We start from the raw sequence: 69,674 nt of genomic DNA, 5'->3' as shown, positions 1-69,674 counted from the left end.
GTGCGTGCGTCTTTTTGAATTATGGTTTTCTCTGGGTATATGCCCAGTAGTGGGATTGCTGGGTCATATGGTAATTCTATTTTTAGTTTTTTAAGGAACCTCCATACTGTTCTACATATTGGCTGTATCAGTTTACATTCCCACCAACAGTGCAAGATGGTTCCCCTTTCTCCACAACATTTCCAGCACTTGTTGTTTGTAGATATTCTGATGATGCCCATTCTAAGTGATGTGAGGTGATACCTCATTGTAGTTTTGATTTGCATTTCTCTAATAATTAGTGACGTTGACCAGATTTTCATGTGCTTCTTGGCCATCTGTATATCTTCTTTGGAGAAATGTCTATTTAGGGCTTCTGCCCATTTTTTGATTGGGTTTTTTGTTTTTTAATATTGAGCTGCATGAGCTGTTTATATATTTTGGAGATTAATTCTTTGTCCATTGATTCGTTTGCAAATATTTTCTCCCATTCTCAGGGTTGTCTTTTTGTCTTGTTTGTAGTTTCCTTTGCTTTGCAAAAGCTCTTAAGTTTCATTAGGTCCCATTTGTTTATTTTTGGTTTCATTTCCACTACTCTAGGAGGTGGATCAAAAAAGATCTTCCTGTGATTTATGTCAAAGAGTGTTCTTTGTATGTTTTCCTCTAAGAGTTTTATAGTGTCCAGTCTTACATTTAGGTCTCAAATCCATTTTGAATTTATTTTTGTGTATTGTGTTAGGGAGTCTTCTAATTTCATTCTTTTACATGTAGCTGTCCAGTTTTCCCAGCACCACTTATTGAAGAGACTGTCTTTTCTCCATTGTATTTCCTTGCCTCCTTTGTCATAGATTAGTTGACCATAGGTGCGTGGGTTTATCTCTGGGCTTTCTATCCTGTTCCATTAATCTATATTTCTGTTTTTGTGCCAGTACCATATTGTCTTGATTACTGTAGCTTTGTAGTATAGTCTGAAGGCAAGGAGTCTGATTCCTCCACCTCTGTGTTTTTTCTTCAAGACCACTTTTGATATTTGGGGTCTTTTGTGTCTCCATACATATTTTAAGGTTTTTTGTTCTAGTTCTGTAAAAAATGCCATTGGTAATTTGATAGGGATTGCATTCAATCTGTAGATTGCTTTTGGTAGTATAGTCATTTTCACAATATTGATTCTTCCAATCCAAGAATATGGTATATCTCTCCATCTGTTTGTGTCATCCTTGATTTCTTTAGCAGTGTCTTATAGTTTTCTGAGTACAGGTCTTTTAGGTCCTTAGGTAGGTTTCTTCCGAGGTATTTTTTGTTGTTGTTGTTGCAGTGGTGAATGGGATTGTTTCCTTAACTTCTATTTCTAATCTTTCATTGTTAGTGTATAGGAATGCAAGAGATTTCTGTGCATAAATTTTGTATCCTGCAACCCTACCAAATTCATTGATTAGCTCTAGTAGTTTTCTGGTGGCACCTTTAGGGTTCTCTATGTATAGTATCATGTCATCTGGAAACAGTGACAGTTTTACTTCTTCTTTTCCAATTTGTATTCCTTTTATTTCTTTTTCTTCTCTGATTGCTGCAGCTAGGACTTCCAAAACTATGTTGAATAATAGTGGTGAGAGTGGACATCCTTGTCTTGTTCTTGATCTTGGAGGAAATGCTTTCGGTTTTTTACCATTGAGAATGCTGTTTGCTGTGGGTTTGTCGTATATGGCCTATATTATGTTGAGGTAGGTTCCCTCTATGCCCACTTTCTGGAGAGTTTTTATCATAAATGGGAGTTGAATTTTGTCAAAAGCTTTTTCTGCATCTATTGAGATGATCATATGGTTTTTATTCTCCAGTTTGTTAATATGGTGTATCACACTGATTGATTTGTGTATGTTGAAGAATCCTTGCATCCCTGGGATAAATCCCACTTGATCATGGTGTATGATCCTTTTAATGTGTTGTTGGATTCTGTTTGCTAGTATTTTGTTGAGGATTTTTGCATCTATATTCATCAGTGATATTGGTCTGTAATTTTCTTTTTTTGTAGTATCTTTGTCTGGCTTTGGTATCAGGGTGATGGTGGCCTCATAGAATGAGTTTGGGAGTGTTTCTTCCTCTGCAATTTTTTGTAAGAGTTTGAGAAGGATGGGTGTTAGCTCTTCTCTAAATGTTTGATAGAATTCACCTGTGAAGCCTTCTGGTCCTGGACTTTCGTTTGTTGGAAGATTTTTAATCACAGGTTCAATTTCATTACTTGTGATTGGTCTGTTCCTATTTTCTATTTCTTCCTGGTTCAGTCTTGGAAGGTTATACCTTTCTACGAATTTGTCCATTTCTTCCAGGTTGTCCATTTTATTGGCATAGAGTTGCTTGTAGTAGTCTCTCTTAGGATGCTTTGTATTTCTGCGGTGTCTGTTGCAACTTCTCCTTTTTCATTTCTAATTTTATTGATTTGAGTCCTCTCCCTCTTTTTCTTGATGAGGCTGGCTAAAGTTTTATCAATTTTGTTTATCTTCTCAAAGAAACAGCTTTTAGTTTTATTTATCTTTGCTCTGATCTTTATGATTTCTTTCCTTCTGCTCACTTTGGGTTTTGTTTGTTCTTCTTTCTCTAGTTCCTTTAGGTGTAAGGTTACATTGTTTATTTGAGATTTTTCTTGTTTCTTGAGGTAGGCTTGTATTGCTATAAAATTCCCTCTTAGAACTGCTTTTGCTGCATCCTGTAGGTTTTGGATTGTCATGTTTTCATTGTCATTTGTCTCTAGGTATTTTTCGACTTCCTCTTTGATTTCTTCAGTGATCTCTTGGTTATTTAGTAATGTATTGTATAGCCTCCATGTGTTTGTGTTTTTTTTTTACATTTTTCCCCCTGTAATTGATTTCTAATCTCATAGTGTTGTGGTCGGAAAAGATGCTTGATATGACTTCAATTTTCTTAAATTTACCAAGGCTTGATTTGTGACCCAAGATGTGATCTATCCTGGAGAATGTTCCATGTGCACTTGAGAAGAAAGTGTAATCTGCTGTTTTTGGCTGGAATGTCCTGTAAATATCAATTAAATCTGTTTGGTTTATTGTGTCATTTAAAGCTTGTGTTTCCTTATTAATTTTCTCTCTGGATGATCTGTCCATTGGTGTAAGTGAGGTTTTAAAGTTCCCCACTATTACTGGGTCACTGTTGATTTCCTCTTTTATATCTGTTAGCAGTTGCCTTATGTATTGAGGTGATCCTATGTTGGGTGCATATATAATTGTTATATCTTCTTCTTGGATTGATCCCTTCATCATTATGTAGTGTCCTTCCTTGTCTCTTGTAATAGTCTTTATTTTAAAGTCTATTTTATCTGATATGAGTATTGCTACTCCAGCTTTCTTTTGATTTCCATTTGCATGGAATATCTTTTTCCATCCCCTCACTTTCAGTCTGTATGTGTCCCTAGGTCTGAAGTGTTAGGGAAGTTTTCAACTATAATCTCTTCAAATATTTTCTCGTGTCCTTTGTCTCTCTCTTCTCCTTCTGGGACCCCTATAATGTGAATGTTGTTGCGTTTAATGTCATCCCAGAGGTCTCTTAGGCTGTCTTCATTTCTTTTCATTCTTTTTCTTTATTCTGTTCCGTGGCAGTGAATTCCACCTTTCTGTCTTCCAGGTCACTTATCCATTCTTCTGCCTCAGTTATTCTTCTATTGATTCTTTCTAGTGTATTTTTCATTTCAGTTATTGTATTGTTCATTACTGTTTGTTCTTTAATTCTTCTAGGTCTCTGTTAAACATTTCTTGCAACTTCTCAATCTTTGCCTCCATTCTTTTTCCGAGGTCCTGGATCATCTTCACTATCATTATTCTGAATTCTTTTTCTGGAAGGTTGCCTATCTCTAGTTCATTTAGTTGTTTTTCTGGGGTTTTATCTTGTTCCTTCATCTGGTACAAAGTCCTCTGCCTTTTCATTCTGTCTGTCTTTCTGTTAATGTGGTTTTCCTTCCACAGGCTGATATCTGCCCTCTACGATCTTTTCTTGATAAAGTAATACATGTACTTAGATTTTTAAACATTTAGGTAAAACAAAAGGACATAGAATGAAAGACAGTCTTCCCACTACATGGACCCCTGACCCTCCCAGCTCCTCTCCTTCATTCTAAAGGCCTGGTCAGCATCCCTTGCCAGACTCACCATGGTTCATGTCCTGGTCCTTGTGTTGCCACGGTCAACCCTGACCCTGCGGTGAAGGCTGGCACCTCCATGGCCTGAAAACTCAGGACCTTGGCCCCTGCAGAGGGGAAGCTGGGTGTGGGGAGGGGCCAGAGGCACAGGGCTTGGGCCTCCTGTGGACGCTGCCCCATTTAGATGCTACTCTCTGGGCCGGTTTTGGCCATTTGTGTTTTCCTGGAAGATTATCCACTTCATCCGTTTATTTGTTTTGGATTGAGCAAATCCTTTCATTTTTTCTACTTCTGTGCTTATTTCCTTTTCTCTTTTTAAAATTCTGTGTTTCCTTTCTCTTTCTATTTTTCTTAATGGAGTCATCTAGTGTTCTTATCTATTTTATTGATTTTACTCCCAAAGACCTGCTGGTGGGTTTATTTATTATTCTATTACTTTTCTATTTCAATTACTCCATGTTTACTTTTATTAATTCTTTCTTTCTGTTTTAAAATTTGTTTTCTTACATATCACATTAAAAACCAGTTTTGCTTATGTCCATTTTTTTTTCACATTTAGTAATGTAGATATTTTAAAATATGCTTTTTAAATATATATTTTATTTTTAACCATATTTTATATTTTAACCATATCCCATAGGCTCTAGTGTTTTTATTATATATTATTTTCTAAATAGCCTATCTTTGGGCCTCCTTGGTGGCGCAGTGGTTAAGAGTCCGCCTGCCGATGCAGGGGATACGGGTTCGTGCCCCGGTCTGGGAGGATCCCATATGCCGCGGAGCGGCTGGGCCCGTGAGCCATGGCCGCTGGGCCTGCGCATCCGGAGCCTGTGCTCCGCAACGGGAGAGGCCACAACAGTGAGAGGCCCACATACCGCAAAAAGAAAAAAATAATAATAATAAAAAAATAAAAAAATAAATAGCCTATCTTTGAGGCTTTGTTTCATTTTAGAAGCAGTAACTCTTGGAGAGTTTGGGGGGTTTTTTCCTGGTAGAATTTGTTTCCCTATTTTCATTATGAATACTTTTAAGAAATTTTGCACTTCAACTAGAGAATATGTTCTCTAAATTTACTGAGGTTTTCTTTGTCTCCTCAAAAACTCCAGCAGAAAATGTACCCTTTTTCTCAGAGTGAGGAATTCTTGGATGAAACCATTAATCACAAAGGTCTGATGGAGCCATTAACATAAGAGCACAAGATTCCGTTGCTCGGGCCTCCCTGGTGGCGCAAGTGGTTGAGAGTCCGCCTGCCGATGCAGGGGATACGGGTTCGTGCCCCGGTCTGGGAGGATCCCATATGCCGCGGAGAGGCTGGGCCCGTGAGCCATGGCCGCTGAGCCTGCGCGTCCGGAGCCTGTGCTCCGCAACGGGGGAGGCCACGACAGTGAGAGGCCCGCATACCGCAAAAAAAAAAAAAAAAAAAAAAGATTCCGTTGCTCTTGGTAAGGACATCACTACCCAGAAAGGTCCACCAGGTCACAGTTTAGAACTTTGCCTTGCTTTTCACCTGCACTTGCCCTGGACTGAGAGGAGAGAATAGGGTCTTTTGTTACTTCTGTGTTTCCGTCTCTTCACCCTGCTCTTGTTTCGTGCATTTTGACACTGTTCCCTGGGGCACTGCTGTTCTGGGGCTGTTTCCACTGAGGCTGCTCCCTGACCAGGTAGGTGGCTCCTTGACGGGCCCTGGCTACTGTGACCTGTTCTTTCCTCCTGTGTGTGCTGTCCTGTCGTGTCCAAACTCCACCTGTTACCTCCTTGGAGCCATGATTCCTATAGAAACATGTGCTTCTCCATACACCCTGAGACATGTTTTTCTCTATCGAGTGTTGAACAGGAAGAGGGATACCAGCAAGGTGGGGACCTCGCAGCCTGAGAAGGACCCGGAGGGATGGATCTGGAACCCAGACCTCACCACAGGGCCTCAGTCCCACTGGACTGGGCACACCCCAGTGTCCAGACCAGGACACCCTCAATCCCCATCAGTGGCTAGTATCTAAAAGGAGTTCTGGGGGGTCCCCAACCACATGAGAACTATATTCACTACTGGGCCTGGCCCCACCTTACCTGACCTGGCCCCACCTATTTCCACCTGACCCCACCTGACCCCACCTGGCATCACCTGACCTCACCTGGCCCCACCTATTCTTACCTGACCCCACCTGGCCCCACCTATTCTTACCTGACCCCACCTGGCCCCCACCTGACCCCACCTATTCCCACTTGGCCTAACCTGTTCCCGCCTGACCCCACCTATTTCCACCTGACCCCACTTGACCCCACCTGGCCTCACCTATTCTTACCTGGCCTCACCTGTTCCCACCTGGCCCCCACGAGCCCCAGGCCTGTGCCCACCCACCCCTACAACCCCCTGCTGCAGACCAGTGACATCCTCTGAGCCAGCTCTCCCACCCTCCCGGCTCCAGCTTCCTGCTCAGGGAGGACCGTGGATGCCTCGTTCTCCCAGTGATGCCCCAGCCAGGGTGTCCTCACAAGTTCTATCTTGTGCTGTTGGTCATGAGGGTTTCATTGCCAGTAGCTCTTGGTTGTGGACAAATGCCCAAACCTGGCTGCTGTCCCTCACAGAGGACAAGAGACATTCAGCACGTTGGTCCTCTCTTGGCCTTGTCCGACCTGTGTTCTCTCCCCTCGATGTGAGTGGGGGGCAGTGTGGGGTGGGGTGGGCACCCCTCCAGGACCAAGGTTCCAGGCAGCCCTTGAACTGCCGAGGACAGCCCGCAGACGAGACCCACACACGTCCCTTTGGCCTCAAACCTGGTCACCCTCTTGTCCTGTCCTACCTTCCAGGCCCAAGAGGGGAGGGGGTACAGGGCATGGAGCACAGGGGGTGGGGTCGGGGTACAGGGGGTGGGGTCGGGGTACCTCGTCCTTATACCAGGGCATCTGAGGCTTCAGGCGTGTCCTCAGACCCCAGGACGTGCAGACGGCGAGCAGCTGGTGGGAGCTGGGCCGTCATCCCCGCTTGGCCACCTGGATGAAGCTTCCTGAGCGCCCCGTCTCAGCCAGTGCCTGGCTGAGCCCCTCGGACACAGGCCCTTAGCAGAACCTGGGAGGCCTGGGGGGTAGCCCCCTCTCCGCAGCCCAGGAGGCACTGGCCGGGTGGCCCTGGGGGTCCTCGCTGAGGAAGCAGTCAGGGCCGCCCAGCCGGGAGGCCCTGCGAGCTCAGAGGAGCCAATGCTTCCCTTCCAGCTTGTCCTGTCCTCCTGCGTCCACAGCAGGGAGACGGGCCACGCCAGCCCAGCTCAAGTGGCCAGAGGGGCAGCCTGGGTCCTTTCACCACATCCGTCCTCACAGCTCGGCTCGGGGCCCAACGATGGGCACGTGTGGCTAGTGAGTCCTTTATGGAATAAACTGGGAGCCTCGGGGTGTGTGACAGGATCCCCCCAAACACAGGCAGGCAGGGTCCTGGCTGAGGACCCGGGCCAGGGGTGAGCCTCTCTCAGTGTGGCCGCCAGTGGTCGCGTCACCCCCAGGCCTTCCACTCTCTGCCTCTGCCCTCTGGCCTTCGCCGGCCCCCCGCCGCGTGAGGCTTCGTGGGAGGGCCCTGCCCCCTCCTGGCACACCCTCCCTTTTGGGCACCCCACCCTGTCACCGGCCCTTTTTGGGAAAAACAAGCTGAATTATCGTGGAATTCACGCCTCCTGAGCCACTCCGTGTCCCGCGGGAGGGGGTTTCTCTCTGTCTCACCCCCAGTGTCTTCAGCAGGAGCTCGCCATCCATGGACCAGTTTGCTTGGCATCACCTGTCCCCCGCCCCCCGTGGGGTCACCGGCTCCAGCTGTGGGTCAAATGGGCACCGTCCACGTCCCAGTGACGGTCACCAGAGCGCACACCCCGGACCTGAAGCCGCGGCCTGGTCGTAGCCACGCTGCCTGGACGCTCTCGGCGTCCGCGGTCCTGAAGCTGCCGGGCTGGGCTGGGCGGGGCGGGGCGGCAGGTGGGTGGCCCAGGTCCACGGAGCCGGCTTGGGCCCTTTCCCAGCCCCCTGATGTCTCTGCTCTGTCTGCCCAGCCCCCCACAGTGGCCCGTCTGAATGCGCCCTGGCCTCCCATCCCTCCATACGTGGCCGGGTGGCTCAGACAGAGGCCAGTCCCCAGGGCCCTGGACCCTCAGCCTCTGCCTGAGGCCACTCAGGAAAGGAAACTTCACACACTGAGGTCTGGGGAGGTCATTCTGGCTTATACACGAGTTAACTTGAATTCTATGCTAACGTAAAACAGGCTGTTTATGGCCTATCAAACATACACTGTACATCTGCTCTAATTATTAAAGAAAAGGGCACATCATCCAGAAGTAAAGAATGTCCATGTTAAACATAAAAATGAAATGCCTCCCTCCTTGGGACGCCAATGCTGGTCCTTTGACGATAAGCCTCCCTCCCAGGTGTCAAGGCCACGCTGACTTGCTGTGTACATGCTGGCCTGGATTTTTGCACACCTTGAAGGAAGGTATCCCTAACTTGTTCGATGTTCTTTGTTCTGAGAAGACATAAAACTGTGCTGAAAACCCTGCTTCTCTGGAGAAGTTCCTCAGAGTTATCTGAGAGGCTGTCTTCCAGACTAGTCCTCAGTTTGGCTCAAATAAAACTCTTTTCTATTCCTGTTATAGATTGTTGGATTATTTTCATCGACACCACACACAGACCCACCTGAAAGCAGCTCACCCCCCTGGGGAGCGAGAGTGCCCGGCAGGCAGACCCCGCGGGGCTTTCCTGGAGGGCCCTGTACCTCTGGAGGGGCCCGGGGTCCTGTAGGGGGGGCCCTCAGGCTGCACACACTCAGGGACAAAGTCTACTGTAGAGAGCCCATGCGGAGGACGTGAGGCCGACCGGGACATCCTGGCCCAGGGGAGGCTCGGGTGTGGGCGGCAGGTGGGCCCTGGGGTGTCAGGAACACCTGCGTTCACAGGGCAGAGGCCATGCAGCGCCTCTTCTTGGAGACTGGACTTTTATGTGAAAACTCACACTGGTTCCTAGTTGAATATTTTTACCACCAGGCTGGGCCACCTGTGGGCTCTGTCTGTCCTAAAGGCTCCACACGCCCCCTCGAGACAGGGGCCTGAGGTGCGCCGGGCCCCCAGGGGCTCATCTGAAAGTGTGGAGGTGGCCCCTCCGTGCGAGGTGAGGCCAGGCCCACGTCCCCGCGGGCTCTCCCGGGAGGCGGGGTGAGTGAGGCAAGTGGGAAGGGGCAGCGTGTGGCTGGAGGCCGGGGACCCCCACAGGCCACGGTGTCCCCTAGGGTGGCTGTGACGGGGCTTTGCCCCTGGACGTGCCCGTGAGCACCTCCACCTGGCAAGGCCTCTGGAGAAGAACCGGGGTCAAACCCAAGCCTGACACCAGAAATGAGCAGCCGGGCAGTGCAGCCGGGGCTCCCAGGGAGGGCAGCCGAGGAGGCCTGGCTCTCTCCCAAATAGCAGCGGCGGGAGGGGAGCCCGGCCCAGGTGGGCAGAGGTGCAGGGACGTGGCCCCCGCCACCATCTGCACACCCAACTGCACAGGGTGAGGCCCAGCTCGGGGGGATCTGATGGGAAATCTGGGGCAGGTGGGGGCGGGGATTCTGCACAAACCCGCTGAGTCAGGCCGAGGCCGCGTCCTGCCACCCCCGGCCGCCGTGCCCGCCCCAGTGCGGCTCCTGGGCGGGCAGCTCCTGCCTGCTTCCCTGTGGCTTGGGTGGCTGGTCTTTGTCACCTGTGGGGCTCCTCCGGCTGCACGAGGAGGCGGGGCGCTGGCTGGCCTCTGCTTCTTCGGCCCCAGGCTGTGTGCTGGGCCTGCTGGCTGGGCCCTCCGAGTGGACCCTGCGTCCCCACAGCTCGTGCCGACCCCCTTTCAGACACGAACAAGCCATACGTTGAGGCCAGAGAAGCCCGGGGATGAGAGCCCGCCCACCCACTTTACCACCGGAGCCCCCCAGCTGCCCCCCAGGAGCACCAGGCCCAGGTGGGCTTTGCTATTCGGGGGGTGGGGACCTGCCTGGTGGCATCTGCGGCTCCTGCTGTGGGCTCCGGCTGACTCAGCAGCCACCATGTAGTGTCACGCCGTGTCCCATCAAGGAGACTTCTGCACTCTGTCAGCTGCTGGGAGGAACACAGAGACCCCAGTGGTGACTGAGCAGGGGAAGGGACCACCCACGAGGGAGGGCGTGGGCTCCTGCTTGCCCACGTGAGTGGAATGTTCTCTGCTTCGGGGTCAGCCCAGGGTGGACGCTCCCCCAGGAAATCTGCTCCTGGCCGTGGGCAGGGCCAGCTCCCCAGACGCAGAACGGCACAGACCGCGGGGCCCCTCCAGGGTCCAGCCTGCTTCTGGTTTCCAGTTTGGTCACCAGCGCCTGGTAGGTGCTGTCAGGCTCCTGCCCATGTGCTTCTGGTTAATTCGCAGAGGTCACGAACAAAGAATTTTACAAGTTGTTTTATTCCAGGATCATCTATGTTCCTTTTTCACAAGCTTTCCCGGCTCTGTTAGTTTCTATTTATGCCCTAAGGACCATTCAAAACGAGATCCAGCCAGCTTGTGAAACTGGGCCTGACTTTGTCGGAAAATGTGGCAAAACCCCGCCGCCCCCTTTCAGCTGTGTAGCTCACAGGGGGCTGTGTGAGCCGACGCCAGGAAGGATGCTCCCCGGCCCGTCTCCTGCGCGGGCTTCTGCCAAACAAGGTCTGAGGGGCATGTGGGGAGGGCAGGGAAGGAAAACATCGCTTTACAAATAACCCAGTGAGAGGCGGACTGGAGACAGATGAGAGCCTCTCCTCGGACGGCGGGGACACCCACCGGCCACAGGGTGGGGGACCGGGCCTGAGCCGGCAGCTTCCTCCCATGGGGGCTGAGTCTTATTTCCGGCGGCTCCAAGCCAAGCAGCCTGTTAACCGAGGACCCGGAGGCCCCTTTGTTCTCCTGGAGGGAGAGCGGGTGTCTGCAGAGGGAACATCTGGGCCCGCCGGGCGTGTCCGCACACGTGGTCAGAGAGGCCAACGCTGCAGTCTGAGAGCCCCGCCCAGGGGGCTGGGGGGCGCTGCCGCCGCGCCGGCGGAGCCCGGAAGGCGGGGAGCCTCCTGCAGGGGCCTCGCATCCCAGCACCAGCCACGCAGCTGGAAACACCCGTACAGCCACGGCCTCGAGCTGTAGAGATGCTCAACCTGGCCTCGGGTCCAGCAGGGAGGAGAAGGGCGTCCAGAGACCCGCCTTCTGATGCCTAGGTCCCCAAGGAGACACAGGAACTTGGAGGGTAAGAATCACAAGCAGATGTTCCTCGTCTCACAGTCAGCGGGGCCAGAGTGGGGAACAGCCGTCAGGAGGAGGACCCTCTGCCAGCAGGCTACACGCGGGGGAGGGTGGTCCAGGGCGGTTCCACGTCACGTGCTCCCACATTTACATGTGAGATGTTATTGTTTATTTTCTATCATTTAAGCACATGTTCGTTTTAAAATTCAAATGTGAAGAGCCCGGCAGAACGTCTCACCCAAAGAAACACCCAGCACATTGGTCAGAATTAGCAAAGGAGCCACTGAAAGAAGCATTGATTCCACAAAACCTGTGGAAACTCAGAGACAGCAGAGGCCCTGGCCTTCGAGGTCAGGGTATAGCCGCCCAGCTCTGGGGCGTGGAGAAGCCACTCTGGTGGCAACGCCCCTGTCCCCAGGTTCTGGGCAGCCAGTGAACGTCAGCCAGAAGGAGAGGAGAGAGAGCAGAAAAAATACCCAAAGGAATAATGGCTGAAAACTTCTCAAATTTGATGAAAACCAATAATCTACATACCCAAGAAGCTTCACAGTCCCTAGAGGATAAACACAAAGGACACTCACAGTCAAACTACTGAAGTCCAATGTTTTGGGCTTCAATTTTTCTAAGAAAATGTTTTAATTGTAAAACTAGCTTGAGGGAAGGGAGGGATGGGCTATGTCCAGGGGCCAGAAACCTGATTCTTCGAGCAGAGGCTCTGTCCCTGGTACCACCCCGCAGGACAGGGCCCTCAGTCCCCAGATGGGGGCTGGAGTGTTACAAGATGACAATATAAGCAGATTCTAGGGAAGAGGAGGCTGTCCAAGTGCAGGAATCATGTTCTGCAGAGGCTGGAGGTGGGCAGGAAGCCCAAAGACAAAGAGAAAGGCTTGAACGCAGTGAGAGGACAATGACGTGCCCCGCACAGGGAGCCCCAGTCGTAGCGACAGCTGACTTCTCGTCAGAAACAGTGAGTTGGCAGGATCCAACAGGTGACGTGTTCAAAATACTGAAAGTAAAAAACTGTCAACCAAGAGTCTTATATCCAGCAAAACTATCACTCAGAAGTGAAGATAAAATAAAGATTCTTGCAGGTAAACAAAACTGAGAAGCTTTGTTGCTAGTAGACCTGCCGCACAAGAAAAACTACAGGAATTTCTTTGAGCTAAAAGTACACAGCCCCAGACAGTAATTCAAGTCCACACATGCCCACGAACCAAGAGCACCAGCAAAGTAAGTATTTACTTAATTACAGAGACAGTATAATTACACATTTCTCCTCTTTTCCTCTAACTGACTTAAGAAACAATTGCAGAAAACAATATCTATGAAATTGTACCGTTGGGCCTTTAACACATGACTGTACGATACTTGATAATAGAGGCACAGGCAGGGGAGTGGCACTGACGCTCTGTTGGAAACGACAGCAGATGAAACCTCAAATCCACAGAAAGAAACAGAGAAAATTCATAATAATAAATAGATGGGTAAATATAAAAAAGTCAATAAACATGTATTTGCTTCCTTTGTGTCCTCTGAAGGTGGGGGCCTCCTCCCAGATCCCCTCCTCTGCCCCCTGGAAACCACACCTGGACTTATGCCCATTTTATTGCCCCTTACATTTTATCTCCTCCCTACACACTGCATTGTTTAGTTCTGTACTGTTTTTAAGGCCGATAAGTGGAATCGTACCGAATGCATTTTCTACGACAAGCGTTTTCCATGCAGCTTTGGGTGCAGCCACTGAGGCTATAGCCCAGACCATTTTAGGGCCAAACAGCGTCTGGTACACGTGTCCGCTCATTGCAGGGGGAATTGGGGTTGTCTGCAGTTCTGTTTGGTTTTGGCTGTTATAGAGATCGCTGGTGTAAACATTCTTCTGGGGTCTCCTGGCACAGGGGTTTGCATCTCATGGGAAGCACGCGTATTTGGACGGCGCCCTGCACAGCGAATGAGGACACCCGCGGCCACAGGCAGCAGGGCTTGGCTGAGGCCTGAGGGAGGCCCCGCCGGGGTACACCTGCTGCCAGGGTGCTGCACCCCCGCTGGGGGACCCTCCAGGCACTGACGCAGTGCAGTTGGCCAGGTTCTGCCAAGTCACCTCCCCAGGCGGCTGCACCAAACTTCGCTCCCACCGGCAGTGGGCGGGGGTCCTCGGGAGGGGGACACCTCTGCAGTCTTCTCTGGGGGTGCAAGTGCTTGTGGTTTTAATTTCACTCCCCCGATTCCTAGTATGGCTCAGCCCCTTCCCTGCGTTCGAGCCCCAGTCATGTTTCGTCTTCATGGGATGCCTGTTCCTGGTGCTTGCCGTCTTCCCGTTAGCCCTTTAGTCATTCTTGCTGTATTTTAGGAGCTCTTCACGCGTGTGGGGATCGACCATTTGTTGGTCGTGTGTGCTGCAATTATACTCCCAGGCTGTGGCTTGTTCTGGAAAGTTTCAGTGTCTTTTGATGCTTATCTCAATGAGTCAAATTTATCAATCTCTTCTTCATGGCCTGTGAATTCTGAGTCTTGTTTGACAAATTCCTTTCTTACCCAGAGGTCGTATCAGTATCTTTGGACATTTTCTCCCCAGAGTTTTCCATTTGGTTCTGACATGTAAGGGCTCATCCTTCTGGAACTGGTCCTACCCTTGCCAAGAGGGGGGTCTCCTTTGTGAAGCATCTCGGTTTTCACTCACATCTGCTTCCAGGTACCAGACTGTGTGCACAAGCACAGATTCACCGCAATCCTTGATTCTGGAGGCCAGAGCCCCTGGTTTTATTCTCCTTTAGGGGCATCTGATGTTCTTGCCCAGGTGTTTTCCTCCTACATTTAAGAGTCATGACGGGATTTTGGTTAGAATCGCCTTGACTCTTCAAACGGCTTTAGGATTTTGAGTCTCCCCGGGCGTATTGAGTTCCTTTCTTCTAGGCCTTCTTTAATATCTCAGTCACATTTAAAATTTTCTTTATTTGCATCTTCCACTTTGTCATGTATGTCCCTGGGTACTTGCACATGTTGCTGCTAACTTATAGGATAGCTCTTAAAATTACATTTCTTCAACGTTCTAAGCAAGAGAGTTTATATATTGTACTTTTATCTAGCACGGTGGTGGGGAGGCCTGGCCACCTGGGAGTGACAAGGTGGGCTTCCCTGCAGCCCTGTGAGCAGCTTCATTAGGATAATTCCACTTGTCACAAACTTGCTTTGAGAACTTTCTATTCTCAAGCCCCAAGCCGGCTCTGTGGACAGAAAGACGTGAGTCTGTGTGAAATAATGTCCCAGAAGGCGTCTCCCTCATTTTCCAAGAGGACAATAAGCCACATCTGGCAGAAATACAGACACAAGCCCCACGAGTGTGGACTTGCAGGCCCGGAAGTGACTGTCCTCACCCAGCTGCAGCCTGGACCACACGGTGGCAGAGGCCAGGGGTGGCCTTCCTTCTCACCTCCCTCCCTCCCTCCCGGCCTGGAGCAGGTCACACTGAACTGCAGCAGCCAGACCACAGCTGGGCTGAGTGGGCAGTGGCCACGTCAGCTAAGCCCTTGAACACCTGCTGGGGCCACATCATCTGCAGGAGAGAGGGGACAGGATGGGGCCGCCAGGAGCTGCTCCCAGGCAAACACCACGGAGTCTGAGGGGGGTCCGGCCCTGAAAGCGGTCGGTCTGTTACCTCCTGCTGAGGGTGCCCAGCTGGGCCCGGGGACTGATTGTCTGAGACAGACCAACAGTAGATTTATTTAAGACTAGTTTTATGGGACACGGGAGCCGCATAAGGAGAGGAAGACCCAAAGGCACAGCAGAACTGAAACACCTTCCTACCTGATAGAGAGAGAGCATCTTGGGGAATGACTAACTGTCAAGAGGTGAAGGGAGGTGAGGGGCACTTTAACGAGTCTGTTCACTGAGTCCTCTCGGCCTGACTCCCCGTCGCTGGCGGTTCGAAGGCTTCTTTCCTCCTGGTGCCAGGAGGGTGACTTTCCCACAGCTTCCCCTCCTGCCTTCAGAGAAAGGGGGTCAGCAGGCCCTTCTCGTACCTTTAAGAGCCTTTGACTCAAAATAATCCTTACGCCAGAGGGCTTGTTCCAGGGGCGTGTTCTGCTGCCCTTTGTCACCCAGCAAAGAGCAGTATAATGACCAAAGAATTGTTTAAATCCTCAGAAAGATAAATGGGGGAATTATATCCATGAAACAAGAACAGGAGGTTATGAAGCAAATGTTGGTGGATGAGAAAAAATGACTATAAATAAAAACAAAACTAATAATAAGAGTAATGCTCATTTGTAAACTGTAAATAATACTTATTTAAAAATTCCACTTGGAGCCAAAATTCTTGACAAAATAATGTGGAAAGTCTGGACAGGGGCTCTAGTGTAAGTTAAAACACACTAGGTTCTTCTCTTGTTGCAAAGAAGTAAAGACATACAAAATAAGTTTAGAATCTTAGAAAATACAAAGTTAAGTATGCATGTTAAACATGTTAAAAGTCAATACTAAAAGAAAGAAATAGAATGTGTAAATTACAAACTGGTTGAGAAAAAGAAGAAAATAAACTAAATTTGCTCAATCTAATAAAAGGTAGGAAAGGCAAAAAAAGAAAAACATGGTTGTTTTAAATTATGCTGTATGATGGAAGAAATTCCTTCAAACGTATCACAGTCACTCAGAAGGAAGGCAGGTGAAATGCATTAACTTATGAAATGTATTAATCCATTAATTCTCAAAGAGATGGAAACTCTCATATTGGGTAAATATACAGATTCCAGCCATGTGCTGTTTCCAAGTGACATTGAAAATAAAACAGCACAGAAAAGTAAAAAATAAAAGGATAGGAAAACCTATACCAGGTGTTGTGGTTTCAACTGTGTCCCCAGAAGATGCATCCACATCCTCGTCCCAGAACCTGAGAACTTGGCCTCGTTTGGAAGCAGGGTCTTTGCAGATGCGATCAAGTCAAGATGAGCCATGCTGGCCCTGGTGACCCTCGTAAGAACAGGGAAATTTAGACACAGAGATACAGAGAAGACAGGTGGGTGGAGACGGAGGAGCGGTCGGTGCGCTGTGGCCACGGCCCCCAGGAGACGGCGAGGCCGGAGGACCCTCCCCCGGAGCCCCAGAGGGCGCGCAGCCTCCAGACTGTGAGAAAATACATTTCTACGGCTTTGAGCTGCCCCGTCCGTGTAAGGCATGATAGCAGCCCTAGGAAATGTAATCAAACAGGAAAGAAGGGAGCAGAGTTTACAGCCAGAAGCCCTGATGGACTCACACCAGGCCCCCACCCGCCCCACCCCCCGCCCAGTGAAGGAGCTGCCGCCATCCAGCCGAGGTAGAAGGACACCCGGGTGGCATCGCTGGGGACCTGGGGACACGGCTGCTGGCCCTGGCCGGGTGCGGGCACCTGAGCGAGTAGGACACACGTCCGTCCAGGCCTTGGTTTCTGAAAACCATCTCTGTTGGTTTCAGAAGGAATCGGGCTCCTTGGAGACATGGCTGGTCTTGGGTGGAACAGAGAGAGGGTAAGCGGGAACCTGGTGCTCAGAGAAGGACAGGAGCTGGCTCCACACCGGCCCTTCCAGCCAGCCGTGGGCCCACATGAGCATATAAATGAACAGTCACGACAGTTACAGGCCACAAGCTCCAGAATAAGATGAGAATGCACAGGTTCCCACTGAAATAAACACCTGAAAAAATCAAGGGGTACGGGAGAAAGCTCTTCCTTGGAGCAAAGCAAGTAACTATAGAAGGAATGAGGAAATTACAGAATCAGCGTAACAGAAGTCAGATTAGTAACTGTTTCAGTCAAGGATCATCGAATAATGTGAAAACTCGTGGGTTGAAGTTTAATGAGAAAGAGGAAACTTAGCATAGTCCCCAAGAATATCCCCAGAAAATGGCAACCTCTCAGTGGAAAACTTGGTAGACGTCACGTTTGCTGGGTGCTGAACAACCGTGACGTTCCCAGAGGTGGGACAAACGGGCCTCAGGAAACTCCTGACTCCACAGCCTAAGAAGGGCTCAGAAACAAGGGCGTGGAATTCCTGCCAGGAATGCAGAACTGGAATCTGATCGGGGGAAACATTGGACAAACCCAAACTGAGATGCATTTTACAAACTAAGTGGCCTGTACTCCAAACTGTCAAGTCAGGAAAGGCAAGAAATAGGTTAAAGAGGCATAAAAACCAAGATGTGATCCTGAGCTGAATCCTGGGCCATACGTGTATATATATATATATTTTGCTATAAAGGATATTATTGGGACAATTGATGACGTTTGAATATGTTCTGTAGATTAGACAGTGTTCTCCAGTCAGTGTTAATTTCCTGATGTTAGTTATGATACTTGGTTAAGTAGAAGCAGGCCCTTGATGACCAGAAATACACAGTGAAGCCTGACCCTGGTCCCCCAGAGCTCTGGGCTCTGCATGTCCCTTGGAAATGAAAGCGTCTGTCTTTGTGACCCCCCACGAGTCCTCCGTGGTGGCTGCAGCTGCCCCACGCGCGGGCCTCGCCTCCCAGGCATGCGTGGAGGCCACGTCCACCGGTCGGGGCAGTTCTCCAAAACAGGTGCAAACGTGAGCCTCCAGCGCTGGGGACGCTGTGCTGGCCCATGAGGGGGTCTGAGCCGGACACCAGCAGGCCTGCTACAGCTACCATGTCCACGACGTAGCGTGTGCGGGTGACCAATGCAACCGATAGGAAAAGCCACAGAGACACAAGACCTGGGGAAGAAGGCACGGCAAACAACGGGAACACACATCTGTAAAACCGAGAAGAATTCAGGACAGTTTCATAAAGTGTCACGCTGTGAAATCAGCATACAGAAACTACTAGGGTGTGTGGAAGGGATAATCCCATTTGCAGAGTAGAATAAAGTAAAATACTAAGACGCAGAGGCACAGGCTTCACAAGACCTGCCCAGACACGTGAGGAAAACCGTGAAACCCTCCTGAGGGGCCCCTCACCCCTGCCGTTCCTGGCTGCTGGGCCCTCTCCTCCTCCCGCGGGGGCGTGAGCCCGGCTCCGGTGTCTGGGGGTGGTCTCGAGGCCTCTGTGCCCAAGTTCCTTGTCTGAAAGGAGAGGTGACGCAGTGGTGCCGAGTCCCCGGGCCCCTGTGCAGGCGGGCGAGCTCACGGGCCGGGGTCTGCGCTGTGACGCGTGTGACTGGCCCGGGGGGGCGGGGGCAGGTCGGCCCAGCCCTCGCAGCCGCTCTCCCACCCTCCTCCGCGCCTCCTCGTGGTGGGGGGTGCGGGCTGCCCCATGACAAGACCGGGGTCACTGCCCTTCAGGCCTCCCGGGGCCAGAGGGGCCGGTCTGGCTCCACCTGCTGACCTGCCCTCCTGGAGCTGGGAGCCCAGGGGAGGAGACGGGGGATGGGCCCCCGGGGCGCCCACCTCGGCCCGGAGGTGTCTCGAGCTCCTCGGATCCCAGATGGGAAGGGGAGAGAAGGGCTCCCCTTGGGCAACCGTGACATGGCTCTGAGGACACGCGCACTCACGTGAGGCCGGTGATGAGCCCGGGAGTGGGTGGCGTCAGAAGGCCCCACTGCCTGAGGCCCGGGTGGGCCTCTGGGGCCAGGACCTGGCCATGCTGCCTCTCTGGCAGGACTGGGACCTGGGGATGGTCAGGGGTCAGCCACACAAGTCCCCTGTCCCCAGAGGAACCCTTGACCTGCTTCCAGATCTCCGGGGCCTGGGTAGACCAGGCAACATGCTTCCTCCAGGGCTGTCCCTCCCGAGCCGGACTGTCCTGCATGAGGCCCCGACGGGCAGCAGAGGGCGCCCCAGGCCCTGCGCACTCACGCGTTCCAAGCGACCACCTACTGTTTCTGCAGTCATTTCCCGTCATTTCCCGTCCTGGGATGTCCGGGGGTTTGGTTGGAGGGTGGGGGCTGGGCTGACCCCTCTGGGTGGAACAGAGTGGGGGCCCTGGGACAGGGCCTGAGCCTGGTGGGGTTAGGGACCCACAGAGAGAGCCCCGCTGCTCTGGGCCAGCGGCCCCACTAGGCGCCTGGCTCTGTGCATGGGGAGGACACTGGCCCAGCCCAGGGCCCACAGAGACCCCTCGGTCCCAGTGCCGAAGCCCGGGGTCTCCACCCCCTGGCGGGGGTGGGGTCCGAGGCCGGGGCTGGGGGCCTTACCTTCCCTCACCTTTGGGAGGGGCTTCCCTCTGGGGCTCCCCGACGGTGGGGCCCCAGACCCTGCCCCACCGTGGCCCAGGACTGGCTGGACCACGTCCCCCCAACCTGGCCCAGGCCCACAGACACGTAGTGGCGAGGGAAGGCTTTAACGGTGCTTCTTTAGAATGATTTTAAACTGCAGGCCCCTGGAGGCCCTTTTCCCTGGAACATCAGTGTCTGTTCTCACACACACTCTGGGGTTTGACTGGGTGGCTCAGGGCCCAGCAGCCTCGGCGTGTTTCTGAGAACTCAGATGTTCTCTCCGAGCACTCCACGCCTCTCACGATGTGAAGCAAACGTGGAGCAAGTGGAAGCCAAATGTGGAATCGTGCTCAGGAGGGCGGGTCCACCTGGACCCGTGTCCATGGCACCCTCGGCCTCACGTCCTCAGCACTGCTGTCGTTACCCTCCTCCAGCTGCCAACACTGAACATGTCGGGGTTTCTCTGCACAGTTTTCGGAGCTGGAGTGCGTTGCCCAAGGTCACTTGACCAGCAGGGGACAGAGCTGGGCCCCTCCCAGTCTGACCGCCCCTGCTCTCCTGGGGTCCTGGGTCTCAGGGTACACCGGCTGGATGCCAGCAGCTTCCCAGAGCCTTGGTACAGTCAGGCCGAGGGTCAGAGGGGCTCAGTGGCCCCCGCAGATGCCGTGGTCCTGGGTCTCAGGGGAGGAAGTGAGGGTCGGGGCTTGCCAGGCCGGGCCCTCAGTGACCCGGGACTGAGGTCACCCTGCGCCTGGCCAATTGCGGGGAGCACTCCCTCTTTCTCTGGGGTCCAGCGGTCTGGTGGGCTGTCAGCGGTGGGGCAGGGCCCACCCTCTCCCTCTGCCCTCTGACAGGCCTCACTAACCCGCTGTGTGACTTGGGGTGTAGGGGCACAGGCCCGTGGCCAAGACCCTTAGTCCTGTGCCCACTAGTGTGGGGTTAACTCATGTCATCAGGGACCAGCCCGGCCCCACAGCCAGACACCAGTGTCCGCATCAGGCCCCAGTGCTCCCCCCTCGAGGAAGCAGCGGGGAGGGGAAGAGGCCCTGCAGGGACTGCCTGGCCCCCAGCCCACTGCCGAGGGCAGCCCTGTGTGTGGGAGTCCCAGCCCCTGCTGTAAGAGAGGGAGTCCCACACTGAGGCTGGGGGAAGTGGGTGCAGGGAGTCTGGCGGGGGGTAGGCCGGTGCTGCGGCCCCCAGACCAGGGGTCCCACACAAGACCCTCGCCCTTTTGGAGCCTCACTGCACCTCAGAGGGGCCAGGACAGGGCTGGCCGTGCCCATGGGGCCCCTGCCCCCTGAGACCCCTGCCCCTGGGACCCCTGTCCCAAAATTCAGCAGAGCAGGACTTGACTTTTGTTTGCAGGAATGCTCTGACGGCAGGGCCCCTGCTGGGTGGGCAGCGGTGGGCGCCTGGGGCTGTCGCGGCCTGAGAAGCCCCTCCCCCGGGCTCCCCAATTTCATCTAAATCTTCTCTGTTTCCGAGGAAGGCCAAGCTTCTCCCACAGCCTCAGATGCCATTAAAGACACTTTACTGCCAGATGTTTTGCTTTTTCCACAGAACCGGAGGCCAGCATGAGGTAGCTGGGAAAACATTAACCCCTGCAGACCCACAGCCGGGTCATCGTTGTCCCGGCCTGTCCTCCAGCGGCCCTGTGCCCATCCCTCCCCAGCCCACTCAGGGCAAAGAAATGCCTTCTCTTTACAAAGCTTGGGGGGCACCTCCCTAAAGACAAGATGCGTCCCCTGCTGAGGTCCCTGGGAACTTGGTGAAACAAAGAGTTCCGGGGGCCTGGCCAGCCTCGGGCAGGGTGTGGGCAGCCCTCCCACCCCTCCAGCCCTGCTCCTACGCTGTCACAGTGGGACCTGGGGGGATGACTCTCGGGCCTCACGTCTCACCAGTTATTAGACGGGCAGTGGCCACACCTCCACCACCCCGGACACTGGGACGGCCCCCGCACGACGTCCATCACAGATGGTCTGTCCAGAGGGTCCTTCCCCCACCCCTCCTCTCTCCCCCTTTCCCCTCCCCTCCCCCTCCCCCCACCTTCCTTCCTTTTACAGTGTTTCTTTCAAACAACAACCGCAGCCTCTACGTCTGATTCCAACCGACCAGGGAATATGACTCTTAGCTCTTCAGCAGCAGGACAGAGTAAATCAGGCCAAAGCGCGTGGCCCCGGGATGCGGGCCAGACAGCCTCATCGAGTTTCTCAGGGCAGCTGGGATGCAGAGGGGTGGGGACCCACCACACTCCCTGGTGGGTGCGCCCCAGCTACTCCTCAGGCGGGAGCCCGGGTGCCCACGCGTGGACGTCTGTGGGCACTGCCCTTCCCATCCTGGCCTCTTTTTCTGTTGGGTCTTTGCCTTCCTGCTGCCAGCTGCTGCAAGCTCCCTGTCACTTAGGGCATGAGTCACCACCTGAGGGGTCCCGCCTGCAGGTCACTGTGACTCAGATGCCCCACAGGCCAGCGCGTCCACCTGGGCGGCCAGCCTGGCCGTGACCAGTCCACACCTCTCGGCCCCTGGGGGAGGCATCCCGGGTCCCCCCGACCCCAGCACCTTCTCTGACCACTGGCTGCTTCCCATCCAGCTGACTCACTTTGCAGTCAGAGCTGGGAGACAGGATCACCCTGTGCTCGGTGCCTGGGGCCAGACCGCTGGACCCGACAGTCAAGCTGGCCAGGAGAGAGGACAGGAGGGAGAGGCTGGTCCACGCTGAGGGCAGGGACAGGAGCCTGGCCAGTCTGGCACCCCGTCAGCTCCGACGTCCTCATGGTCGCACTGCCATGGAAACCACATGTGTAACCGTGGAAAACATTTTCCTTGATGAATCATGCTCTAAGTTGGGAGGAAAATTCACTCAATAGTTGAGGCATTAAAAAGAAATCAAAAGGGTTTTGTTCAACAGATGCTAAGAGGGTTTGGGTATTTGGTGTTTAAAAGTGAAGGCGGCTTTCTGTCACCAACAGCCGGGAAGAAGCAGGACGTTCCGGAAACACCCGCCGCCATCGCTTGGGAGGCCAGTTTCCTGGGCCACTCCCCATGTCCCCCTGTCCTTGGGGCCACCATGTCACCCCATCCTCTGGGCCCTTCTGGTCTAGGAAGTTCTATCAAGAGGAGTCTGAGTTTTCAGAGCCTGTGGAGGACAGCTCACCCTGCCGTGGGTCCGAGTGACCCTGGTGGGGCCGGGAGGTGTCCATTCAGAGGCAAGGGCTCAGCCGTGGGCAGCGGCCTGGGTCTGTCTCCATGGGTCTCTCACCCACCATGTGGCTCTGGGCACGATAACCTACCTTGGTTTCCCCGCCTGGACGATGGGGGTAAGCTCTGCCCACCTACCCCTGAATCGGAGGAAGCATCAAACCAGAAAACACAGGGAAAAGCCCTTTGTGCCCTGAAAATCCATGTTTGCAATTATAAATGTACAGTTTTTCCCAGAAAGTGCCGTTTCAGACCCCAGCATCAGCACTCGGCAAAGTGGACTTTGCTCCGAAGGGCCGAGCCGTCCAACCGGGCTGCCGACCACAGCCGCGGGGTTGCTCACCACAGGGCGGCCCTCTGGGATGCCATCCATGCAGTCACTTCAGACCAGAAGGCCTCCTTGCAGCGTGGCCTCGCCAAAAGAGGGGGCCGCGCTTGGGCCCTGGGCCTGCACGGCCGGCAGGTGGACTGTCAGAGGGGGATGATGCGTGCGGTCAGGCGGGGGCCCTGCAGCTGCCTGGAGCCGGCCAGGGAGGACCAGCTCCCCCGACAGCCCTGGGGACCATGGGTGCAGTGCCAGGCCTGGAATGGTGGGCCCTCTGTGTTCTGGACGTTGCACCAGCGGGCTGCCTGGGGCGCTGCCACCTGGTTGGCGGCATGGGGTGCAGCGTGGGGTCACCCGCTGGCCACCTTCACTGTGCGGACACAGTGCTGTGAGCAAGTGGAGAGGAGACGACGAGGGATACACTGCCCACGGCAAGGCGCACCCTCCCCCTCGTCCTCTGAAGGGGTGCATTTGCGCTAAGGGCCAGGGGGCAAAGATCCTGGGGCCTGGCAGGTGTCCTCACTGTCCTCAGGGCATGTCCATGTTCCCCACGTGCCCACACCAGATGGTGCATCACCCATGGGGAGCATGACCTATCTGGGGGGCATCACCATTGGGGGCATCAGCCATCGGGGGCATCACCATTGGGGGCATCACCCATCAGGGGCATCACCCATCTGGGGGGCATCACCCATCGGGGGCATCACCCATCTGGGGGCATCACCCACGGGGGGCATCACCCATCGGGGGGCATCACCCATCTGGGGGGCATCACCCATCGGCAGAATCGCCCCTGGGGGGCATCACCATCCAGGCGCCTGGCCTGGAGACCAGAGCGGGCGGGGGGTGAGCTCTGCTCTCACCTCCTTTGCCCCTGTGACTCCCCTCATCCCCCCTCCATAAGGGTCCTGGACCATAGCCCTGCAGTCCTTCCTGGAGTGCGCCCTGTGTCTGAGGAGCCCTGGCCCCTGGCAGGGGCAGGCTGGCAGCAACCCCACAAGCCCCTGGAGAGGGTCTCACAGACTGGGGGCAGGGTGGTGGGGGAGACGTGCCCTGGGGGTCCGGGCACAACCCGACACTGGTTGTGGCTGGAGGGTCTGCAGGAGGGATCCCCCCTCCACCCTCCCCTCTTAGGGCCTCACACTTGCTGCCTGAAAAGGGTGGAAGGAGTGGGGAGGGGGAGGAGGAGGGAGGGATGCTCAGGAGGAGGGAGGCCCTGCCGGCGGTGGTTGCGGCGTCTGCAGGGCAGAGGGGGCGCTGTTGCTGCACGGGGAGGGCTCGGCCCCGCCCCCATCAGCGCTGCCGGCGGCAGGCCCCTCCCGCTGCTCCCTGGGACCAGGCGAGGCGTTTCCGGAGGAGACGCTTCTCTCCCAGCTTCCACCCACGCCGTGGTTTTTAACCCAAGGACAATCCTGGCGGATAACTTCCCCTTTCCCTGCGCTTACTTTTGGAGGCACCTGGTATCACTGGGGCCTGGGAGGTGCAGGAGTCCCTTCGGAGGCGCCCCTGGAGGGCTCCTGTCAGGGGCCCAGGGGCCCAGGGGCCCGGAGCCCCAGCCCCTAGGAGGCCGAAACCCAGGGAGTGACCTCCGGGGCCTCCGGGCACTGTAGGCTGCACCCCGGGGAGCAGGTGACCCGTGCTTCCCTGAAACAGCCTCCTAGCATGGGCGAGAGGCCCAGAGATGGGGGCTTCTCCCCATCACCACCCCGCCCTTCCCGCGGGGCCTGGGGACAGCCCTGTCCCCCAAGCCTCCTGGAACCCCAGCCCATGTCCTCCCCCACCTCTCCAGGGCCTTGACTCTTCCCACCTGGAGACCTCTGCTGCCTGGACACTGTCACTTGGGGGTCCGTTCAAACCTGCAGCAGCCCTGCTACCCACCGTCCCCCCAGACACCCACACGCTCCCAGCCTGGTCCCCGAGGACCTCGGCCCACCTCTCACCCCTCACGGATGCTGGATACCATGCGAGGGGCAGGGCGGCGGGGCTTGCAGCCTCGGGCCAAGTATCTCCCTGGGGCCCCTCCCCTCTCATGCTCTTCCCCCGGAGGGCACCAGGGCTCCACGCCAGGCAGGCGCCCTCATGGTCCCTGCAGTGCTGTGGGGAAAGGCTCACTCCCTGAACGCCGATCTGGGACATCGGATGAGTGACACCCTCGCCCCCGGGGAGGGGCCAGCAAGGCCCACGGTGGGAGGGAGAGGAAGAGAAAGGGGCCCCTGGCTGCCCATCCGGTCTCTTCTCGACAAGCAGAGGGGGTGCTGCAGAGCCAGGCACCCTAACTTCCTCCCTTGCACCCTGGCCGACGGCCCCGTAGGGCAGCTGTGCTGTCTGCCCGGCTCCCGGGAGCCCTGCAGGGGTGGGTCTGAGGCCTGGCCTGGGCCTGGGGGCTGTGGGGATGTTGACCCTGCCGAGGCCGGCCCACCCCTCGGGACCACCTCGCCCGGCGCTGCCGGCTGGGAAGTGTGGGTGTCCCTGTGCCCCCCTCACACCCGCATCCTCACTGCCCAGCGGTGTCTGCAAATGGACCCTCCTGTCCCACAATCGGCCAGAGGCCCGAGCACGACTGTCCCTGTTTCTCCCCATTTCACAGACAGGGTGAGTCCAGAACCGCTCGGCAGCTGGGCCCCTGCTGTGGGGAGTCACGGCTCAGGGTTTCACACAACAAATTCTGATTTCACCTCCAAAACCTGCGAGAACATCAGTGCTGCCGCCTTTGCAGGTAAAACAGCTCAGACCTGGAGAGACCACGTGAGCAGGTAACAGCCTTGCAAGAGGGGCCGAGCCCCCTTGTCTGACCCGGAAGCTGGGTGCCCCGCACCCAACCCCGAAGCACAGAGAGAAGTGCCCACAGCATGGCCTGGGTGAGACCAGTGGCAAGTAAAACTACCCCCACGGTTAGCTCACAGAAGATTCAGAACGTACGTACGGGGACAACCCTGGAAGAAATCCCACAGCTATCACCGAGAGGTATAATTCCCAAAGGGTTTCTCAAAACTCCTTTACTGTGGTTATACGACTTTGGCATGTCTTTAAACTATAAAACAATTTGGCTGATGTTAGACAAGTGGTAACAGCTCCAGCTCTGGGAAAGATCTTCTAGAATGTTCTCTGGGGCAGGGGTGGGCCTGGCCACATCCGGGGCCCACCCCTGCAAGGCCCCGGGGTCAGGGCTCTTCACACCTGTCCTCAGAAGCAGGGTCTCACCCTCCTCTCTCTGTGTCTCTGTTTCTCTGTCTATATATGTATTTATATGAAACAAATGCACGTATAGTTACCGTTCTGTGTTTTTCCAGAGCAAAAAAACGAAATCATCTTTCGTCAATATGTACTTGACTAAACTATGAAGAGATATTTCTACGAAGCCTCAGAAGTCAGATCAATGGATTTGAAATGTTTACACAAACAGCACCGTGATTTGTAGAAATCGGTGAGCGAGTGGACAGGCAAACAGGCCAATCAATCCCACATGAAGGTTGGAAACAAAACGCCTCAGGGAAATTCGTCTCAGGGCTCGCATCCTTTTCAGGCTTCTTCAGGCTGACTTAGTAGGAGAACTGTAAGCAAATAAAAAAGTTCCCGCAAACCAGGGAGGTAAGTCCTTTCGCAAGTGGCGTCCGGGGTTCAGAGCCTCTCGGGCTCCAGCTCTGGGAGGGGAGCGTGAGTGACTCGCCCGGAGCTGGGAGAGACCCCGCCCTCCGGGCCCCCGCCCCAGCCCCTCCCCCCCGCTCCTCCCTCCACCCTCCCTCCCTCCTGGGCTGAAACTGGCCGAAGGAGAGCAGAGACAGCTCTCTCTCTCTCTCTCTCTCTCCCCGGCCACTGTCGCCTGCCCCCTGCCCCCTGCCCCTGCTCCATGGTGACCCGCAGGCCGGTGACATGAGTCTGCCCCGTGTTCTGCTCGCCCTGCTGCTGCAGGCCTGCTGGACCACCGCGCAGGACGATGTGGCAGCCTCGAGGGCCACCGCCTTCCAAGGTGAGTGGACTTGCCGCGTCTGGGACTCTGGCCTCGGCTGCCGGGCGAGGCCGGCCTGGACCAGACGTATCAGCTGTGATGCCCCAGTGGGACCCCAGCCCCCTCCCTTGCTGCCCGAGCGCTCAGATGCCGCGCGGCTGGCGAAGGACCCCGACAGGAGGAGGCTGAGCCTCACCCGGGGCTCAGCCCGCAAAGCTCCCCGAGCGCCTGTCCTCGGCTGGTGCTGCCCCCTCTCAGCTCCGTTTGATTCCTTGCTGGTGGTCAGTCAAGAAACACGGTCACCTGTCCCCACCCCCCCTCTTCTGAAGGTCATGCCCCTGGTAGTTTTAAATTCAACTTGGAAACGCGGTAAGAAAACGGCCTCAGCTGTGGTGAAGGGTGGACTCGCCGCCCTTCCGGGAGGGTGGGCGTCTGAGGTGCTGCAGGGGCGCTGGCCGGGAGGCGGCTGGTGGAGGACTCACCTGGGGAAGGTGGGCACAGGGCGTGAGCTGCAGGCCCCCTCCTCCCGTTCCCGGCCCAGACTGCCCCGTGGACCTGTTCTTCGTGCTGGACACCTCTGAGAGTGTGGCCTTGAGGCTGAAGCCCTACGGGGCTCTGGTGGACAAAGTCAAGGCCTTCACCAAGCGCTTCATCGACAACCTGAAGGACAGGTAGGACCTCTGTCCTCTTGGGGACGGCCGGCCTGGTGTCGCCCCTGCCGTGGCCCGGCAGGCAGAGCTGAGCCTCAACCTGCTCGGCTGAGTCCGCATCTGAGAAGGGTGGTGTCGGCCGGGCCACTCGAGTCCCCGACCCGAGTCTGAGTGGATCAGATGGGCCAGGAAAAAGCTGAGTTTGAGATGGAGCAGGCCCGTCGGCCGGGAGGGCAGAGGGGGCAGTGCTGCTGCCTGGGCTCTGGGCCCCAAACCCCGAGGAGGAAACAGCTCCCCACTTCTACAACTGAGCGGGCGTGGGGAGCTGACCGAGGCCCTGTGGGTCCGCCCCGTGTCTGGAGGGGGTGCTCCCCGCCAGCCACCTGGGCACCGACCACTGCCCAAGGGGACGGTCAGAGCCCACACCCCGGACCCGAGGTCCCAGTGTCCCCCGTGTCCAGTGTCCTGGTCGGAAGGGCCACCAGCCCAGTCCTGAGTTTGGGGGCATCATGCTCCATCCATCCGTGCATCCACTCGCTCACGGGGGAGCCCCGGGCAGTGGGTGTGGCCGAGCACAGGACACGCCTGCAGAGGGGCGGGTCAGGGCCCGGGGGGGGGGGGCGGGGGGGCTCAGCTCAGACCAGGCTCCTCCCCCTCCCTCACCTGCACAGGCCCCACCCCTCCTCCCACCCTGTCCCTGCTGACCCACTCACCCACTGAGCAGCTGACCCAGGCGCCAAGCCTCCCACCCACCAGAAGGGGCCGCAGGGACAGAGGACAGGTCTGCCCAGTGCAGGGACTGTGGGACTGAAGCCCCAGACCTCCCGAAATGCCCGGGTTTATGAGGCCCAGGGAGGGCCCCGGTGTGGATGTGCCTCGGGGAGGGGGCGCCACGGCAGCCCTGCAGCCGATCGTCCCGCTCCAGGGGGCTCTAGCCCTGCGCCTCAGTTCTCCCACCTGTGAACTGGGGGGTTCTTCCCGCTGTCGGCGTTGGTTCTCCAAAGGGGCCTCCGTCACCCGTCTGCTGATGGGCTGGGGGCCTGGCCACCCCCGGAGACCATCGACTGAGGTGCCCAGGGCAGAGAGAGGAGGCCACTCAGATCCAGGGGTCCCCACCAGTGTCCCTCCCCTGCCCACCGTCAGCGGCCCCACTGCTGTCCATGGAGGGTCTGCCCCCCACCCTGTGGCCCTAGAGTAGGGTCTTGGCACACAGCTCCTCGTCTGAGGCCCTGGAGAGCCGGGGACATGGTGGTCACTAGCTGGCCGCCCCTGCCCTGTGTGGCCCCTGGCGCCAGGACCCAGGGTCTTAGGGCCGCTCGGGAAGCCCAGGCCGGGGCCCGCAGGCTCCTCCCTCTTGGGGCGAGACGGAACCGGCCGTCTGTCCACCTGTGACGTGGTGGCCATCCTGCCTTCGGATGGACACAGTAGGGAAGCAGGCCTGGGTCTGGGGAGGGCCGCTTACCTCCGCGGGGCCCGCAGGTACTACCGCTGTGACCGCAACCTGGTGTGGAACGCGGGCGCGCTGCACTACAGCGACGAGGTAGAGATCATCCGCGGGCTCACGCGCATGCCCAGCGGCCGTGACGTGCTCAAGAGCAGCGTGGACGCGGTCAAGTACTTCGGCAAAGGCACCTACACGGACTGTGCCATCAAGAAAGGGCTGGAGGAGCTGCTCGTGGGGTGAGCGCCCGTGCCCACCCAGCTCCCATCTGCGGCCCCGCAGCCCTCAGAGGCTGCTGCACCTCCCTGATCGCAGCCTGGTCGGCCAAACTCCAGGGCTGCCCGCTGGCAGGCCAGGCTCTGGTGCCCAAGGTCCCCAGGACCAGTCCCACTGGCCAAGGGGGTCGTGCTGCCGACCGCCGCCCAGCCTGCCCTGTGCTGCCAAGGTCGCTCTCCACCCCCCTGTCCTTCCTTCCAGTGGCCCACTGTCGTCTCAACTACTGAAGGCAGAGGGGACCTGAAATGTGATCCCACAGAACTTTATTTTCTGTTTTAATGTCCTTTCCTATAATCCCACTTATGGCCGGATCAACACAGAGAAACAGGAAACACTGCCTTGGGTCTGGGTCTCACTCCAGGGTTTCTAGCCCCCGCCCCTTACCTCCAGTCTAGGGATCTCAGCTCTGCGGTTCCAATGGGGCCCTGAGCTGTCAGGGTCAGTGCTGGCCTGAGGGGGCCAGGCTGGGTGGTCTCACCTCTCCCACCTCCTGCAGGGGCTCCCACCTGAAGGAGAACAAGTATCTGATCGTGGTGACCGACGGGCACCCCCTGGAGGGTTACAAGGAGCCCTGCGGGGGCCTGGAAGACGCTGTGAATGAGGCCAAGCACCTGGGCATCAGAGTCTTCTCTGTGGCCATCACGCCTGACCACCTGGTAGGATCCCTGCCGGGCCTACGTTAGGCGGGGTGGGGGGCGCGGGTACAGGCACAGCCTGAGGGACGGGGGGCTCCAGGGGAGCAGAGGTGGGGAGGGGCCCGGCGCTCCCACTGTCACCAACGTTCGCCCTTGTTCTGGTCGTATCCACACCAGGAGCCACGTCTGAGCATCATCGCCACGGACCACACGTACCGGCGCAACTTCACGGCGGCCGACTGGGGGCAGAGCCGTGACGCGGAGGAAGTCATCAGCCAGACCATCGACACCGTCACGGACATGATCGTGAGCGCCGCCCCGCCCTCCCCGCCGTGACCAAGATGCAGGAGCTCCTGTGCCTGGGAATGAAGATTAATTTGACTTTTCTCTTTCACTTTTCAGAAAAATAACGTGGAGCAAGTGGTAAGGCCCTCCTACCCCCCGCCCCGCACCATAGCATCCCCGGCGCCCGTTTCTCCACCAGCAGGCTGAGCACGGGCGGCCGGTGCGGCTGTGCCTGGGCTCTCTGACGTGTCCCCTGTCCCTTCCTCCGCAGTGCTGCTCCTTCGAGTGCCAGGTGAGTGGCCCCCCACCCTGCCCCGGGCCACCCCGGCTCTGCCGCCTCGCGCTCACCGTTCTCTTGTGTCTTGCAGCCCGCCAGAGGACCTCCCGGGCTGCGGGGCGACCCCGGGTATGAGGTGAGTGGCTGCGTCCTGTCCGTGCTTTCCTCCTTGGGGGTGGGGGGAAGCCTGGGAGAAATGTCCCTGCAGCCTGGCACCCAGGCGTTAGGGATGCGCTGGACCCCAGGCAGGGGTCCTGAGCGCTCACCGCCTGCCTGTTGTGCTGAGCAGGTGCCCCAGCCGCGGGAGAGAGTCCAGGCGCCGTGACCCCACGCCGATGGGGCAGCCACGGGCTGCTGTGGGGTGGGGCCCGCCGCTCCGGCCTCTTCCCCATGGGGGAGGGAGCAGCCTTTCTGGAGTGACCACCCCTGTGGCTTCGCTCCTGGAGGTGGGCCCCCCGTGGGATGGGCAAACATGGGCCCAAGGCCAGGACTGCTTCGTGTGGAGGTTTTGGAGAACAACATTAGTTCCCAGTGTTCACAACCAGGGAGCTTGCTCGTGAAAGTCCAGATTTCTGGCTTTTCCTAGAAAGTGTCAGGTGTGGTGGCCGTGGAGCCACATGGCTACCTCCCCTGGGGGCCTTCTGCGCCCCACCCACCCCGCCCGCCCCTGGGAGCCCAGCACAGCAGCAAGAACAGGAGGAGAGAAAAGATTCAGGGGTCACTCCAGCCGGCGCCGGGGCAGCCCCTGGGCCCAGTGGGGTGTATGTGGGGGGGACTGTGGACCTGACAATGCAGATCCCAGGATGGGCCACGAGAAAGGTGCCTGAAAACCACGTTAACACTAGGGACCAGGTGGAATAGCTTTTTAGACCTTTTTTGTTAGCAAGTAGAGGGTCCTTCTCACCAGCTTTTTAGAAATAAATGAAATTTGTCCTCTAACCTTGATCTGCTCTGTATTCCAGGGAGAAAGAGGGAAGCCAGGGCTCCCGGGAGAGAAAGGAGACGCTGGAGACCCCGTGAGTGCTGAGCCCCTGACCAAGGGGGGGGGATGGGGGCGCTGAGAAGCCAGAGGCCAGGGAACCAGGCTGGGGAAACTTTCAGAAGGATGGCTGGTTTCTGAGCACCATCGCCATGTGGCCTGACCCTCAGAGGACACGGCCCCCGTGGGTGGCGAGGACCAGGGAGCACACGGCATAGCCATCCTTCCAGCACCCCCTGCCCAGGAAGACTCCCCATGCCCCTCAGGTGCCCCCACAGGCCCACCTGCTCTCAAAAGACGGGGGCAGGGGGCAGCCAGCAAAGTCCCAGGGCCTCTGCTCAGCCACGGCCAGTTTCCCCTCTCCCCGTGGCCCCGGGGGCGCTCTGGACCTCCGCCTCCCTGGAGCTCCGCTGAGAGACCCCAGGAGGGGGCGGTGAGGCCTTCATAGCAGGGCGCTTCTCAGACACAGGTCAGTGGTCAGCCAGCCAGGTCTCTCCAGCTGACCGGGCCTGAGTAGGGTGGAGAGTAAGCAGGTTGGATGGGGGCTGCCCCTGCCCCCAGGGGTGTCTAACGCACCCCTTCCTCTGTTGCAGGGAAGGCCTGGGGACCTCGGACCCGTCGGCTACCAGGGCATGAAGGTGCGTCTCCCCCTCCTCTACCACAGCCTTTCCTGGGGCCTCGGCATCGGGCCTGGGGCGCCCCTCACAGCCCCTTTCCCTCCTCTGTTTGCTGTCTAGGGAGAAAAAGGGAGCCGAGGGGAGAAGGTGAGTGACATGAGACTTTGGGGGGTGTCCCTCGGGGCACAGAGTGGCCCCCTACTCTGGACAGGGACGATGCTGCCTGTTCCCGGCGTGGCTGGGCTGCGATGAGCTGGGTGGTGGGGAGGCGCCCTCCCTGGGGACCTCGCCCCACGATGGGAAGACCAAGCCCCTCACCCTTCCTTCCTGTCTCCTCAGGGCTCCAGGGGACCCAAGGGCTACAAGGTGAGTGTGGCCGGAGGGGCACGGCCAGTGGGGACACTTCCCTGTGGGGTGCGGTCTGACCTTGGTCTGACCTTCTTTGGTTTTTGCACTTTGCAGGGCGAGAAGGGGAAGCGTGGCGTGGACGGCGTGGACGGCATGAAGGTCACCCTCCGCTGGGGGAGGGCTGGAAGTGGGGCCCGTGTTTCAGGAAGGGATGGTGGGCAAGGCTGGCCACCCCAGGGAAGGTGGGTGGGTAGGGGTCTCAGGTGTGGCCACCCCTGGGCAACTCTGAGGCAGCATGAAAGGCAGGAGACGTTTCCTGCCAAGCCCCAGGTCCCAGTGGACCCCAAGCCACCTGGCCAAGCTCAGAGCTCCTTCTGCCGGGTGGGGCTTTCTTGGGAAGGGGGTGGGTGAGCCAGAGCTGAAAGGCTTGACCACCAAACCTGCCTTCCTCCTTGCAGGGGGAGACGGGGTACCCTGGCCTGCCAGGCTGCAAGGGCTCGCCCGGATTCGATGTAAGTCGCTTTCTCTCACCGACATTTTAAGACTGTCCTCAAGAGTGAAAGCTGCCTCAGCCCTCCTGCTGACACACTAAGAAGTCACACGGGGGCCTCCCTGGTGGCGCAGTGGTTGGGAGTCCGCCTGCCGATGCAGGGGATACGGGTTCGTGCCCCGGTCTGGGGGGATCCCATATGCCGCGGAGCAGCTGGGCCCGTGGGCCATGGCCGCTGGGCCTGCGCATCCGGAGCCTGTGCTCCGCAATGGGAGAGGCCACGACAGTGAGAGGCCCGCATACCGCAAAAAAAAAAAAAAAAAAAAAAAAAAAAGAAGTCACACGGGCCATACCACGTGCAGACCTGCCCTTCTGGCTTGTCACTCACGTGTGTGCAGCCCAGTGGCTGCGGTTTCAGAATGTGGTCTGACTCTGCGTCCTCTCCCCAGGGCCTCCAAGGACCCCTTGGGCCCAAGGGCGACGCAGGTGCCTTCGGACTGAAAGGAGAGAAGGTCAGTGACTCGAGCCCGCGGCGGGCCAGGCTGGGGCTTTACGACCCACCGAGCATTGAGCAGAAATTCCTCCTGGAAGCAGGTTCTCGCCCCTAGTCTGGGGGCCAGGCCCCACCGCCCATGGGGGATGAGGCCTCGCCACTGCCCTTCCTGGGGCCGTCAGGGCTGGGGGTGGGACCCTCCGCCCCGGGGAGTGCTGGTCACTCAGCCTCGGACACGTCCTGTCCCCAACACACCAGCCGCCCCTGCTCGTCCATCTTCGGCCTCTCTGGTCACCTCAGGAACGTCCACGTAGCCCGCAGCCTGCGGGTCAGCCCAGAATCGATCTGCTCACGGGAAATCTAAACTCAAGAATAAACAGGGTGATGCTGATGCTGCAGTGGGCGGAGCAGTGAGGCATGAGGACTTCACGTTTTGAGTCTAATTCAAATCTGTTGCTGGTATTTTTTTCAGCAACAGGAAGTGCTGGGAAAGTTGGAGCAGTAACACGAACTCTGCCCCAGATGCGTCCTAGCAACGCACATGTCCTGGAGTGTGGGCCGAGGTCCCCAGCCTGGCAACAGTGGGCCTCCACTCATGAGAGCCGGGCTGGCCCCTGTGGTGGGCGGCATTTGAACCCAGGAGGCGGGTTTTGTGCAGAGATGTGGGTGTCTGGGGAGGGTCCTCTGCGTCTGAGGCTCCTGCAGTCAGTCAGGGACGGCGGCCTGAAGCCTGGGTGAGCAGGGCCAGCGTGGGGTCACTGGCCCCCAGGACGGCTGGGCATGGCCTCCTGAAGGCTGACCCTTGGATCTTTCCAGGGTGAGCCTGGAGCAGACGGGGAACCTGGGAGGCCAGGGAACACGGGGCCCCCCGGAGACGAGGTGAGCATGCACACAGCCCCCCCATACAGCGGGGTGGGCCCCGGCCCTGGGAGGGCCCTCAGGGTCAAGGACAAACAGTCTGCACTGTTGTCCCCAGGGTGAGCCCGGAGAGCCTGGTCCCCTGGGAGAGAAGGGAGAAGCCGGCGACGAGGTAGGAGCCCTCCTCCTCCTGATGCCCGAGCCTCAAGCAGAGTTCCCGACGCAAACCAACACTCGTGTTCATTCCTCTTAATTCCAGGGAAACGCGGGACCAGACGGACCCCCCGGAGAGAGGGTGAGTGGAGGTGCCCTGGGCCTCGCCACTTGGTGGCAGACGTGGACGGTGTGGCCAGCCCTGTGGTCTCAGGTGGACAGACCCCGGAGAGCGTGCTGGAGCCAGTGGGACCCCAGTCTCTGAAGGACGGGGTGTGAGATGCAGGGACGGCCAGCCCTGGCACCTGCTGGGGCGCCAGGCCCCGTGCCCAGGCCCCGAGCCCCCAGCCTGCACCGTCAGGGCTGTGGCCTCACCGCTCTCTGCTGCCTCCACACAGGGCGGCCCTGGGGAGAGAGGACCACGGGGGACTGCAGGTGCGCGGGGCCCGAGAGGAGACCCGGTAAGTCACTGTTCCTAAAGCTGGGACCCCATCCCCTGGGGGCAGAGACCGGGGCCAGGCCAGGGTCAGGCCATCAGAATCACAGGACACGCCACCAAGGCCCTCTGGCCCCTAGATGTGGGCGACCCGCGCCCTCGCCGCCTGTTTCCCAAATATACCTCCCGACACACACTTCTTGTGTGGGAAATGCCGCAGCTCCTGCCCCCGGGCCCTGCCCAGACCTCCAAGCTGCGTGGCCCCGGGTCACCTCCAGGGCCTGGGAGGCAAAGTGAGCTGGGTGCGGCTTCTCCACTCACGACGGATGACCAGGGAGCAGCCACCAGACACGCCGTGTAAGCACGTTCTCTGCAGCGTGGCTACCACCTTCACTCCGGCTGGCCCTGCGTCTGGCTCCACAGGGTTTCCCCGAGCTGCTGCGATTATTCTTTAGCTTGTCCTTTGTTTAGCAGCTGACTCAGCGAGCCCCTCCCGCCCCCAGGGCTCCGTAAACATTTTGCAGACGCAGCCTGCATTCTTCCGGGGACAGTTTCCCTTTGTTAAAACTTCAAGAGCAGGAATGTTGGAAACGGCTCAGTGGCTGCTGCTCAGCTCACCTCCAAGGCCCAGCGGCTTCACCATCAGGGGCCACGCTGGGCTTCCTCTGCCACGCGGTTAAGCGGGAAAGGCTGGCGGGACCCAGAGCATGGGCACCGAGTCAGACTCTGCCCAGCTGGAGGGGAGAGCGGGCCTCACCCTGTGGCTCCGGGGTTAGGAGGCAAGGACACTGAGCACAAGCCTCAGCTGCGGCGACGCCGCTCCCCGTCCGCAAGCACGGGACACCTCTCCAGGCTGTGCTCTCCCCCTGGGATGACACTCGGACGTAGGGGCAAATGCTTTTCCTCCAGCTGTGTGTCCAAGGCGTCCCGATGGGGAGAATGAGTTTAGCCAAGGCCAGGGTCAGGGGGAGAGAGGTTTGTCTTTCTGACCCGGGGCCCCCAGAACCCCACGCCCCGCCCTAGGCAGGGGTGGGGAAGGACAGCAAAGCAGGGACGATGGAGCTTTGACCCCCTTTCCGAGCCCAGTGCTTCAGGTCAGGAAACAGGACTGAAGGCCAGGCTGTGCCTCCAGGAGGTGCCCTGGACAAACGGGAGGGGAGGTATGGTCAGCCCCACACAGCTCTGGGCCCCGAGGCCAGGTGGACGATGAGATGCCTCCCGGCCTCGGGGGGGCTGCTGGCCCCTTGTCGTGGCCCCTTGAAAGCACAAGTCACCTGATGGCCAGGCACGTGGCCACGTTGTGGGAAACACGTGGACAAGCGTGAAAAGGAAGGCCGAGGCCGGCCCACAGCAGACAGCGGCCCTTCCTGGCTGTGTGGGAGCTGCCGGGCCCTGGCCTCGCCTGGTGGCCACCCGGGGCAGCTGCCCTCTTCCATCTCCACCTCAGCAGCTTTTCCTCTCCAGGGCGAAGCTGGACCCCAAGGTGACCAGGGACGAGAAGGCCCCGTTGGCGTCCCCGGAGACCCGGTAGGAAGCCCGGCTGCCGGGGGTCGGGGGGAGCTGCTGCCAGTTTGGATCAGCTCACAGATTTAGGGGGAGGTCTCTTTTCTCCTCTGACCTGGGGTGCTTCCTGCAGCGGCGTAGCCTGGAGACCTTGGGATGTCTGGGGTCGGGTGGGGGGCCAGGGTGGCTGGTGCAGATTGGTGAGCTGGGCCCAGTGCTCCCAGGGGAGCCCTGTCTCAGGGTGGGCGCCTGCCAGGATGCAGCCCTGAGTGCACAGAGCCCCATGCTGCCCCCAGCTCTGCCCTCAGAGTGAGGAGGGGTGCCCTGGCTCAGCTGGTGCTGGGGGAGTGCAGTGGGCTTGGAGGCCGGGCTGGGGCATGCGGGGGCAGGGCGGGCAGCAGCAGGGGCGTGCTGGAGTCGGGGGACCCTGGGGACCCCCTGGCCTGGTGGAGCGGGGTCACGGGGGACTGAGCCCAGACAGAGACATCCCACATTGGAGACAGGGTGTGTGAGCCTCTCTCAGTGTTTGGAGCCCAGAGGTGAGATCTGGCTGGAAACTGATTTGGGAGTGTTGGTGCACAGAAGGTTCTAGAATTCCTGGATGTGACCTTCTAGAGGCCATGCTGGGGATGAGGAGGACAGTGGAGACCTGAGGAAGCAGCGGGCTGGGTGGAAGGAGGGGGCGGGGGACAGGCAGGAGGCTGTGAGCGGCTGGGGGCGGGGCACAGGTGAGACGACCCTCCCCAGGGAGCATGATGCCCACCGCTGCTCTCAGCCCATCTTCTCCGGACCCCGGCCCGGGGCCAGCCACAAGTGTCCACGAGTGAAGGGTGGGGACAGGATGCACGCAGAGGCGAGGCAGTTTGGGATGCAGTCCGCACTGGGCAGGCCTCGGCCAGAGGGACACCGCTGGTGGCCAGTGCATCCTGGCAGAGGTCAGCAGGGCCTGCTCGAGCTCCAGCCGGCCCTGGGGTAGCACAGGAAGGGGGGACACACAGCCTGGTGCCGCCCTTGTTATGGGGGTGCTGGCCATCCAGTGGGGAGACAGACCACACATAGTGAGGACGTAGCAAGCTGACCTATGTGCGTGGTGAGGACGCCTGGCTGCAGAGGTAGGTCCCACAAGGCCCTCGACCCCGCCGGCCGCTTCCCGTGGGGTGAGGGCTGCCCCAGGGTCCACGAGCCCCTGAGGGCCCCTGCGATTCGGGGTGCTGCCGGGCTGGGCATCGGCCGGCTCTGCCGCTTGACCTGCGATGCGGCGGGTCTTCCTCGGCGCCCTCGGAAGGGTCTACTTCCTGCCCCTCCTCGTCCCCGTTGACTGTAACGAGATTGTCTGCAGTATTTTGCTTTACAGAAAAATACTGTAGGGAGTCCCCTGGTGGCCTAGTGGTTAGGATGCCAGGCTTTCACTGCTGTGGTCCGGGTTCAATCCCTGGTAGGGGAAATAAGATCCCGCAAGCTGCATGGCACGTCCAAAAATAAAGAAAAATACTGTAATAAATATCAACATCCATCTGCCGCTCAGTCAGCTCATCTGTCCATCTGTCCATCCATCCATCCATCATCTATGTACATGCATGCATCTATCTGTCCATCCACCCATCTGTCATCTGTCTATTCATCTATCACATATCTGTGGATGTGTGTATCCATCCGTCCATCCATCCATCTACCCACCCAGCCGTTCATCCATCCATCCATCCTGAAGAACTTCCAAGGCTATGTCCAGAATGTAAGTTCTTAGCAAATTTTCTTAGCCCCAGTGGGGTATGTGTGAGTTGATATTTGCCAAATCATCCTACCTACTTCTCTATCTGGCCCCCACTCACACTCCCCCGAGAGTGTAAAATAGGATGGCTCCCACACCTTTGCCAAGATGAGCTATGATCAGACTCCTGATGTGAGCTTTTTCTCCCCTCTTGCTCTGACTGTTCGTGGGTTTACGGGCCAAGCGCGGTCTCTGCTGGGCTGTTGAGGCAGCTGTTCATCTCCCACCGGTATCTGTGTTTCCCACGTTGATGCCGTGGGGCTCCATCCATGGTGCAGACATTTTGTCAGTTGTCATCTGCGTCCTGACCTTGTCTATGGTACCTTGTGGTTGAGGATGTTCTGCTCGTTTACAAAGATTTACAAATGCGCTCACCCCTTTTAGTGTATTTTTTGCTTACGTCTTTGATTTGTCTGGAGTATAGACTGTGGGGCTGGAAGAGGGGTGAGCTTGGCCTGCTTGGCTTTTTCGGGGAACGGCCAGCCTGTTGTCACAGCACACGTGACTGCAGTCTTTCCCGCTGATTGAAATGCACTTCCGTCGTGTTGAAACCCCCTCACCCATGTGCACCTCTTTCTGGTCTGGTCACCCCTCCTCTTTCTATTCCCACCCAGTTCCCACGACTGTAACTCATGTGGCCTCAGGCCGGGCTGGGCCTGCTGCCTGAGCGGCTTCCTGGGCCCCTGCCTGGGCCCCTGACTTTCCTGGACAGGAACCAAGGAGCAGTAACTGCTCCTGGCCGGTGCTGCCGGGACAAGCTGCCCGGATGACCCAGGTCTTTCCTGTGGCACCTTCAGGGAGTCATTCAAGACTCTAAAGGCACGAAACTCTAAAAGCAGGAACCGACGCTGGGGTTCGTGGGAGCATCCCAGCAGCACTAGTTTTCAGTCATAATAGTCACTGCAAAGAAAAGGAAACGACCAAGAGTGTGGGGAGAGAGGGAGGCCCCACCCCAGGCGGTGGGGACCCCAGGCGGTGGGGACCCCGGGCACTGCTGGGGGTGGCTGCCCCCTTTGGGAGGGGGCCCTGTGTCCCCCCAGCCTGTGAGCGACCGGAGACGGCCCCCTCCCGACCCGTGGCTCCCGGCCAAGGAGGCGCTTGGTCACCTGGACATTCGACTTCCAGGCCTCCAGGCTCTGGCTTCTGTGCCCCGCCCTCCCGACCCCACCACGGACCACAACCGACTCCAGGCCCAGCAAGAGGCTGGCTCCGACCCCAGGGTCCATGCAGGGAGTTCTGGGAAATGTGTTTTCCCAAATCCCAGGAAAAGGCAGTGGAGAAACAGAGGACAGGGTCCCGTCGTCCCGTGGCGGGCCCAGCCGTCAGGCCTTGCCCATCCCACGCCCCACTGCGGTGGGCGCCCCCTTCCACCCGCGAGGGTGCCGGCTGCCCACAGGAGCCCTGCCCGAGTTTGGTCTTTCTGTGTCTTAGGCAGGTCCTTGAGTCCCAGTTTCCCAGGAGGCACTACCCGGGACCAGGACGTGCCGCTTTTCTTGCCCCGAGGCAGGTCTCGGGGCCCCAGGCTGACCCCCTGAGCCTCCGTGGCCCCGTGGCCAGCGTGCAGGGAGCGTGATGCTGGCGCTGGCCGAGGCTCACAACCGCGCCAGCTCCCGAGCCGTGGCCACGGCCGGACCCCTGCCCGGTGTGGGGCGGCAGCGCTGCAGCAGCCGCCTGGCCGAATAACGGGCGTCGTGCACATTTGTGACGGGAGGGCAGCCAGCAGAGAACTCACGAGAAGTGCCGCCTCATGACGGGGCCCAGGGGATGGGCCTCTGAGTCCAGGGTCCTGTTGGTGGGCCCCAGGGGGGCAGGCAGGCCAGCAGCCCCCTGAGTGACACACGCTTGCCCTCTTCGCTGGGGCCTGGCTGGGGGCGTCTGCGCAGTGCTCAGGGGACTGAGAGCCTGGACCTGGGAATGCAGGGGTCACCTCCAGAGAGGAGCGGGGATGGAGCAGCCAGCAAGCGCGGGGTCTGGGGCCTGGGGGGCTGCTCTGGGGCAGAGGGGGACCGATGACTGTGTCCTCTCTCTGCAGGGTGAGGCTGGCCCCATTGGACCAAAAGGATACCGTGGCGACGAGGGGCCCCCAGGGACCGAGGTGAGGAGCCTTCCCCGCCCCCCATCCTAGGAGGGGCCAGCCCTGGACCCAGACCCCATCCCGTACCCAGCGCTTCCTTAGGAGATCCCCCCAGGCTCCTTACCTATTAAAACTGTTTCATTTCACCTCACAGTATATGTGACTCTTAGGACATTTAGAAAATGAAGAAAACTACAAAAAGAAATCTAAAACACCCACCCAGAGATAAACAACATGAACAGTTTGGCTTATTTCTTTCCAAATGTCTTTTTTCTTTCTTTGCATATTATGCCTTATAAATTTGACTTGGTAAGGTTTTTTTGTTGGTTTTCTCATCAGGAGCTCAAACCTTAACGGTTTTTCAACACGTTGTTGGCGTGCTCCCGTTGGCCACGCCTGTAGCTCTATCTGCTGGTTCCTCCACCCCCACCGGATGGGCTCTCGGGTTTGAATTTCCTGCAGTGACCCCGTGGGTTTCTGTCCCTGTTCTGGTCACTTCCTCCTCGGGTCACTCCCTGGGTGGACCACTGGGCAGGTGTGGCCTCTAAGGCCCGAAGGTTACACGGCCCCCCAGGGTCACCGGTTTAAAAACCCTTCTTTTAGTTGTTTCTGTGCTGCGTGAAGACGTGTTATTTTATTTAATTGTCCCTCTTTCCTCCAAGAGGCCTTGTGCCTCTGAGCCTGTGTGGCTCGCTGCCTGGTGTCCACTTCATTTTCTCCTCCTTAGGGCCCCGGAGGAGCCTCAGGGCCCCCAGGGCCCCCCGGAGACCCTGGGCTGATGGGCGAAAGGGTGAGTGACGCAGGGCATAGGGCACAGCCCTGGTAGGGGGGCTGCCTGGGACCCCAGAGTCCAGAAGCGGCCGGCCTGGGCGAGTCCCACAGTGACTGGACGTGATCTGCTCTCCCAGGGTGAAGACGGCCCCCCCGGAAACGGCACCGAGGGCTTCCCCGGCTTCCCTGTGAGTGCCCCCCAACACCCCCTTTGGCCAGTCGGGCACACAGGGGCTCCGTGGCTAGGATTGCCCCTTGTGGCCCCCCGCCATGTCAGAGCCTGGCGTGACTGTCCTGCCTTCCCTGCAGGGCTATCCGGGCAGCAGGGGTCCTCCCGGGATAAATGTGAGTACACGCCCGTCTGCTCTGTCGGCCCCTAGAGCACACGTGCACGTTCAAGCACATCGCTCCCACATCTGAGCAAACACACACGAGTGCAGAGGCACACACATGTGCAAACATTCACACACGTGCAGACGCACTGCCCCCCGCAGCCCAGCTGTCGCCAAGGCGCCCCCACCTGCGTCTCCGTCTCTGGAAGCCCCGCCTGGCCCCGGGTGGGGTGCCCCTGCTGACACTCCCCTCAGGAGCCGAGGGCTCCACCACACCCCCCAGAGCCCTGCCCTCCCCAGGAGCCCAGGCCCGCAGCACCCACCCCAGACCCTGGGCCCGGCTCCCCCTAACCACGTGCTCCCCTGCAGGGCACCAAAGGCTACCCTGGCCTCAAGGGAGACGAGGGAGAAGCCGGGGACCCCGGAGAGGACGTGAGTGCAGAGCCTGCCGCACGCTGTGACATCCGGGGTCGGCCTCGGCCTCCAGGGCCCGGACCCGAGGGCTGTGGTGGCTCCGAGGGCGGCTGGGCATCCGGGGCCGAGGGTGCGGTGGGCAGGCTCGCGGCAGGGGGTCCAGGGGCTCCGGCCACGCGTGGCGGTGCCTGCAACACCGTGCTGTCCTTCCAGAACAATGACATTTCTCCCCGAGGCGCCAAAGGAGCAAAGGGCTACCGAGGCCCCGAAGGCCCCCAGGTGCGTCGGCGGGTGCGGGCAGGTGCCCCACCCAGAGGCTGGGGGGTGGGGGCGGGAACCTGGGAGCCAGGCTCTGGGGAAGGGCTCGGGAGGCGGGGCTTCGGCAGGCAGGATGAGGGGGAACGGGCAGTTTCGGGGTGGGAGGCTCAGCAGGCAGGGGTGGGCAGAGAAGGGGAGGGTGGGTCTCCAGGTGAGGCGTGATGGGCACGGCAGGGCCCAGGGTAGTGCCTGGGTGAGGCTGGGCACCCTGCCCCTCGAGGTGGCGCCATTAGACCCATAGGGACACTGCCCCGGGCGGTGAGCACCCACAGACCACCAGGAAAGGGCACATTAGACAGCTGTCGCCCTGCGGACGGAGGTGGCAGGTCCCCCAGCCCTTAACGTGCAGAAGCCTCAGCTGCCCCTAGTGTTCGGGGGCCCCAAATGGAGGTGGGGTCAGCCGAGGGCTCCCGTCAGACCTGCAGCCCAGGAATCGGGCGGGGCCCCAGCGTCCACCCTCTCCTGTCCTTTCTCTGACAGGGACCACCAGGACACATGGGACCACCAGGGCCAGACGTAAGTGGGGTGTCTGTGAACATCCTTGGGGGCCAACTGCTCTGGCCCAGGATCCTGGGAGGGTGGGGAGCCGTGATGGCGACGGGGGGGGGACATGTGATGGCCACAGGGGGGCACATGGTGGCCGTGGGGGTGTGATGGCCGCAGGAGACATGTGATCACCATAGGGGCACATGATGGCCATGGGGGAGCATGCGATAGCCACTGGGGGGACACGTGGTGGCCACAGGGGAACATATGAAGCCGGGGGGGCACATTATGGCCACAGGGTGGACATCTTATGGCCACGGGGAGACACGTATTTGCCCCCACAGGAACATGTGATGGCCACGGGGGGGGACGCGTGGCCACATGTCAGGGACCACATCAGGTGCTCGTGCCCTGCAGGCAGGGGCCTCACAGAGCAGGGCACACCATGGGAAGGGAGACACCCTGCCCAGCCCAGCCCCTCTGTGGTCCCAGCTGTGGTCCCAGGGGATGGGGACCTGGAAGGCTGGCGTCACCCCCAGAGCCTGGGGCAGCCCTGGAGGGGTCACAGAAGGGCCTGTTCTGTCTCATGGGAGTGTCTCACCCCCTCCCCAGGAATGCGAGATTTTGGACATCATCATGAAAATGTGCTGTGAGTATCTCCACCTTCGAGTAACTGTCCTAATTAGAAGGAACGTCCTGCCACAGTGCTGGCCGGGGTGAGGCAGGCAGGAGGGCAGGCGTGTGCCCACCCACGAGAAAGTCCTGACGGACCGGGGAGGGCTGGCTGGAGGGTTTAGTCTAAACGACCATGTAATTTCCTCTTTCTCCTCTTCCCAGCCTGCTGTGGTGAGTGTTACTCTTCCCCTGGTGTTTTTAGCTTTCGAGTGGACTGACCCCGTGGGTGGTGGAGCCCCTCGCCCACACTCCCACAGCCCTGGGGTGCTGGCCCACCTCGTCCTCTCCCCGGTCACTCACACAAGCAGGCACGGGGGGACGGGAGTTCTCCCCAGTGCCCCCGGGTCCTCGAGGCCCTGCCCCTTGGGGCTGCCCTGCTCTGGAGGGGTCCTGGGAGGGGCCCCGAGGCTGAGCCCGCCCCCGCCCACAGAGTGCAAGTGCGGCCCGATCGACATCCTCTTCGTGCTGGACAGCTCTGAGAGCATCGGCCTGCAGAACTTCGAGATCTCCAAGGACTTCATCGTCAAGGTCATCGACCGGCTGAGCAGGGACGAGCTGGTCAAGGTGAGGTGCCCACCCTGGCCTCGCTCGAGGATGGCGCTTCCCAGGAGGGGTCTGTCCTGACACCAGAGTGGAAGGGCCGGGTGCTGGGGGCCGTGGGACAGATGCTTTGTTTCTCGAAAGCCGAAGCCCCCAGCCCACCAGAGCGTGAGGGTCACCCTGGGGGCCCGGGGGCCCGGGAGCTGGTCCAGCCTGGGACAGGTGGTGGGTGGAAGGGTGGCCCAGGAGGGGCATGGGTGCCTCGGGGGCCCCTGGTGGGGGCCGCTCCCGACCGCGGCTTCTGTCCCTGTGCAGTTTGAGCCTGGGCAGTCGCACGCGGGCGTGGTGCAGTACAGCCACAACCAGATGCAGGAGCATGTGGACCTGAGGGACCCCAACATCAGAAATGCCCAGGACCTCAAGGAGTGAGTGCGCTGCTCGGAGCCGGCCACACACGGTCCCCAGCGGCCCCCCAGCCCTGCCCCGGCCCCCTGACCCGTGCCCTGCCCCCAGCACCCTGGCCCCCTGACCCCCACTGAGGGCGGCGCCGTTGCCCCACAGAGCCATCAAGAAGCTGCGGTGGATGGGTGGAGGCACCTTCACAGGCGAGGCTCTGCAGTACACCCGGAGCCGGCTATTGCCACCCACCCAGAACAACCGCATCGCCCTGGTCATCACGGACGGCCGCTCAGACACCCAAAGGGACACCATCCCCCTCAGCGTGCTCTGCGGCCCTGACATCCAGGTGGGGCGGCCTCCATGTCTGCGCTGCCACCCTTGCGCCCTGGGGCTCGGGGGACTGTCCCCACCGGGGGGCCACGCCAACACTGCCCCTCCCCCCAGGTGGTCTCCGTGGGCATCAAGGATGTGTTCGGCTTATCCGCGGGCTCCGACCAGCTCAACGTCATCTCCTGCCAAGGCCTGGCGCCCCAGGGGCGGCCGGGCATCTCGCTGGTCAAGGAGAATTACGCGGAGCTGCTGGACGACGGCTTCCTGAAGAACGTCACCGCCCAGATCTGCATAGGTGGGCGCAGGCAGGGCCCCCTCGGCCCAGACGTGGTCCTGCTCTGCTCTCACGGTGACCTCCGGCCACGGGAGCCACACACCCACAGCCAGCAGCAGGCCTGCGGCCCCCCCAGCCGCTTCCCGCTCTTCCCCGAGGAGGCCGTGGCCTGGCTCCCTCGTGCCCCCCAGAGTGTGGGCTGTACCGCCTCTCCCGCCCGTTGTCCTGGAGCCATGAGCACACGTGTGCACTGGGGTCTGAGGCTCGGTGCACGCCCAGGTGCGAGCCGTGCTTGGCCTTGGAGCCTGAGGCCCTCAGAGGTGCCCACCTAAGAACATGCTTGCCATGTCTATCCGGGCCTGGCCCAGGGTCAGAGCTGAGTCCATGGTGCAGACAGCTGGTCGGCAGCCAGAGAGAGCTGCAGGGTCAGACTCGGGGCCCTAGCCCTCCCGGTGGGCACGTACTCAGCCTCGTCCAGGGACAGCATGGCCCGGGGTCTGAGCTGCAGACCACCCTTCCTCCTCTCTGAGCCTTGGTTTCCCCATTCTGGGAAGGAGGGGTGCCTCACTGGGCTGGTGCCTGGGGGACCGTTCCATCCCTCAAAGGCCCCCTCTTGAATAAAGGACACCCCTCCTGGTGGGTGTAGGGGGGCCAGCTGTCCAGGAGCGTCAGCTGTGCTTCCATGGAGATGCCAGGTGTCCTCTTGTTGGGGAGTTACAGGTGGAACAGTGGTCTCTGAGATCGCTGGGTCCATGCTGTGGGGTTTTCTCTTTTACAGACAAGAAATGTCCAGATTACACCTGCCCAAGTGAGTACCGGGGGAGGGGGAGGGGCTCTCGGGGTGGGGCACCAGGTGAGGAGGGTCCGGAGGCCACAGGGCGGGTGGGGCCAGGCTGTCCGGGGCCTCGGTGTGTGCTCACAGCCGCCCCTGCCCCCAGTCACCTTCTCCTCCCCGACCGACATCACCATCCTGCTGGACGGCTCGGCCAGCGTGGGCAGCCACAACTTCGACACCTCCAAGCGCTTCGCCAAGCGGCTGGCTGAGCGCTTCCTGACGGCGGGCCAGACGGACCCGGGCCAGGAGGTGCGCGTGGCGGTGGTGCAGTACAGCGGCACCGGGCAGCAGCGGCCGGAGCACGCGGCGCTGCAGTTCCTGCAGAACTACACGGTGCTGGCCAGCGCCCTGGACGCCATGGACTTCTTCAATGATGCCACCGACGTCACCGACGCCCTGGGCTACGTGACCCGCTTCTACCGCGAGGCCTCGTCCGGCGCCGCCAAGAAGAGGCTGCTGCTCTTCTCCGACGGCAACTCGCAGGGCGCCACGGCGGCCACCATCGAGAAGGCCGTGCAGGAGGCCCAGCGGGCAGGCATCGAGATCTTCATGGTGGTGGTGGGCCCCCAGGTGAACGAGCCCCACGTGCGCGTCCTGGTCACCGGCAAGGCGGCCGAGTACGACGTGGCCTTCGGTGAGCGCCACCTGTTCCGCGTGCCCAGCTACCAGGCACTGCTGCGTGGCGTCTTCTACCAGACGGTGTCCAGGAAGGTGGCGTTGGGCTAGCAGCCGGGCCACCGCCACTGAGACGGAAAGTGAGAAGGCGACCCGAAGGTTCCTGACCCACCCGACTAGCTAGGTTTTTTTAAAGGAAAAGCTTGAAAGGCCATGATTTCAGTGCTCTGTGTTTTGCCGGCCCCTCTGAGCGGGGTGTTGCCGCCCCTGAGCCTGGGCTCTGCCGGCCCCCTCCCGCCACCCACCTGAACCTGCACCGGAACCGCCCTGTCTCGCGCTGCCTGTCAGGCTCCCCTAATCCCAAGTCAGAACCCCTAAGCCTGGTTTCTCTTTCCTTCCTGGGGTCAGCTGTCACCGCCTCCCCTCCCCCACTCCCTCGTAGCTTGACTTCTGCGCCACGGATCCTACAGCATCCTTCACGAAACACCCACACCTAAAGTCAGGTCTCCCAGGGAGCTCGCACGCGCTGATGAGCCTGAGCCCTGGTGAGCCGACACCTCCTCCCGAGGCTCCGGTCACTCACCCCCGACCAGCAGAAACCGCGACGCCTCCACCCTGTGTCCCAAAAACCCCAGAGCAAAGGTGCTATCCTCCCCCCATCCCCAGCCCAGGATGCAAAGGCCTCGCCCCGCCACCAGGGGCAAAGTAATGCGTTTCATCAAAAACAAGCCAAAGTTCTTTTTCCTCAAGGAAGTGATTGGTTCTACATTTTACTGAAGGCCTTCCTGGTACTTTAGTTTTACTTTTACTCCTTCCTGTGTTTTTTCTCAACGGTGTCCATGTCGGCGACTTTTCTAAATAAAGGCTGTCACTCTCCTTTCCGCGGTCATCTGTCCGAGGAGTTAAACCCACTCGGCGTTTGCACTTTGCACCAACAGGAGGACTCAGAGGTGCTTGGAGCGCCCCACTCAGAGCCAGTAGAGATGCCTCCCGCCTCTTCCACGTCTGGGGCAGGAGCTGGGAGGGGCCCTGACAGCCTGGGCTGCAGAATCAGAAGTGGATTCAGTGGGGGAGGGCAGCTGGAAGAGCCAGTCAGATCCAACAAGATAAATCCCCAAAAGGGCCAGTATCCCGGCATCAAAAACCAGCTCGGGGGCTTCCCTGGTGGCGCAGTGGTTGAGAGTCCGCCTGCCGATGCAGGAGACACGGGTTCGTGCCCCGGTCCGGGAAGATCCCACATGCTGTGGAGCGGCTAGGCCCGTGAGCCATGGCCACTGAGCCTGCGCGTCCGGAGCCTGTGCTCCGCAACGGGAGAGGCCGCAACAGTGAGAGGCCTGCGTACCGCAAAAAAAAAAAAAAAAAAAAAAAAAAACCCAGCTCTGGCCTTCTGGAGGGGCTGGCAGATTTGGGCCTAGATTCAGAGCAGTAAGAGGGCCTCCCCCAGGAAGGGTGGGGGGCTGCGGGGGTGTGTGGGAGGGGCTGCAGCTGAAGAAGGAGGGCAGGAGTCCGAAGCCCTTTGGCATCGGGGTCAGGAGAGGTGGGTGGGGCCTCCGCGCGGGCCTAGTCGGGGAGGACCTGGCTAGTGTCCTTGGGTGGGGCCGCCCACGGGGCGATGGCACCCCATCCCAACCCCTCACGCAACGGGGCCATGAGAGCCGGGCGCCAGGCCGCGGGGCCCGCGTGACTCTGGGGGGAGCAGCACCCGTGTAGAGGAGGGGTCAGGAGTCTCCCTAGGGGCTCAGCCCCTGCCTGATGTCACACTCAGCTCCATGGGAACCCGACAGCTGCTGGCGGTAAGTGTCCACTGCCCCGCTGTCACCAGAAGGAGCCCGGCCTGAGGGGTGATTCCCTCAGCGGTGTGACCTTGAGCCAGTCACCTTCACCTCAGTGTCCTCAGCCGCAAATTGGGCTTGTAACAGGGTCGCACCCACCCGAGGCCTCACCCCCTCACCTCACACACTTCTCCATTTGGGGCCAAGGCAGCTCGAGCCCCCGGACGTGGCCGTGGAGGGGAGGCTGAGGGCTGGCAGGAAAGGGCAGCTTTAGGGGAGCAAGCCTGGTCAGGGAGGGGGCGCCAGGGCTCCAGGAGCCTCTGCAGGACCCCCGCAGCCCCCACCAGGCTCAGGCTCCCTCCTGGGGACCCCGGATCTGCACCCAGGTCGGGGGGCCGAGGCATGCGTCTGGGGGCTCCCCCCACTCGCAGGCCTCCCCACCCCGCCTGGAGGTGGTCACCCCAGAGACCTCTTCCTGAAGGACAGTGAGAAATCAGAAACTTCCCCTTTAAGAGGACCGCGCCTTTAATCCGTGAATCACCTCTCTAACTGGAGTCCCTGGCTAGGACCCGGCCTCAAGCGCCTCGGCCAGATAAGGACAAGAATCCGCCTTCATTCTTTTAAAACTACTGTAAGGGAAACCTCCAACCCAGCATGCCCACGTCCCTTCCAAGTTTGTAAAGGAAATGTTCTAGAACATCATGTGAAGTCCCGCAAACGAGCGCAAAGCCAGTTCCCCCGTTCCTGTCGGTGGGTCAGGATCCCACTCTTTCCCAGGCCCTGTGGCTCCCTTCTCTGCACAGTTGGAGCTACAGGGCACCGGGTTGGCCGGGGGTACAGAACCTCCTCAGGGGGCCGGCCGCCCCCCCATGTGTCCTGACCCACGCTGCCAGGGGCAGCACCCGGCCTCTCTCCTGGCTGCTCCTCCCAGGAAGCCTGGTCCTTGCAGTGGGATCCCAGGGGCGCTCAGAGGCCCCCTGCCAGCCCCACCTGGAAGCTGCCCGGGATCCGGCGGCAGGCACGGGGCGGACAGCGCACACGCAGCCCATCTCCGGGATCCCTTTATTCTGACCCAGCCCTGCAATCCATCCAAGCGTGGGTTCAGAGGCCGGGATGTTTGTGAAATCGACCTCGGGGCTGCGGCCTCCAGGGGTCCTGCCCGGACGGCAGAAGGGCTTCGGCCTCGCCTGCCTTGGTTTGTGTTTTGTGACTCTTTTTTTGTCGTCCTTTCACTTTCAAACTCCAGACACGCTGTCCTGGTGTGCGTTCTGAACGTGGCCTTCAGGGGCGTTTGACCCTGTCTGATGGTCTTTGTTTTTCATGGAAGAATCGATCACCTTCACATTTATTGCTACAGCCAGTATTTGGTCTTTAGGATGCGTTTTTGATGCTAAGAATGTGCAGGAAGGAACACTTTTCCATCCATGATTTTTGAGGGCCGGCAGGAGGCTGTAGGTCCGAGGGCTGCTGGCCACGCAGCTCACTGATCGAGACCCGCGGGCCAGCCCTGCCCTGGGCACCTCCGCTCGCCATCCCGACTGCTGGCCTGGCAGCTGCGGTCTGAAGGAAGTGATGTCTTCCCAGGTCAGGATTTTAAGTTCAGCTGCTCCCCTGTCTTTTGGCTGCGGGGGTGACAACACTTATGGTCCCCGGAGACTGAGAGGCCCTCCTCCAGTGAAGTCTGGATGGCCGCTTGGGGAGCAAGGTGAGCCGGGACGAGCCACTGCCCGCGGTCAGGAGGGGCCGTGTGGCGAGGGGCGGCGGGGGGTGGCGCGCCCACGCTAGAGCCCCTGCAGGACCCTGGAATCCCTCACTCTTCCCTCACAGCCCGCCACACCACCCTGAGCCCTGTGCCCACCAAAGACTCGGGGAGAATGTTCTCCTGTGCACAGGAGAAAGGACGGCAAGCCAAGGCCCCTCCACGCCACGGACTCCACGCGTGACACCACAGAGCACGTGTGAGCTCCAAACACATCGTGCCGAGTGAAAGACGCCAAACTCACACGTGCTGTGTGGTTCCGTCTGCGGAAGCTCGAGGGTGGGAAAGCTGATCGGCGGCGGGAAGGGCACAGGGAACTTTCCGGATAATGGAAGCGTTGTCTGTCTTGATGGCGTGTGGGTCACGTGGGTGTGTGTTTGTCACAGTTCTTAGAATTGTGCACATTCAGATGCTTTAGATTAAAAGAGAGAAGCTGGAATTTCTGCCACCGGCTCCCCGTCTGCACCATCTCTGGGGGCTCTGGACCGTCCTCCCCCTCCCTGTGGCTGTGTGTCTGCTCCCCAGCACACGTCCACCCCCTGGGGTGGGGAGCTGGGAGCCTCCCTCCCTTTGCAGCCTCATGGTCCTTCTCACAGCCAGAACGGGGCATTTTTAAAATTCATACTGACCCCTCCCCTGAGTGTGAATCGGCTGGGACACCACCCCTGGGACTCTGCAGGGTAACTAAGGTCCCAAGGCAGTTGACTTCAGGTTAATCAAATGGAAGATTCTCCTGGGTGGGTCAGACCTAAAAGACATCAGAGAGATTTCTCCTGCTGGCCTTCTAGGAACTGCCCATGGAAGGCGGCCAGGCACAAGAGGGGACCCCAGCCCCACAACAGCCAGGATCTGAACCCCACCAAGAACCAGTGAGTCTGGAAGAGGGCCCCCAGCGTCGGACTGCACAGGTCAACAGGCTGTTTCCGGCCTGCGAGCCCTGGGAGAGACCAGCTGGGCTGTGTCCAGACCACTAACCACAGGGCCCAGGAGAAGGTCCATTTGGTTCCTTCAAAACTACTGAGCTGGTGGTGCTTTGTTACGCGGCTGCGTTAGTTAGGAGGCCGTACACCCGGTCTCCACCTCTTACCCCCGGTCCTTCTAAACTCTTGTCATAATTTAAGAGACGCCCCCCTCACCCCACTCCTCCCTCCCGGAATCAGGCCCATCGGCAACAGTGGTGCAGGAGGAGGGGACACCTCCTTCCCCCCATCCTCCTTCTGTGGGTCTCCTGTCAGGGCACCTGAGACCACCTGCCCCCCTGGGTGCAGCCTGGCTGCTGGTGTTTGCCAAGGGGCAGCCGGCACCGGCACAGCTGTCCCATCTTCTGTGCCCTCCTGCCGGTTTCCACCGCCCTCTACAGTTTGGATCCTCTCCAATTGGGGGGTCATCCTGGGTCATCTGGGTGGGCCTGGTGTCATCACAAGGGTCACAGAGTTTGTGGTGATTTGTTGCAGCGCCCGCAGGACACACACTTTCTCCTTGAAACTCAGCCTCTCTTTTAGCCTCGACCTCACGGCCCCATCAAATGCTCTGAACTTTCTTCTCCAGTTGAGCCTGAGAGAATCTCCTGGATGGTGCAAAACGGCACCAGGGTCAACGAATGATAAATTGATATGTTTGTAAAAATAAAGTTTATAACTTGATTTTACTCTTCAAATCCTGACCGTGGGTTACATCACTTTGGCTTCTAACTTCTTTGGATTCTTCAGAAAACAGCTCTGCCAAAGAGCTCGAGGGCCCTCAGCCCCACAGATGGACTGAGAGGGAGCTCCAAGCCCCCACCCGCCCCCAGAGAGATCCCACTTCCCGGGTGAATCACCTCACTGACTCGGGCTTCATGGGGTCCCAGACCCATCTGCATAGTTTACTTTTCCCTTGGAGAGAAGGAGCTGCCAGTTACATGTTGATCCGCCAGGGATCTTACGATCTGCGTCTGAGAAAGCCTGGAACAGGAGTGACAGAGTGGACAGGCCTGAAGGGCAGGCCACCTCTGCCCGGCCAGGCTCCGGGCTGACACCGCAGGCTTCCAGGCTGCCCCCCAGCTGGAACCCCACCCCCCTTCCCGGGACCCCACCAGTGGGCCTCTCTGGCCCAGAGGAGCAGCTGGGCCGTCCCCGAGGCGTCCGTCCTGGTTTCCAGAGAAGCTGTTGGCTGAACACAAGACCATCTGGTTTAATGTAGGAGGTGAGCTCAAACTTGGCCAGCAAAGTAGAATGGATCCTTGTGAGAAAAGGCCCTCAATAGCTTTTTAGTTATTTGAGAAAATGCTTTTTCGGGATAAGCAAGATGCTAAAAATAAGGGGTCAAGAGACTATCAACCACCCGAGACCCAGGCCCTCACTCCCAGCACTCACGTCTCACTTCTCAAGGACCAGCTTAAATGCCAGCATCACGCCCCCCAACCCCCGCCGTGCCTGTGTCTTGTCTAAAGCAGATCCTCCTTGTCCTTTTTTATTTTTTTATTATTATTATTTTTTTTTTTGCGGTACGCAGGCCTCTCACTGTTGTGGCCTCTCCCGTTGCGGAGCACAGGCTCCGGATGCGCAGGCTCAGTGGCCATGGCTCACGGGCCCAGCCACTCCGGGGCATGTGGGATCTCCCCGGACCGGGACTCGAACCCATGTCCCCTGCATCGGCAGGCAGACTCTCAACCACTGCGCCACCAGGGAAGCCCTCCTTGTCCTTTTTTTAAACTGATGACAAGTTGAAATGACAGTGGAGTGATCCCAGTTCAGGCAAGCAAAAATGGAGTCAGGTGGCCACAAGGATCTGGTCTCAGACATGTCCCTGCCCCACCGAGAACTTGAGCTTTCTCTGAGCTGCACCAGACCCAAGGCACCCCCAGCCGTACTCAGAACTGCAGCTGCCAGCTGCAAACTTGAGGCCTCAAGGTCTCCCCTTGTGACTACGCAACCATTTCAGACTCCAACCAAGCCTCACTAAACAAGCACCCTTATGTCTTGCCAGCTCCAATTATAATTCTTTATTTAAAAAACTTGTGTAGGGGGCCTCCCTGGTGGCGCAGTGGTTGAGAGTCCGCCTGCCGATGCAGGGGATACGGGTTCGTGCCCCGGTCCGGGAGGATCCCATATGCCGCGGAGCGGCTGGGCCCGTGAGCCATGGCCGCTGGGCCTGCGCATCCGGAGCCTGTGCTCCGCAACGGGAGAGGCCACAACAGTGAGAGGCCCGCATACCGCAAAAAGAAAAAAAAAAAAAAAAAAAAAAAACTTGTGTAACACTGTGACCTTGCAGTTTTTGTCTTTACAGGCCTCCTCCGCCATTTTGTCTGTAATTCAGTGCAGCACAGTTCAGTTGCTTCTTGAACCTGTGTCCCAGGCTGCAGTCCTCACAAACCCCAAATAACTTTCTGTTTATTTCCATCAGGTCTCCCTTTCGGAAATTTTGTTTAACAAAATCATTGTGTTTTTCACGGATGAAACATTTCAAATGCAGAAGATCAGCGAGGACAGTGCCACGGCGAGGACTGTGCCCCCCTGTACCCACTTTCTATGTTAACCTGTTACCACCTGCCAGACTTGTTTTAATAACCTTACAGTTGAAATATTTTAGAGTAAATTACAGACTTGATGACGTTTCATGCATAAGTACTTCAATATTCACCTCTAAAAAAATAAGAATTGCTTTCTGCATGACATAATACCATTACTGAATCATGTTCAAAATAGAACACCAAGCTAAAAATAGCTTCTAAACATCATCATGTGCCCAGGCCATATTTAAATTTCCACAATTGTCTGAAGTTGTCTTTGACAAGATGTTTGCCCCCTAAGCTCTGAACAGAGTCTAAGGCTTCTTTCCAGTCCTTTCTGTCCTGTGTCACACTGAGAATGGGTGCTAAAGCTACAGTGTTCTAAAATTACTTGAAATGATTTTTTTCCTTCATGAGATTATATTATTAATAAGATATGCAGTTAGGTTTACTTTTTCTCAGCTTGTTCTCAGTATCAGGAAATTTTCCTTTGTAATTTAATTGCTTGAATATATGAAATACTGACCTGGTTCAAAAGTCAAAGTGTACCCTGGAGAGGCCATGCTCCCAGCCTGTGCCTCCACCCCACTCCCTGTGGGCTCCTATTTTGATTAGTTTATAGTTAGTTCTTTCCGAGTTTCGTCTTGTGACACCATTTCCATACAAAAGAGAGTGCACTGAATTCACAGATCTCCACTCTAGTTTTCACTTAACAACACAGGCTGGAGATTATTTCCTGTCATTCTCCATCCCCTGCAGCAATTGGGTTTTCCGTCTTGTAGACCTGCCGCAGCTCCAAGCAGCATCTCACAGACATCTGAATGCTTTCCAATCCCACAGCTGCCCCCCCCCCACGTTTGTCATCTCCTGCTCTTGCATGTGTGTGCATCCCTAGGACAGACCAAGGGAAGCACACCGGTCACTTTGTCAGATCTGGCCAATTGCCTCCATAAGCTGTGTTGTTTTGCATGTTCACTACCCCTCACCCCACAGCCTCGCCAGTAAAATTAACTGTCACACCTCTGGGGTTTTGTCAACCTGATGGCTGAGAACCGGTACTTCAGAAAACAGATTTGCTTTTCTCTCACTACAAATGACGCTGAGCATTTATTTATGTGTTGAGGTCCTTTGACACCCATTTTTTTTCTGAGGAAAAGAGTATTCCTGGCTCTTGCCCCCTAGTCCATTGCTCTTGGTTTTTTCCTTCCCCATTTCTGGAAACTCTCTTCATATTAAGTAGATTAGCCCTTAGAGACAACTGGCAAGTGCTTGTTCTCAACTTGTCGCTGGTCTTTTGCCTTTGTTTTTTTGTTGTTGTTGTTTTGTGGTGTGTGTGTGTGTGTGTGTGTTCTGGAATGTTTTGTATGTAAAATAATTGAATTTATTGATCATGTCCTCTGTTGATACTGAATTTAGAACAATATTTAGAAAGGATTTTTCCATACCCAAGTTATAAAGCAATTCACATGTTTTCTTCCAGAGCCTCTATGGTTTCATGTTTTATATTTATATCTCTGATCCACTTGGAGCTTATTCTATAGTGTATAGGGTGACAAGGATCCAAATGGCTATCCAAATTACCCAATACCTTTTATTAAAAAGGCTATCTTTTCCCCAACCTGAGGTGCTGCCTTTATCGTACTTAAACTCCACATATGTATGTGGGTCTACTTTTGGATCTTCTAGTCTGTCCCACTAATCAGTCCATTTATGTACCAGTCCCACACTTTCAATTATGGACACTTTACAGTATTTTAAACATCTGTAGGGAAAGCCCCATTCCTCCCTCCATTGCTAATCGTTTCCAGCATTTTCCTGACTCTTTTTGTTTATTTTTTCATAGGGGCTTTAGAGTCAACTTTTCTAGGCCTGGAGGAGAGGAAGAACCCTTTGGTATTTTTAGTTATAAATTAACTTAAGACAACTTGACTTCTTCATGATAACGAGTGCTCTTGCTCAAAGACATGCCCTGTATTTTCATCTTTGTCTACTTCAGGGCGTTTCAAAGTAAAGCTTACTTCACGTAAGTTTTGCATATTTATTGTTAATTCCTGACTATCTGTTTTTACTATTGTTTGGTCATTGTTTCTATGAGGACAACTGATTTCTCTATGTTAATGTTATACCCTGCTACGTTAGTGAATTCTCTTATTGTTTTAGTAGTTTCTCAGCCTTGATTTTACTAGAACTACAATCTGCACTGGAGAACGGAGTTCATTTTACTTCTTCCTTTCCAATTCCTATGCGTGTGTGTGTGTGTGTGTGTTTATGTGTGTGTGTGCAACTGCATTTGATGATGCTTCCAATAGGATTAAGTAGTAGGGGTGTGGTAGTGGTTGGTCACGTTCCTGACTTTGGTGGGAATGCCTCAGCGCACCCCATTAAGATACTGGCTTTTTTCTATTTGACCATAAAAGATTATGAAATAAATCTTCTTTTGCATATATGAAGATGGTCATGTAATCTTCTATCAATACTTAACTCCCTTTGAAACGTGGTGCTTCAAGGATGGACAGTGGAGAGGAGCAGTTAGTTAATAAAAGGTAATTATTCTATGTGAATTTGTCTGCTTAGACATGCTGTAATTACTTCCTCAGTGTTGGTAAGTCATAGAAAATTATCTTTTCATCCAGGTTTTCAAGTGCTTTTGCCTAGAGTTATAAGTAATCTCTTAAGATTTAATTTTCTCCGTCTTGATGGTCATTCCTCCTCTTTTTAGAGTTTTTGTTATGTGTATTTATGGCTTTACTTTTTTCTCTGGATTAGGTTAGCTAGTGATTTATCTATTTTGTTGGTAATTTTCAGAGAACTGGGTTTTTATTTGTTAATTCTACTGTTTTTCTGTTTTCCAACTCAATTTCTGACTTTGCCTTATTAATGCCTACTTTCAGTTTACTCAGTAGTTCTTAATTTAGATTTTTGAGTTGAACACAATTCATTTATTTTTCTTTCTTTTGTTTTTCTTGTTATAAATATAAAGCTATAAGTTTGTCTCTGAGCACTGCCTGAGCTACACTCCCTAGATTCCGATATGTTTCCATTATCACCATTTCCTAGCATTTCTGAAATTGGTTTGCATTTACCCTTTGACTCTTGACACAAGAGTTTTTAAACAAAGTTTTAAAATGTACAGGAAGATGAACACTTAATATTTCTGTTTTGATTTCTAGGTTTATCATGTTGTTTACACTACTTCTATCTGGAACTGAGATTTTTATTGTTGCCTAATTTATGGTCCATTTCCATGACTATCCTATGTGCCCTGGAAAAGACAATGTAGTTTCTTCCTGGTCAGAGCACAGATTTCAATACTTTCCATAAAGCTCGCCATGCCGTGCAGTCAGTACTTCTACGTGCTTCCTCACTTTTGTCCCCTTGATCTGTCTTGGACTACAGAGGAGTATTAAATCTCCTAATAGCAGGATTTCTTTCTGTTTCTCCTATTATCTCCTGCAGTTTCTGCTTTGTGACAATTGTTGCTGTCATTTGCAGCATAAATAGCATAGCTATAAGGCAGTCATCTTGAAGAGTGGACCACACTCTGATGTCCTCTTGTTCTCATTTAATGCTTCTTGGCCCCAAATCTATCCTGTACAAATCAAAATCATGACCCCTGTATTCTTTCACTTAAATCGCCTTTTTTGAAACTATTAACACACAGTAAATTGAGCCCATCTTAAGTGTAAAGTTAGATAAGTTTTAACAAGTGAGTACTTCTGCATGGCACCCACCACAATCAAGAACATCTGAAACACCCCCAATCCAAGGCAGCCGTTGACACCCCAGGTAGCCACTAATTTTTTTCTGACACTGTAAATTAGACTTGTCTTTTTACAGGTATATATTGTGGAATAGTACAGTACGTACTCTTTTGGGTCTGGCTTCTTTCACTCCACATCAGAGTGCTTTTGAGGTCCATCCATGTTTTCACATGTGTCAGGAGTCTGTTCCTTTCTATTGCTGAGCATAGTCAGTTTCCACTCTATGGTGTTCTGATTACCCTTGACACACGGATGGTAATTGTCTCCAGGTTTGGACTCATGAATGAAACTGCTATAAACTTTTCTGTTCAAGTCTTGGTTTAGACCAGTATTTTCATTTTCCTTGGATAAATACCTAAGAGAAGACTTGCTGGGTTGTATGGGAAGTATCTGTTTAACTTTTTAATTAACCATTCTCCAAAGTGTTTGTACCGTTTCACATTTCCATCAGAAATGTATGTGTCACCGCTGCTGCATCTTTGCCAACACTTAATATTGTCAGCCTTATTAACTTTAGCCATTTCTGTGGGAGTGTAGTGGTATCTCGTTGTGATTTTCATTTCCTTTTGCCTGATGACTAATGAAGCTGAATACTTTTCATGTACTTACTGACTAGTCACTGCATTGTGAAGTGCCTGTGGTGATCTTTTGCCCAATTTTATTGGGTTGTACAGGTTTGTAGTTCTGTTTATGTAGTTGTGCATGAGTTCTTTTAATCGTCTGAATACAAGTCCTTTGTTAGACATACTTTGCAAATATTTTCTTCCACTCCATGACTTGTCTCCTCATCATTTTCTCAATACCGTCTTTTTATAAGCAGAAAATTTCAATTTTTATAACATCTGATACCCAATTTTATCTTATAGTTATTGCTTTCTGTGTCCTAAAAAAATCTTTGCCTAACCCCAAGTCATGAGGATAATCTCTTCTATCATTTACAGTTTCAGCATTTACACTTAGGCCTCTGATCCACCTCAAATTATTCTTTGTGTGTTTGATGTGTGTGTGTCTGTGTAGAGGGTCTGTGAAAGGAGAGCCACAGATGGGGCAGGTTGTCAATCCACAAATCTGCATATCAACTCCAAATCTTTTGCTGACCACTGAACTTCATGTGTTCAGGGGAGAGTGCAAAAGACCCAAAGAAAAGCAGAAGCTAAAAAGGGAAAGAAAGCAAAGATTTAAGGTGGTGGGGAATGAAAACTCTTTTCAACTCATGGTGCAGGGAAAACCAAACATCCATATATTAAAAAAAAAAAAACCCTCAAATGTATACACATCATGGACTTCCTGTGATGATACAGCAAAAAGGACCCAACATCACTTCTGTGATACTTCTGCCCAAAACATAATGATATAAATACATAACCAGAATCTAATCAAAGGGAAACATCTAACTACCCCAAGTTGAGGAACGTTCTACAGAATAACTGGCCTATATTATTCAAAGATGTCGCAGTCATAAAACACTGGGGAGGGCTAAGGAACTGCTTCATATTAAAACAGACTAAAGATATGACAACTAAACGCAACATGTGATCTGGGATTGGATCGTGTGCCAGGAAAAAAAAAAACTATAAAGGATATTATTGGGATAATCATCAAAGTTTGCATATGGTCTGTGGATTAGATGACGGCATTGTTGTCAATATTAAATGTCCTTATTGTGGTCATTGCACTCTGAGTATGTAAGAGGTTGTTTTGTTCTTAGGAAACACACACTGAAGTATTTAAGGATAAAAATAATACCATCTATACTCAGTAATGAAGTTAACTTTTGTTTAGAAGTTTTAATAAGCAACTTTTGCAAATGTACTAATGGCCACACAATTCAAATGTTTTCAACAAAGTTTCCATCTGGAATAAATTTACTAATACCACTTAATCATGCAAGGAAAAGAGGGCATGTAAAGGAAAACCCCAACAAACAAGTAACTAACATATTTTAGTGTGTATTTCTGTAGCAGTTCAATTTCTATTGTTTTCTGAATATCCAGAGTAACCCAAAATGTTCCAAATGAGAGAGGTGACCACAGAGCCAGCCTCACACAAGCTAAGAACTACATTTCTCTTGGGGAAAAAAAGGTAGATGGTGCTAAACTGTCCCCCAAAATGTTTGCAAAAATGGAGTCCTACTGACAGTACACAGCCATGACCATTTCTCCACACATTCATCAGCTATGAACATTTGTATATAAGTCTTTGTGTGGACATACACTTTCATTTCTTTTGGGTAAATTCCTAGGAGTAGAATGACTGGTTCATATAATAGACATGGTTAACTTTTTAAGAAACAGACACACTGTTTCCAAAGCGGTTGTAACATTTACACTCCCACCAGCAGTGTATGAGTTCCAGTTGCTTCACATCCTCGTCAACATTTGTTATGATCAATCTTTTAAATCATAGTCTTTCTAATGTGTAGTGGTATCTCATTCTGGTATTTCTCTAACGACTAATGATGCTGAGGATTTTTCATATGCTTATTTGTTATACATGTATCTTCTTTGGTGAAGTGTCTCTTCAAATCATTTGCCTATTTTTTAAACTGAGTTGTTAGTTTTCTTATTATTGAGTTTTGAGGGTTCTTTATATAAGCTGGATAAAAAAACCTTTATCAGATATATGATTTGCAATTATTTTGTCCCAGTTTGTATGCGGCTTGTCTTTTCATTCTCATAGCAATGTCTTTCAAAGAGCCGACATTTTAATTTTGATGAAGTCCATTTAATCTTTTAAAAAATGGATCATGATTTTGGTATCATATGTAAAAACTCTGCTCAACCCAATATTTTTAAAATAAGTTTTATAGTTTATGTTTTAAATAATCTGTTTTGAGTTAATATTTGTATATGGTGCAAGATATGGATCAAGGCTCATTTTATTTGGCATGTGGGTATCCAATTGTTCCAGTACCATTTGTTGAAAAGACTATCCTTTCTTCACTGAATTACATTTGCACTTTTGTAAAAGTTTCGTGAATATTTGTATAGGTCTATTTCTGGACTCTATTCTGTTCCATGATCTATTTGTCTGTTTCACATCAGTACTACACAGTCCCAATTACTATGGCTTTGTAAGTCTTGAAATCAGAGTTAGTCCTCCAGTCTTCTTTTTCAAAGCTGTTTTGGTTATTCTAGATCCTTTGCATTCTCACCTGAATTTTAAAATCAGCTTGTCAGTATCTACAAAATAGCTGTTGAAATTTTGTTTGAATCAATAGATTAATTTGGAGATAATTAACATCTTAACAATACCATGAATATAGTATACCTCTCCATTCATTGTTTTTTTAAATCAAGAAGTTGAATTTTATCAAATGTTTTTTTCTGCATCTTTTGAGATGATCATTTTTTTCTTTTTCAGTTTGTTTCTGTGATGAATTACATTAATTGATTTTCAAAATTAACCTCATAATGCTTCATGTATTTAAATTTTTAAAAACATTTTAGTTTGAGATAATTGTAGATTCACATGCAGTTGTAAGAAACAATACACAAAGATACTGTGTACCGTTTACCCAGTTTTCCCCAATGGTTACATCTTGCAAACTATAGTACAATGACGCAGCCAGGATATTGACATTGACAGAGTCATAATACAAAACAGATCCATAGACACAAGAATTTCCCCTATGTCCCTTTTATAATCATAGCCACCTCCCTCCAACATCCAGCCCATCCTTAACTACTGGCAGTCGCTAATGTGGTCTTCATTTCTTTAATTTTGTAACTGCAAAGATGTTATACAAATGGAATCATAGAGTATGAGATCTTTTGGGTGTTTGTTTGGTTTGGTTTGGTTTTGGTTTGAGGGATTTTTTTTAATTAATGGGGTTTTTTTCCCTTTCAGTTTTACTGAGACATGATTGACATACAGCATTGTATAAGTTTAGGGTGTACAGCATAATGATTTGACTTACATACATCATGAAGTGATTATCACAAGTCTAGTGAACACCCATCTCATATAGATACCAAATTAAAGAAACAGAATAAAATTTTATGTGTGTAAGGAGAACTCTTAGGAGTTACTCTCTCAACAACTTTCATATATAACCTGCAGCAGTATTAATTATATTTATTACATTGTATTTACATTACATCACTAGTATTTGCTTATCTTATAACTGGAAGTTTGTACCTTTTGACTGTCCTTAACCGATTTCCCCTCCTTCAACTCCCCACCTCTGGTAACCACAAACCTGATCCTTTTTCTTTCAGTTTGTTTGTTTTTGAAGTATAATTGACCTACAACACTATGTTAGTTCCTGTTACAAAACATAGTATTTTTTCCTATACATTTCAAAATGATCACCATAAGTCTAGTTATGATATGTTACCACACAAAGATATTACCTAGTAATTGACTATAATCCCCACACTGTACATTTCATATCTGCAACTCATCTATTTTGCAACTGGAAGTTTGTACCTCTTAACCTCTCTCACTATTTCTTCCCTCCCTCACCCTCCTCTCCTCTAGCAACCACCTCTTTGTTCTATGTGCCTATAACTCTGTTTCCATTTATGTTTTTTCATTTGTTTTGTTTTTTAGATTCTACATATAAGCGAAGTCATACAGTATTTGTCTTTCTCTGTCTGGCATATTACTTAGAATAATACCCTCTAGGTCCATCCATGTTGCTGCAAGTGGAAAGAGTTCCTTCTTTTTATGGCTGAGTAATATTCCATTATATATACCACATCTTCTTTATCCATTCATCTACTGGTGGGCACTTGAGTTGCTTCCATATCTTGGCTATTGTGAATAATGCTGCAGTGAACATAAGGGTACATGTGTCTTTTCTAATTAGTGCTTTTGTTTTCTTTTGATAAATTGCTGGATCTTATGGTAGTTCTATTTGTAATTTTCTGAGGACTCTCCATACTGTTTTCCATAGTGGCTGCACCTATTTACATTCCCACCAACAGTGTAGGAGAGTTCCCTTTTCTCAACACCCTCACCAACACTTCTTATTTGTTGTCTTTTTGATAATAGCCATTCTGAGAGGTGTGAGGTGATATCTCATTGTGATTTTCATTTGCATTCCCCTGATGATGATTAGTGATGTTGAGCACCTTTTCATGTGCCTGTTGACCATCTGAATATCTTCTTTGGAAAAAAATTTTACTCCAATCCTCTGCCCAGTTTTTTATTAGGTTGTTTGTGTTTGTTTGTTAGATGTTGTGTTGTATGAGTTCTTTGTATATTTTGGATATTAACCCCTTATCAGATATATCATTTGCAAATGTCTTCTCCCATTTATTAAGTGGCTTTTTCATTTTGTTGATCGCTTCCTTCACTGTGCAAAAGCTTTTTAGCTTGATGTAGTCCCATTTGTTTCTTTTTGCTTTTGGTTCCCTTGCTTGAGGAGACATAGCCAAATACACACACACACACACATATATATATATAATTACTGATACTGATAGCAAAGGGACTACTGCTTACGTTTTCTTCTAGAAGTTTTATGGTTTCGGGTGTTACATTTAAGGCTCTAATCTATTTTGAATTTGTTTTTGTGCATGGTGTGAGAGAGTAGTCAAGTTTGATTCTTTTACATGTAGTTGTCCAGTTTTCCCAACACCATTTATTGAAGATGCTGTCTTTTCCCCAGTATATACTCTTGCCTCCTTTGTTATAGATTAATTGTTCATATAAGCATGGGTACATTTCTGGGCTCTCTATTCTTTTGCATTGATCTATGTGCCTTTTTTTGTGGCAGTACCATAATGTTGATGACTGTAGCTTTGTAGTAAGGTTTGAAACCTGGGGGGGAGATACCTCCAGCTTTGTTCTTCTTTCTCAAGGTGTTTTTGGTTATTCAAGGTCTTTTTTGTTTCCATGCAAATTTTAGAATTATTTGTTCTAGCTCTGTGAAAAAAATGCCATTGGTATTTTGATAGGGATTGCATTGAATCTGTAGATTGCCTTGGGTAATATGGTCTTTTTAACAATAGTAATTCTTCTACTTCATGAACACAGTATATTTTTCCATCTGTTTCTATCGTCTTCAATTTCTTTCATTAGTGTCTTACAGTTTTCTGAGTACAGGTGTTTTACCTCCTTAGATTTATTCCTAGATATTTTATTCTTTTTGATGAGACTGTAAATGGGATTGTTTTCTTAATTTGTCTTTCTGATAGTCCATTGTTAGCATATGGAAATGCAACAGATTTCTGTATATTAATTTTGTATCCTGCAAATTTATCAAATTCATTGATGAGCTCTAGTAGTTTTTGGTGGTGTCTTGAGGATTTTTCTATGTATAGTTATCATGTCATCTGCAAACAGTGACGGAGTTAATTTTCCCTTTTCCAGTTTGGATTCTTTTTCTCTCTTTTTCTTATCTGATTGTGGTGGCTAGGACTTCCAGCATGTGATCTTTTGAGACTGGTGTTTTTTCACTCAGCATAATTCTCTAGAGATTCATCTAGGTGTTGTATGTATCAGTGGTTCATTCCTTTTATTTACTTTTTTTTGAATTTTTGAATTTTATTTTTTTATATAGCAGGTTATTAGTTATCCATTTTACACATGTTAGTGTATATATGTCAATCCCACTCTCCCAATTCATCACACCACCACCACCACCCCAGCACTTTCCCCCCTTGCTGTCCATACATTTGTTCTCTACATCTGTGTCTCTATTTCTGTCCTGCAAACTGGTTCATCTGTACCATTTTTCTAGGTTCCACATATATGCATTAATATACGTATTCCTTTTAACTACTGAGTAGTATCCCATGGTATACATGTACCACAGTTTGTTTAACCATTCACCCACTGAAGGACATCCAGGTTGTTTCCAGTTTGGGGCTATTACAAACAAAGCTGCTATATATATTTGTAAACAGGTTCTTGTGTGAGCATTAGTCTTCATTTCTCTGGGGAAAATGCCCAGAAGTGTTATTACTGGGTAGTAGTTGCATATTTAGTTGTTGTTGTTGTTGTTGCTGTTGTTTTTAATTGCCAAACTGCTTTCCTATACCATTTACAGTCCTTCCAGCATTGGATAAGTAATCCAGTTTCTCCTCATCCAAAAACCATTTGGTGCTGACACCACCCTTCATTTTAGCCATTCTGATAGATGTGTAATGATATCTCACTGTGGTTTTAATTAGTATTTCTCTGATGGATAATGATGTTGAACATATTTTCACATGCTTATTTGCCATCAATAACCTCTTCAGTGAAATGTCTCTTCATGTCTTTTGCCTATTTCCTAATGGGATTGTTTGATTTTTTTTTTCCTGTTGAGCTTTGGGAGTTCTTCATATATTCTAGCTACCAGTCCTTTGTTAGATATGCGGTTTGCAAACATCTTCTTTAACTCTATAGCTTACCTTTTCATCCTCTTAACAGGAGCTTTCACAGAGAAAAAGCCCTCAATTTTTACAAAGTCCAATTTATAAATTTTTCCTATTATATATCATGCTTTTGGTGTCAAATATAAGAACTCTTTGCCTAGTGCTAGATCCTAAAATTTTTCTATTTTTTTCTAAAAGTTTTGTATTTCTATGTTTTATGTTTATTTTTCAATCCATTTTGAATTATTATTTGTATAAAGTGTGAGACTTAGGTGGAGGTTCATTTTTTAACTTACAAGCATCCAATTGCTCTAGGATTATTTGTTGAAATGGCAAGCTTTTCTCCATTGAACTGCTTTTGCACCTTTCTGAAAAAAAATATTTGAGTACTTTTTCAGCCCTGCCCTCTTGCTTCTCTCTCTCTGGGGTCCTGATGACATAAGTATCAAATCTTTTGTCACAGTCTCACAGGTCCCTAAGGTTCTGTTTTTTGTGATTTTGGGGGTTTGTTTTGGAATATTATCTCTGTTGTTCATATTGGGTAATTTCTATTGTTTTACCTTTCCCCTGTTCCCTCCATTCTACTGTTGAACCCATCACTGAGCTTTTATTTTGATTACTGTAGTTTTCAGTTCTAAATTTTCCATTTGGTTCTTATTTACATCTTTTATTTATTGGGTGAGACTATGCATTCAATTTCTTTGCTGAGGCCTTTTATTTTTCATTTGTTTCTAGCATTTTCATCATGACTGATTTAAACTTTCACAGATAATTCTAACAACATCTCTGTCATCTCAGTATTGGTATATATTGTTTGTCTTTTTCATTCCATTTGAGATCTTCCTAGTTCTTGGTATAAATAGTGATGTTTGACTGAAATCTGGACATTTTTGTGTTATGAGACTCTGGATCTCACTTAAATCTTGTTTTAGTTGGCTTTCTTTGACAGTGCTCTCACAAGGGGAAGGGACACTACCTTGTTATTGCCGCATGGAGGTAGAGGTCCAGGTTCCCCACGAAGACTTCCATTGATACCCAAAGGGAGGGGAGCTCCTTGTTACTTCTTGGTGACGGGGAGTTCCAGCTCTCCTTGTGGTCTCCACTGATACCACACTGGAGGTGGCCTCATTGCTGCTGAGCCATGTGGAAGTCCTAACTCCTCAACAGGCTCCTATGACACCACTCCAGTGAGGACGGGGAGACATACCTCATTACTGCTGGTCAATGAAGTATGCCAGCTCCCCCATCCTGTTGTCTCAGGTCTTCTCCCATTTGTCTTCTCCTTTATCTTTGGTCTCATTTCTGTCTGTTGTGGGTGATAAGCCACTCTAGGTGTTCTGTCTCTCAGTCTTCCCCTCTGCTGGCCACCCCATTCCGCCCCAGGAGGCATTGCCCCCACTGGGGTCGGGGCAGGAGGGAAAGGGCGAGAAAAGCTCTATCCTTTCTGAACTCTCACCACCTTTCCCAGGGCTGCTGACTCCCATCTCCTTCAGCCCCTACTGCCGGCAGGATCAGTGGGCATTTCCCCAATACTCTGACTGTCCTCTCTCTCCACAGCTTCCAGTCAGGGTGGAAGCTGGTGCTGCTTTGTCACAGGGAGCTGATCTCTCCTTCCCTTTCAATAGTGAAGGCTTTTGCTGTTATTTGCTTCACTTGTTCAAACCCCCTTGTTCTTCATATCCTTTGGGTTTGAGGGTAGCAAGAAAAAGAACTGGCTTGGGGCTTCTCTGGTGGCACAGTGGTTGAGAGTCCGCCTGCCGATGCAGGGGACACGGGTTCGTGCCCTGGTCTGGGAAGATCCCACATGCTGTGGAGCGGCTGGGCCCGTGAGCCATGGCCGCTGAGCCTGCGCATCCGGAGCCTGTGCTCCGTAACGGGAGAGGCCACAACAGTGAGAGGCCCGCGTACTGCAAAAAAAAAAAAAAAAAAAAAAAAAAAAAAAAAAAAAAAACTGGCTTCATCAATCCTCCTAAGCCAGATGTGGCTGACAACTCTTCAAAGATGTAGAGTAGTTGCCTTGATCCCTAGCTTATGGATGAGGAAACTGGGGACTTCCTCCAGAGCCACAGGCAGTGAGTGACAGGGCTATGCATGGAGCCTTTTCACTCACATCTTATACTTTTATTTCTTCAATATGGGAGGGACAGAACCAACATTTTCTGACCAAAAATGGAGAGTGATATATTCAGTAGGAGATGTCTCGGCAGAAAGCACACTCACTTTCTTGTAAAGAACTCCTTCCTTGATAAGCACTAGGGTAGAAGGGCAAAGGGGTTGGCCCCCTCTCCTCCCGCTGTGACCAAGGAGGGCAACAAGGCTTCAGAAAAGAAAGGAGGTGATGTGGAAGTACACCACAGTAGAGAGGAGTTTAAAGTCACTGGGGAAATGTGGGAGGGAAGGAAAAATGCAGGGGCTGTGGAGGGAGTGAGCATGGGGGAGAGCAGAGTGGACTTCAGAAGGTCAGGCACGTCTCAGTGTTTTACATGAATCCCCTCCCCCAGCACCCATGTAGCACTTGGTATGGTCCACAACGTCCACTGAGAACTTCTGATGGGCACCAAGATGTAAGGACTCCTGCTCCTGGTGGACCTGGTGGATGTAGAGTAGGGCTGGGGACAGTGCACAGACCTGTGTGCTGTGGCACAGAGGTCAGGAAATGAAAGTGCCCATGAATTAGCAGGAATGCCCAGCAGAGAGCTTTGGGTTTTCACCTAGCTGAGGTCAAGCCAATCTGGATCCTTGCAGAATTCAAACTCAAACTTGCTAGCTTCCAGACTTTAGCCCTTGACTGTTGTGCCAGAGGCACTAAGCTTTACACTTGAGAGCACGGGATCAAGAGCTGACCCCTTGGACTCAGATCTTGGCCGTTGGTGCCTCCATTTGCTCATCTCTGATGTGGGAGCAATAATAGCAGCCATGGTGGACTGCCGTCCTGAAGGTTACTGTGATCTCTGTAAAGCAGCTAGGCAGTACCTGGGCATGGTAAGTGTAATGGAAAGCATTTAAATATGCAAATCCAATTAAAGTGTCTATCCCATGGCTGTGAGATGAAGGGACAAGGGGATTGTAACCGCACATCACCCTCCAGAAGCACTCAGAACATACAAGCCACCACCATCTACCATCTTGCCTTTTGCAAGGCCATTCCTAGGTCAGATCCCCACTACTTTTGCCTTAGTGTTGCTTTTCTGTGGGTTCTGTCCCTGTGCTGTGCATATTTGTTCATCTTTTGCCAGTTGGCTCTAAAGAGGTTTCCTCTCAGGCTTGCGTTTGATCTCCGCTTCTCCCATATGGTCCCCAGATGTGGCAGGAGAGGCCGTGGGAGTGGCTGTGATAGTGTTATTCAGACTTCCCTCCCTGGCAGAGCACACGCGGGATGTCTGCGCTGAGGATGGCAAGGCTTGAACTGCTCCAGGAGACCGAGGGCAAGACATATGACTGACTCTCCATGTGTCGGGCCACACCCCACCAACGGGGTAACCACGTAGACCCAGAGCAGAAGTTTGCAGAGAACTGGAGCAGCACGTGGACTCCACGGGCTGCCCTGTCTTCCAAGCCCTCAGAGCAGAGGTTTTCCGCTGGCTTCAAGGCAGAGTGGCCGCGTGGGGAGGGGTCCCTTAAAATCTGCGATGCCAGGCTCCGCCCTGTCCTTGGGCTGGAGCCTTGGAAGGAGCGCAGGTGACTTTAACTAGCAGCCTCTGACTTGGAAGAGGCCTTAGCATTCCTCACATGCTCTGGAAGCTACGGAAACCAAACAAAACACTTTGTCCAAACGCCACTTGGAGGAAGATGAGAGCCGCTCCCGCTGCCCCAGCATTCCTGCCGTGGGGGATGAGCTCCCCACCGGCTTTCTGGGGAACTCGGGCTGGCAACGCTTATGGAACCAGCTTCCCAGACGAAAATCCCTCGGACACCGTGGGGCTGGAGCGTGCCGAACAGGAGCCGCAGGAGGGAGGCTCCGGCTGCCCCGCAGACGCTGACGGCTCCCGCAGGACCCCGCCCGTGTCACCGAGTCCTGACCGGACAGCGCAGCTCACGCGACCCCACCTCACGGGGTCCCCACCAGAGACCACTCACGGGACCCCACTCGGGACCACAGCACGCACACGCGCCAGCGCAGCCCGGGAGCCATTCCTCCGGCTCCGTCAGAAGGAGAGCCCTTCCCAGAATCCCCCAGGGGCCTCGTCCTCACATCTCATTGGCCAGAGAGGCATCGTGTGTGTGTGTGTGTGTGTGTGTGTGTGTGTGTGTGTGCGTGTGTGCGTGTGCGTGTGCGTGTGTGTGTGTGTGTGTGTCTAAGCCAATCAGCCCCGGCTCTGCTGGGGACTCCCCGCCTCAGGGACCCTGGCTGATGTGCGCTGAAGCTTCTCGCGCGAAGTTGAAGTTGTGCTGGAGTTGAGAGCCCAGCCTGAGGTGGATTGTCCTGAGCCTAGGCCTGCGGCCGCAGGGGTCGCTGCCTGGACAAGGTGGGACTCTCAGAAGGAACAGGAAACCCTCGGCCTCGGACCCCAAGCCTGTGGCCTTGAAGCGCTTGCATTTCCTGGTGGTTGGTCCAGCACCGATAACCTTTATTTGAGGCCTCACAATGTGCGGGACGGACGCAGCCCTAGCAGTTTACTGTCCATTAGGTGGTGTGACCCTCACAGCACCCCGTGTGACAGGCTTGAACGTGCTCGTTGGACAGATGAGAAAACTGAGGGCAGAGCCCAGATTTGAAGCCCAGGCTGCCTGATCCCAAGCCTGTGGTGTTGATGTCTCCACTGATGGCACCCTGTGGTCAGTCACACGGTCAGCATCTCTCACATGTCTGCACCTTGCTCCTCACTGGAGATTCAGTTAGGGATGAAAACCACAGTCATATAATTGTGTCAACATTACTGCGGGCTATTGCTGGACACTGTTCTAAGTGCTCTGATACAGCCATCTTATAAAATGACTCCCGTTCCTTTCCATATTTAGCAGATGAGAAAAATGAGTCCTGGACAGGTTAAAGGTACTTACCCAAACTGACATGGTTAAAAAATTGGGGACCCAAGATCTGAATCCAGGATGACTGAATTCGGGGCACTTCACCACAGTCTAGGGTGGGTTTCAGAATGGTTTCTGGGCTGCGTGTATCATTCACTGGTGATCAAATCAAATCTTTCCTAACCTTACAGTGTTTGGATGGACTCAAAGCTCTCTCGATATCAGGAACTTAAAAAGGAAAGTGTCCCTCCAAGTCTAAATGTAGGAGATGTCCCTGACATGAGCAGAGAAAAGGAATCCCCATGACGGAGGTTTCTAATTTCCACCTGAGCAGCATGAATCACGTGGGGTGGGTGGATGACTGGGACTGACTGCAAGACCTAACGTCT

At 54.4% G+C, this 69,674-nt stretch overlaps 1 protein-coding gene and 1 long non-coding RNA gene across 3 annotated transcripts; both read left to right on the top strand.

The window, feature by feature from the left end:
- Window positions 1–26,744: 26,744 nt before the first annotated feature.
- Window positions 26,745–47,101, top strand: COL6A1 (collagen type VI alpha 1 chain). The gene is made up of 35 exons (XM_060100327.1): window positions 26,745–26,974; window positions 27,495–27,624; window positions 29,083–29,283; window positions 29,817–29,976; window positions 30,133–30,261; window positions 30,358–30,378; window positions 30,512–30,532; window positions 30,609–30,653; window positions 31,480–31,533; window positions 32,090–32,134; window positions 32,234–32,260; window positions 32,453–32,479; window positions 32,576–32,620; window positions 32,920–32,973; window positions 33,401–33,463; window positions 34,261–34,323; window positions 34,421–34,474; window positions 34,562–34,597; window positions 34,854–34,916; window positions 36,356–36,418; window positions 40,195–40,257; window positions 40,964–41,026; window positions 41,145–41,195; window positions 41,317–41,352; window positions 41,709–41,771; window positions 41,967–42,032; window positions 42,552–42,587; window positions 43,170–43,206; window positions 43,395–43,403; window positions 43,663–43,796; window positions 44,088–44,197; window positions 44,334–44,517; window positions 44,616–44,796; window positions 45,554–45,583; window positions 45,714–47,101. The coding sequence occupies exons 1-35, from the start codon at window positions 26,878–26,880 to the stop codon at window positions 46,334–46,336; spliced, it is 3,084 nt and encodes a 1,027-aa protein (XP_059956310.1). The 5' UTR covers window positions 26,745–26,877; the 3' UTR covers window positions 46,337–47,101.
- A 704-nt stretch (window positions 47,102–47,805) lies between these two features.
- On the top strand, window positions 47,806–51,354 carry LOC132490898 (uncharacterized). 2 transcript variants are annotated; one of them, XR_009532620.1, is made up of 3 exons: window positions 47,806–48,018; window positions 49,582–49,702; window positions 49,825–51,354. It is a non-coding gene; the product is annotated as an uncharacterized LOC132490898 (long non-coding RNA). The 2 variants fall into 2 exon arrangements; XR_009532621.1 differs by having other exon boundaries at window positions 47,806–49,702; window positions 49,825–50,625; window positions 51,211–51,354.
- The last annotated feature ends 18,320 nt before the right edge of the window (window positions 51,355–69,674 follow it).

This window comes from Mesoplodon densirostris, chromosome 5, assembly GCF_025265405.1.
Source record: "Mesoplodon densirostris isolate mMesDen1 chromosome 5, mMesDen1 primary haplotype, whole genome shotgun sequence".
Taxonomy (NCBI): Eukaryota; Metazoa; Chordata; class Mammalia; order Artiodactyla; family Ziphiidae; genus Mesoplodon; species Mesoplodon densirostris.
The sequence above is the reverse complement of the archived record's forward strand: the minus strand, read 5'-3'. Positions and strand labels throughout refer to the sequence as shown.

Bases quoted from the DNA above. Each gene is read 5' to 3' on its own strand.
- COL6A1 (XM_060100327.1), top strand. From the start codon at position 26,878: ATGAGTCTGCCCCGTGTTCTGCTCGCCCTGCTGCTGCAGGCCTGCTGG. The intron at 27,625-29,082 runs GTAGGACCTCTG...CGGGGCCCGCAG, and splicing joins ATCGACAACCTGAAGGACAG to GTACTACCGCTGTGACCGCA. The intron at 33,464-34,260 runs GTCAGTGACTCG...GGATCTTTCCAG, and splicing joins TCGGACTGAAAGGAGAGAAG to GGTGAGCCTGGAGCAGACGG.